Here is a 63,167-nt window from a genome sequence, read left to right as displayed (position 1 = left end):
CAAAAACCCCCAAAACCCCCCAAAACCCCAAAACCCCTAAACCCCTAAACCCCTAAAACCCTAAAACCCTAAAACCCTAAAACCCTAAAACCCCTAAAACCCTAAACCCCTAAACACCTAAACCCCTAAACCCCTAAACACCTAAACCCCTAAACACCTAAACCCTTAAACCCTTAAACCCTAAACCCCCTAAACCCCCTAAACCCACAAACCTACAAACCCACAAACCCACAAACCCACAAACCCACAAACCCTGAAACCCTGAACCTAAAAACTAAACCCTAAACCCTAAAACCCTAAAACCCTAAAACCTAAAACCTAAAACCCTTAAACCCTTAAACCCTAAAACCCTAAAACCCTAAAACCCTAAAACCCTAAAACCCTAAACCCCAAAACCCCAAAACCCTAAAACCCTAAAACCCTAAACCCTAAACCCTAAAACCCTAAAACCCTAAAACCCTAAAACCCTAAACCCTAAATACCCTAAAAACCCTAAAAACCCTAAAAACCCTAAACCCTAAACCCTAAACCTAAATAACTCCTAAATAAACCCTAAACCCTAAACCCTAAACCCTAAACCCAAAAACCCAAAAAACCCAAAAAACCCAAAAAACCCAAAAAACCCGAAAACCCCAAAACCCCAAAACCCTAAAACCGTAAACCCTTAAAGCCTTAAAGCCTTAAAACCTAGAACCCTAGAACCCTAGAACCCTAGAACCTAAAATCCTAAAACCCTAAAACCCCTAAAACCCCTAAAACCCTAAACCCCTAAACCCCTAAACCCCTAAACCCTAAAACCCCAAAACCCCAAACCCCAAACCCCAAACCACCAAACCACAAACCACAAACCACAAACCACAAACCACAAAACCACAAAACCACAAAACCACAAAACCACAAAACCACAAAACCACAAAATCACAAAAACACAAAACCACCAAACCACCAACCCCAAACCCCTAAACCCTAAACCCCAAAACCCTAAACCCTAAACCCTAACCTAAACCCCTAACCTAAACCCCTAAACCCTAAATCCTAAACCCCTAAAACCCTAAAACCCTAAAACCCTAAAACCCTAAACCCCTAAAACCCTAAACCCTAAACCCTAAACCCTAAACCCTAAAACCCTAAACCCTGAAACCCTAAAACCCTAACCTAAACCCTAACCTAAACCCTAAACCCCTAAACCCCTAAACCCCTAAACCCTAAACCCTAAAACCCTAAAACCCTAAACCCTAAACCCTAAAACCCTAAAAACCTAAAACCCTAAAACCCCTAAACCCCTAAAACCCCTAAACCCTAAACCCTAAACCCTAAACCCTAAAACCCTAAAACCCTAAAACTAAAACCTAAAACCTAAAACCCCTAAACCCCTAAAACCCAAAAACCCTAAACCCTAAACCCTAAAACCCTAAAACCCTAAAAACCCTAAAAATCCTAAAAAACCCCTAAAAACCCCCTAAAACCCCCCCAAAAACCCCCAAAACCCCAAAACCCCTAAAACCCTAAAACCCTAAAACCCTAAAACCCTAAAACCCTAAAACCCCTAAAACCCTAAACCCCTAAACACCTAAACCCCTAAACCCCTAAACCCTTAAACCCTTAAACCCTAAACCCCCTAAACCCACAAACCCACAAACCCTGAAACCCTGAACCTAAAAACTAAACCCTAAACCCTAAAACCCTAAAACCCTAAAACCCTAAAACCCTAAAACCCTAAAACCTAAAACCTAAAACCCTTAAACCCTTAAACCCTTAAACCCTTAAACCCTAAAACCCTAAAACCCTAAAACCCTAAAACCCTAAAACCCTAAACCCCTAAACCCTTTAACCCCAAAACCCCAAAACCCCAAAACCTAAAAACCCCTTAAACCCTTAAACCCTTAAACCCTTAAACCCTTAAACCCCAAAACCCAAAACCCAAAAACCCCAAAACCCAAAAACCCCAAAACCCTAAAACCCTAAAACCCTAAAACCTAAACCCTAAACCCTAAACCCTAAAACCCTAAAACCCAAAACCCAAAACACTAAAACCCTAAAACCCCTAAACCCCCTAAACCCTAAAACCCTAAACCCTAAACCCCTAAAACCCCTAAACCCTAAACCCTAAACCTTAAACCCTAAACCCTAAAACCTTAAAACTCTAAACCCTAAAACCCTAAACACTAAAACCATAAAACCATAAACCCTAAACCCTAAACTCAAAACTGAATCGAAGAGACCGCCTACAGAATAGCATTGTCACCGTAGTATGCACAGATACACAACGTATTTAAAGTGTCAATGCTTAGAAAATACATTCACAACTTTTCTCACGTCATTCAACATGAAGACATTGAGATTCAAGAAGATATGACGGTGGAAGAAAGACCTGTAGAAATCGTAGACTGTCGAAACTAAGTGCTTAGAACGAAGGTCATTTCACTTGTTAAGGTGAAATGGCAACATCATGGGATCGATGATTGCACTTGGGAGCCCGAATCCAACATGCAGGATAAGTATCCTGAGTTGTTCACTTAGTACTCTTAACAGAATTTCGCGGACGAAATTCTTTTAAAGGGATAATAATATTAGAGTCGCAAATTTTCAATATCTTTCTGAATAAATTCATGAGGCATTTCCAAGTGAAAATAGCAAGTGGAATGACAACATCATTAAGTGAACCCTAAACCCTAATCCCTAAAAACCCTAAACCCTAAAAACCCTCAAAACCCAAAACCTTAAAAAAACTATACCCTAAACTCTAAAACCCTAAAATCCTAAACCCTAGAACCCAGAACCCTAAACCCTAAACACTAAACACTAAACCTTAAAACCTAAAACCTAAAACCCTAAACCCTACAACCCTACAACCCTAAACACCTAAAACCCTAAAACCCTAAACCCTGAAACCCTAAACCCTGAAACCCTAAACTCTGAAACCCTGCAACCCAAAAACCCTGAAACCCTAAGCCCGAAACTCTGAAACCCCATAAAACATAAAACATAAATCATAAAACCATAAAACCCTAAAACATAAACCCTAAACCCCTAAAACCCTAAAACCCTAAACCTTAAACTTTGAAACCCTAAAGCTTGAAATCCTCAAACCCCCAAACACCAAACCCTGAACCCCTAAAACCCCGAAATCCTAAAGCCCCTAAGGCCTAAAACCCTAAACCCTAAACCCTAAAACCCTTAAACTGTAATATCCTAAAACCCTAAAACCCTAAACCCTAAACCCTAAACTCTGAAACCCTAAACCCTGAAATCCTAAACCCTGAATCCCTGAAACCCAAACCTCAAACCCTAAACCACTGAAACCCTAAAACCCTAAACCCCTAAGCCCTAAACCGAAAACCCTCAAACCCTAAACCCTAAAATCCTAAACCCCTAAACCCTAATACACTAATACACTAATACATTAAAACCTAAACGATAAACCCAAAACCCTAAAACATAAACCCCTAAACCCCCCTAAACCAAAAAACCAAAAAACCAAAAAACCAAAAACCTTAAAACCCTAAACCCTTAAACAATAAAACCCAAAACCCCAAAACCATAAACCCTAAAACCCAAAACCCCAAGCCCCATAAACCCTAAACCCTAAAACCCTGAACCCTAAACCCAGGGAGAGGAATGCACCATAGGGAGAGGTTACTTGAGGAAGACGGAGGTGCATCGCCTACGAGACCATCGGCGTTGCATGGCCAAAAAATGAGTGAAAGAGAAGAGGACAAGCTTGAAGAAGACGAGAGAGAGGGACGGCATCATGGGTTCTCCGACGAGGATCTTCGGCGAGTGCATAGGGGAGAAGGCATGTCGAGTAACGTCGGGTGCCCGACAAGGTCGACGGAGAGGAAGGCAGCGAGAGGGCCAAAAAGAGCAGGTAGGGGGAAAGCGGGGGTCACTCACAAGGGGAGAGGTGGCCAAAAAAGGGGTGTCGGCCGGGGTAAGGTGCCAAGAGAGGGGGCATCGGGCAAGGTCGCCAGAGAGGGAGGGGCACAGGTGGGAGAAGAGGGAGCTGCAGCAGGAGGGGTTTTCCCTTTTCTTAAAAGGGAGACTCCTCCCTGTGTTCTTATAAAGAATATGGTGGGAGGGGGTTTAGGGTTGACCCGGGTCTGGATCCAGATCCAACCCAGGTCTGATACAATTTTTTTTTTCGAAAAAAACGTGGGTTTTACACACAATCCTGCAGCTTTTTGTAGCAGGCACTGTGAGAGGTGGTCATCCAAGAGTAGAGCAGTATCACTCGAGAGAGGAAATAATCTTTCATAGACAACACAGCAGAGCTAAAAATTCACTCATAAATAAAGCATGGGAATGTTTTAACAGGGCGTTTGGTCAGATACATATACAGGGCACAAAAGTTAGCAAAAGAGAGATTGTGATGTTCAAACCGAAGCTTTTAACAACCCACAAAATAAAAGGTCTTCATATCAAACTCTAACAGGGTGTATACAACGTGAATCAGTTCCAGAACAAAACATGAAAACATACTTGCCTCTTCAAGAGATGGGCCCCAGGTAATCACCCTCCAAACTAGCCAACATCTGAAACTCCTTCTCTACTTCCATCCATCTAACCCCAAGTACTCTGAACCGGATTGTTCCTTGTTTCTCAAGCTTCAAATTATCATTGTTGATGAAGATTGGGTTCTCACCCGGAACAAACCGGAAATCCTTCAGCATCTTCTGAGCAAGAAGAATCTTCTCGACCGGGCCGCATTTCAGCATCACGCCATGCTTCAGTATCCGGTCAGCAACACCTTGCAATATCTCACCTTTGAGAGGTTTGAAGGTAAGACAGTCGAAAACAACGGCAAAAACTGCTTCACCAGTCATATCCCTTACTCTCCCATGCCCCCATCTCTTCAGTTTAGTCACTGCAATAAAGTAGCCATGCTCCCTGCTGGCGTGCATATCTGCTATGTCTTCCAGCAGTCGTATGATAATGGCCCGCTGAAGTAGTACACCTGTATACAGCTGGTCTGCAGGGACTACTACATTCCTCTGCATTTCAACCTCCAAAAACATTTTGGTTGACCTGTGCAGAACCATTGAAATTGAGGTCAATTTGTTTTAAACCTTCTGGAGGGAAGAATCTGATTCATAAGTGATGTGGACAGTTTTTAGGCCTTGGAAGAAAAGAACAGGGTAATCGATATCATATCTATGAGGTCAGCACCATGGTTAACATAAACTTCTACCTACCCTAGGGAGCTCACTTCCTGGGAAGCCACTTAGAAGCTGGAAGGTAGGTGCCTACACAGTTGATACACTGTTTTTCAAAAAGGAAATCATAGTTAACCTATTTTAATTAAATTGATGCATAAACCACAATGACTGTATTTTTGCAAGTAATTTTTCTTTGTTAAATTCCAAAGCATTTTAGGTTATTAATTAAAAAAATCCAAGCAAAGATGTACACTATTATGTACTCATGTATTAATGTTTGTCCACAGTTTGTTGCTTGCTAGTTATTTCGGTATTAATATACAATGATTTTTTCTTGGATTTAGGATGTTCATAACAAAATTTTGTCTTTATACTTTTACATTTTCTTTATAGACATTTACATTTGATATATGTAGAATAGAATGAATTTTTAATCATATAGTCAAAAAATAAGAGTAATAACCATGGAAGCTATACATCTTCTTAGACAACTTATTGAAAGATATAGAGAGAGGAACAAAGATTTGCATATGGTTTTTATTGATTTAGAAAAGGCATACGATAGAGTACCTAGGGACGTTCTTTGGTGGACAATGATGAAGAAAGGTGTTTCTCTCAAGTACATTAGTATAATTAAAGATATGTATGAAGGAGTAGTAACCAATGTCCGCACTTGTGGAGGGGTGACAACCAATTTTCCGATAACGGTTGGGTTACATCAAGGATCTGCTTTAAGCCCTTTCCTATTTGCGATAGTGATGGATGAGCTTACGAGATCAATTCAAGAAAATGTACCGTGGTGTATGTTGTTTGCTGATGATATTGTTTTGATTGATGAGTCTAGAGCTGGGGTTAATGCTAAGTTAGAATTATGGAGACAGACATTGGAAGCTAGAGGTTTTAAGTTGAGTAAGAGTAAGACGGAATATATGGAATGTCGGTTTAGTAAGCAACGAAGTAGTGATGGGAGTGTAGTGAAGCTCGGTGAGCAAGAAATACCGGTGAATGATTATTTCAAATATTTGGGATCCATCATTCAAAAGTATGGAGAAATTGATGGGGATATAAATCATAGGATAAAGGTTGGGTGGATGAAATGGAAAAGTGCAACTAGAGTGCTGTGCGATCGTAGAATGCCATTGCGGTTGAAGGGAAAGTTTTATAAGACGACTATTAGACCCGCTTTACTATATGGTTCGGAATGTTGGGCTGCCAAGAGACATCATATTCAAAAAATGAGTGTAGCTGAGATGCGGATGCTTAGATGGATGTGTGGAAATACAATAAAAGATAAGATTCGGAACGAGGAGATACGTAAGAAGGTAGGTGTTGCACCCATTGAAAATAAGATGCGAGAGAATCGTTTACGGTGGTTTGGACATATTCGGCGAAGGCCTAATGATGCTCCAGTTAGAAGGTTGGAGAAATGGGAAAATATATTAGTTAAAAGAGGTCGGGGTAGGCCTAGGAAGACTTGGATGGAGATGATAGGAAAAGATATGAATGCTTTGAACCTCACCGAGGACATGGCATTGGATAGAAATGATTGGAGGAAAAGGATTCATGTGGAAGACCCCAAATGAATTTCTTTTTTGGTTCATATCGCTGACCCCAATGGTTTTGGGATGAAGGCGTAGTTGTAGTTGTTGTTGTTGTTGTAGTCAAAAAATAAGAAGGATTTTGGACCCATGAACATTATAGTAGCACTTAGATGCAATAGTAATAGCATATAGTGTAACAACTTTGAATCTTTTTATTTATGGATATTAAAGAACTTTAATTTATTTCTTAAATGCCAGGTAGTCATTCTGTAGTCTTGCATCACATGGGCCTAAAAAAGCGTTTGTTTCTCACTTCTGCTACCTGAATTGCTTCATGATTCAGTTTTCTCTTTGGCAACCTTGGTCAATACTCAACACATAGGTATACTAATGTAATTATTTAAAAACAAAGCTAACTAATGACAAGAAAAATAATCATCAAATATAGACTTCCAATGAAGAGCCATCACAGTCCAACTCTTGTTTGCAAACCTATATGTAGTAAACCGATGAGTCAAATTAGGCTCCTAAGTTCAAACTTCAGAGTATATAAATATACATTTCAGCCTATGTAATAGATCAATATGCAACTACAGGATGTCCTTTCTCAATGCTTTATCATGAGTTCCATATGATTTAAGAATTAATCAGCACATTTCCCGACCTTTAAATCATATATATATAAAGTAAAATAAAAATGAAAAAGTGAAACCAAGTCAGGTGCCCAGTCGATGGATCCCTAGAAAAAATAGTCAGAGACTAGGTGGAACTAGACAGACTAGTCAGCACCCTAATTAAAAAGTAAAAATATATATACAAAAATATGCAAATACAACAACAACTACGCCTTCATCCCAAAAATATATATACAAACATGACATATAGTATGCTTTAACATAAACATGATAAATAACCAGACTTGCATTTAGCTTTTCATAGAAGCATGATATATATATAGAGAGAGTAATGGATCGGTGCTAAACCCATTCCGTGACGCCCCAAAATTTAAAACCAAAAAATTTACCAAAAAAATTCTTTAAATATTGGCAGCAAAAAACAATTTAATATTGAGTCCAGTTTTGAAAATTTTGAAAGAGCCACAGGAGTGAAATAAGCAGTGTTGTGAAAAGCGTTGAGGCGTAGCGAGGCGCTCCACCAAAATCTGAGGCGAGGCATAAGCCTCGAGGCACAAAGCGTAAGCCTCAAAAAAAAAATTTTTGTAACTTAAAAAAACTATAAAAATGATCTAAAATTATAAATAAATAAGAAATGCTTTATTGATGAAGCAACAACCAATAAAAAATAAAAAATCTCAAATAAATACAGAAAAAATATGAGATTAACATGTAAAAGTAACATTAAAAAAATAACAATCGGCAGCTCCACGATATAAACGGCTTAGCAATCGGCCAAGGCCCCTACCATATCTTGTTAATGACTAAAATCTAACATAGTGAATGATATCAACAACAGTTTTTTCCTCATAACAAGTATATTAATAATCTACTTTCAAAAATCTTCAGTTTGTCAGTAAAGTGAGCAGAAATTTTAATATGTTTGGCAACAGTGAACCCCGAAAAACATCTCAAAGTTTGATAAGCAACATAACCATCTTACCATTTATGGATTGAAAAAAATAGTAGCCTAATGCCCAATCTTTTTAAAACATTATGAGTTCTAATACTCTGGAAGATAAGACAATATTGGTATGCTTTATTAATAACAGGTGCTAAATATTGAGTCAAACAACTAAAATTGCTTGTGTCGTGGAAGTAGAAGGCAGTTTTAAGTCTTAGCAATTTAGTTTAACACAGTTGAACAAGAGATGGTAGTGATTAAAAAATTACAATCTTCCAAGGCCCCTACCTGGCAAGGACCACCATCGGCAGGAACCAAGGGCCCTGCCTGCCGGAATAAATCGCACGGCAAGGGGCGTGCCCCTGCCTGCTGGAGAGAGGGAGGCAGACATGAAGGAAAAAGAATGAAGGGGGAATATTCTGGGTTTGTTTCTCACACATGAAATGGTGCCCAGGTCCCGGGAATATTCTGGGTTTGTTTCTCACACATGAAATGGTGCCCTTAGTTATGCAGAGTGCAACCCTAGTTGAAAGGATTTAGACCTAATGCAGAGCCAATGTCGCCTATAAGAATTAATCAAAACCAGAAAACTACTCCACTACCAGTTCTTACCCAAATATTCAATATCCAAACAGCAAGAGAAAAATAAAAGATGTATTCCCAAACAGCACCTATCAAATGGAAGATCATGAAAAGGAAACTTGTTACCCATTGCAAAACTCCCCTAGGATAACAATTGGAGACCCCCTTAATCAAACACCACAGATCTAATCTCCAAGTGCAAAAACTAGATGGCAGAAAACAAAGAAGAACCTTTCAGAATCCATTTGTTTTAAAAAGAATGGGAAAAGACGGCTGCAAGGGTTTTGACTACGGTAATCTCAACCATGCAGGACCTAAGGTGCCGACGACCATGCTACCACATAGCACGCACCCTAAGGGATTTGGCCACCATGGTTACGAGAGAGAGAAGAAGAAGAATAAAGGGAAGAATGAAAGGAAGAAAGAGGAGAAGGCAGTGGAAGGACAAATTGTTAGAAAGTGACTTTGAATACATTAGGTTCAATAATGAACCCATACACATGCACACGAAGTGCGAATATACCCACTCAATGGAACAACACAAGCACATCATGTGCTAATACATAAACCCATAAAAGGGGTAAATATGACTTAAAGTCATAAGTTGAATATTATTGAGGAAAAAGGAAGAAGAGGGTAAAAACCCTATACAATGGAGCATAAGCTCCTACAAGGAGTACCAAATACAAAGGGGAGAGCCCCTATATATACACTCTCAAAGGGACCACTTTGGGGGCTCCCAAAGGAGACGTTGGAGAGCCCCCAACGGTCACATTTGTGACCGTTGGGGGCTCCCAACGTCTCTATTGGGAGGCCCCCAATGTGGTACAAAAACCGAAAATAAAAAAAACAAAAATAAAAGAAATTACAATGCATATTCCAATTGGAATATGCGTAAAATGACAAATTACAGAAATACCCTTAAGGGTATTTTAGGAAGAGAAAATATATATATTTATATATATAAATAGAGATACGTATACATATATATATGTATACGTATCTTTATATATATATATATGTACATTTAAGGATTATATTTCAACATACATATATGTGTATGAGTACACATATTTTAACACCCCCCCTCAAGCTTTGCGTGTGGGAAACGAAAAGATTGAAAAAAGAGTTAAGACTGCAAGAGGCTTCGGTAAGGATGCTATTGAATCTTGTAAATGTCTTCATCCAATTGCCTTCTAATGGTGAACTCATTTCCCGATCCATCCAGGGTACTTTTTATCCTATCTCCAAGGTCCTGTGGAATAACATCAAAGAAACAAGTAAAACATATCTTTGCACTTTACTCAAATGGAACATTTCTAACAAGCTTAATTGAAACCATATCGGATGACACATCCGCAAAACAATGGTGCAAAAATATAACTTATGCATAGAAATTTGAAGCACATGATAGGATAATTATTTTAGCATGAAAAGTAAATTTAGAAAACCAAAGTTTCAAAATCATACATCATGTTAAAGAGTGAACGGAAGCAAATTATGCGGAAATGAATTGCAAGAATGCATAATGCATTCATAAGGTCCAACATTGGACAAACATAACCCCATAATGGGGAATAACACAATGGTCCCCTAAGGGACACCACAGTAAGCCTACGAAGAGGCATAAGTTACATATGCTTTATTGAATGAGATCCTAAAAGGTCATAAAGAGCATATGCATATATTATCATGAAATGAATTAATACTTAAAAAAATCATTAATGAACATGCTTCAAACATGTAATGAAGTGTCAAACAAGAGAAACGAAGTCTCCAAGCAAACTTTAGACAAAATAAACACAAAGAGTTCACAAGGTTTTAAATCCATTTACGAGGCAAAACGAAGAGTGTTATTTGAGTAGAGAATCTTACCCATTTAGGAAAATCTCACTCAATTGACAAAAAACACATTTTGCATACAAAAGTGGCCAAAAAACCATAAGCACTTAATATATAGATTAAATGTCAAAAAATCAACTTGATTTTAAAAATATGCATATCAAAAATATAATTCACTTGAATATCTTAAAACACAAGTCATGAATGAAATTTTGCAAATTTCAACAATAGTTCATCCATTATAAACAACTACCTCATTAGTCCTCCAAAACTCATAAATCAAGTGTATAAGCTACTAGATTAAGAATAAAAAAAATGTCATTAAAGGTCAAAGACACACACAAAGGTGTGCAAAAGAACCTCTTGTCTACATATAATAATACTTGAAATAAGTGCATCTACGACAAGAACAAGAGAATACACGCCAACATGGACCAAAAGCATCTCTTGTCTACGTAAAAATACACTCAAAACCAAGTATGTTCAGCTACTAGAACAAGAGTAACAAGTCAACCATGGGCTAAAACACAATACATCTCTTGTCTACATAAGATGGCACTTGAAATGAGTGAAGTAAGCCAACCATGGGCATTCATCTCAGCGAGTAGAACAAGAACACAAACGCCAACATGGACTAAAATCACACACCATGGTGTGAATCAACGTGCCTTGTCTACATAAAATAACACTCAAGACAAGTGTGTTCAGCAACTAGACCAAAAGAGCAAAAGCCAACAAAGGGCTACCAACACACGAAGGTGTAATAAAATTCTTGTCTACATATGATGACACTTAGATAAGGGGCATAAAAGGAGAAGACTTTTGAGGCAATAAAACTTGTAATGACAAACATATAAATAAAACCTTGAAACAATATTCTTCAAAAAGAATACTCATAACAATATCATTTTGAAATAAATGTGTGAATATACACACACCAAGAACACTTGTGCACAAAAGCACAAAACATAAATGTGCAAATGCACTCATATGATTCATAAACAATAAAAGGTTGGGCAATAATCCCCAAAACCTTGATTTTAATATACCTTAAAACATTTAAGGTTTTAAACACCATCACATTTACATATAAATGAGAGCATCCATTAGATCAATGGCCAAAAGAGAAAAAATGAGTGACACACTCATAATTAGAGATCATATAACAAATCATTTTAGAGTCCCAAGATGCCCATAACTCACCTCAACAACCATCTATAATATGGCAAGTGGACAATCTATAATGATATAACACGAGGTGCCCATAACTCACCTCAACAAACATCTCTAATAAAACAATAATAAGGCCAAACAAATGATGCATTAAATAACATGTGATGGACAAATATAAATGCCACAAAAAGGCAATAAACCCTTTAGGAATCATTTTTCAAAGAAAAGAGGAAAAAAATTGAATCAAAGGTCCAATATAATCAATCACAATAATATGCTTTATAACAACAATTTTGCATAAATCTGAATTATGCTTAAGCTTCAAAAGAAGTCATTTATACAAAAAAGACTTATTATGCAACTAACACAATTTATGAAATATTAAGCAACATCATGCGTAAGAACCGATTTGGAATAATCAAAAAGTCAAAAACAAGCCTCAACTATGATAGATATAAAGTGCAATTAAATGCACACCAAATGATAATAGATACACTTTTATGCAATGCAAGATTTTTAAATGACAATAATCTTGAATGAGCAAATAACAAACTTAGGCCAATATAAGCATTTATAAAGATGGTGAAGTTTGAAAATCTTATGAAATCCACTAATGTAACTTAAAAAATGATGCTTAGAACCAATCTTCTCACAACAACCATGAAATCTTCATAAAAGAGTATATACTGACAAGAAGATTATAAGGACCGAAAGGCTCCTTAAAGAGAGCTCAAAAAACACACAAAATTCTCAAAGAAGGGGGAAACTCCACTAAAGTGGGAGAAATCCCAACAAAGAAGAATAATAGATTTATTAAAAAACCTTATGATAAAGTAAGATTGTACTATGGCATAAATCTATAAAATTAAACATTTATCGAGGAAAAATTCAAAACTCTTAAGTTTTATCAAAAAACATGACTTAATAGATTATTACCAACTCCTAATGCAATAAGTAGGCAACAAACATTAGTGAAGACCATAAATTTTATAATGAGACAAGCTCTTTAAATCAAATTGAAAAATCTTTTAAGAGTATAAAGATGCAAAGAAAATCACCATATTCCATAAGACCATTTTAAAACTTAATTCAACCGGAAAAAAAACTTCTTAATTAAATGTTGCTCATATAAAAAGGACACATTAGGAAAGTGAATCAAAACTTATTAAGGAATTTTTCATATATGTCAAGCATTTTTCAAAAAAAACTACACCTCACAAACATTTTAATCTTAACATACCTTTCTTTAAAGACTTACCATTCATGTAAAAGGTATTCTTATAAACAAAGTTAGGTTTAAAATATAAATTCAAAGCTCCAATGGTCATAAATTTTTACCGACTCATTAAAGCAAGTTTTGCGCAATCATATATCTAATTTTTCGCCAAACAAGTTATCATTTAAAAATTTTCAAAGAAAAACATACGAAAAAGTATGTATACGAAAAAGATTCAATAGAGTATCAAGTAACTCAAATTTTTATAAAAAGACATAATGACAAAGAGTACACATAAAAAAGAACATATTAAATTCTTCATACAATACTTAAAGAAATAGAATGCATACCGAATAACTTTAAAAAAGAAAAGAGAGAGAAATGAATACTTCACCATTTTTCTTTAAAAATTTCTTGAATACCACGCTTCTCGATGCACCAAATAGCAACTCGATCTCAACCGAGCTCTGATACCATGTTAGAAAGTGACTTTGAATACATTAGGTTCAATAATGAACCCATACACATGCACACGAAGTGCGAATATACCCACTCAATGGAACAACACAAGCACATCATGTGCTAATACATAAACTCATAAAAGGGGTAAATATGACTTAAAGTCATAAGTTGAATATTATTGAGGAAAAAGGAAGAAGAGGGTAAAAACCCTATACAATGGAGCATAAGCTCCTACAAGGAGTACCAAATACAAAGGGGAGAGCCCCTATATATACACTCTCAAAGGGACCACCTTGGGGGCTCCCAAAGGAGACGTTGGAGAGCCCCCAACGGTCACATTTGTGACCGTTGGGGGCTCCCAACGTCTCTATTGGGAGGCCCCCAATGTGGTACAAAAACCGAAAATAAAAAAAACAAAAATAAAAGAAATTACAATGCATATTCCAATTGGAATATGCGTAAAATGACAAATTACAGAAATACCCTTGAGGGTATTTTAGGAAGAGAAAATATATATATTTATATATATATAAATAGAGATATGTATACATATATATATATATATATATATGTATACGTATCTTTATATATATATATATATATATATATATATATATATGTACATTTAAGGATTATATTTCAACATACATATATGTGTATGAGTACACATATTTTAACACAAATCTGCTAAAAACTTGCCACAATGACAATAGGAAGTACCACATATCCCATCGGACAATAAGGAGATTACATAACCATATACATTAGACAGACAACTTTTAATTTATTTGTTTTTTCTCTGTTAAACACATCAACATTGTTTGTAAAATGTAGACAAGTCATGAGAGCAGCACGGAAAACCAACCGTCCACCAGTACCAAATTAGAATGCTAATAATATGGCTGCCACCGGGCATCAAATAACAAAAGATATATGGGTCCCAAAATCACTAATATGAAATGTTTTAAGCTTTATCATTTGTACCATCACCCAAAAAGAAAATCTCCACAAACATTACAAGATTACAGTGTCAACATCGTGTAATCCAAGTGTTCTCTATCGAGCCAAAATCACAGAAAGTAAATTGTGCAATAAAAATGTCACGACGGAATAAAAAAGAGAACAAACAACTCACCTGATGTCTGAATGAGCAATGAGGGTCAAGGCAATTTCCTTCTTTTGATGTGGTGTTGTTACATGAGACAAAGATCACTAGCAATCAGTCTGAGATTTTGGAAAGAGACTTGTCAGGCTATGAGTTTTTGGTAATTTTGATTCCCCAGGCCTAAACAGAATGTTGTATCTTATCCAACTAACTTTGCATTTAAATATTTATCACATTTTGCTAAAGGGGGATGATCAAATCATGGAAAGATCACCCCCCAGATTGGATCCCAACGAGGGATGATACACAGCCAATGTAATTTTTTGTCATCAATGAAATCTGGTAGGGGTCTGCCTAACCCCAACTTGTCATTCAAAAAAAAAAATGAACCAGCAATCCCTGGGATTCAACTGGGTGCCCACGTTACGCCGATACTCACATCGACTACCCTGTGAACACCCCACATACAGATTCATCAGATCGACACAAAAATTTAAAACAAATAATGTCTTCTCATCTACGAGAACATTCTCAACAAAATGATTTGCTTTCTTGGGAAACAAGAGAGAGAGAAGGTTGGCCCTTCTCTGGCCGGACATCGCCACAGCAAAAAGGCCTCAGAGAGACCTCTTCCGGCCTGAACCAGAGAGGGGGGAATCACGCTAGAGAATGGCCTTAGACCCTTCTCTAGTCGGATATGGTCGGCGGGAAAACAAAGAGTCGATTGAAGAAATTGGGATGCTTACCGAGTAGATGAAGAAGAGGAAGAACGAAGGAAAACGACGCTCTGATTCAGACAAAACTTAATTTCCTTCCCCCTTCTCATAGTGAGAGGGGCAAATCGCAAGGTTTTTAATCTTTGAAGAAGATGTCATGATCGAATATTGCGTTTGAAAAGAAGCGTAGATAAAAATTGATGCTACGTGCTTAGCAAATATATAATTCAACAATACACTATCCATCAATCCCAAACAATACTCAGCGATTCAAATCTTGACTCATAGGAGTTGATTTTCTAATGAGTTGGACGTCGTGTTCTGCTAAAAAATGTATTCATAAAATGATGGTATTACTCAAAGTCTAAAGAATATAGCAATATTATTCTTCTACTTAACAACGGGTTGTAAGTGAATTTGATGATTTTACATTTTCATTAGTGACTAAAGCATTTCATATACGTGCATCAACAAGATTTACAAATGGTCTTCTTACTCGCATCTAGTGGTTACTATTACCAAACTGCTTTGATACCATTTATAACACCATCAAAATTTTAGCCTTAATTATTGTTCAAATATTAAAATTTTGAGACCAAATTTTTTTATAAGTATATATAAATCAAATCTTATAATGCGAAAACGATTTTAAAAAATGGTTAAGCCCTTGGGCGATGTTACACTAAGGATAACAATCAAATCAAAATGTACGGAAAATACGCATTTCGTACAATATAAGACTGAAATATGAAGAGTTTTAATTTGATTTCAAATTAGAGTATAAAAACAATAGGCCAGTCTTTACATGATCAAGTACTTAAAAAGAAAAGATCATGTCTACCAAGATCACAAGGTAAGAGTGGACCTTTAAAGATGCAGCTCGACCAGTCCTTCGCTCCAACTACTCATCATACTTTACTTACATTACCTGACCCCCATAAAAAGGGGTCAGACTCGCTAAAGTCTGGTAAAGCAACTCAAACTAAAACTTAAAAAAAACGTATCAAGCATTTAAAGATAAAGACATGATATATTATTCATCAATCATCAAGTGATAGACAAGAGAACAATGTCCTATGAGTCATTCATTTGAAGCATTTAAACATAAAGCATTTCAATACATAATATTATATTCAACATTAACTCACATAACAAAGCATAATCTATATACATTCAAGTCATACAAGTCATCGCATAAATATATATATAAGACATTCATATCATTGCATCATTTTCATATGCATTGATAATTCTTATAAGCAATAAGTCAAATCACATTTGAGCATTCTAGCGTGAAACACATGCCCATACCTTCTAAATAATTTAGTTATATATTCATGATACACATCAATCATGATACATAGGTGTGATACATTCACTCAGACAATCATAATGCAATCATTTACAATAAAACTATATAGGTGTGATGTATCATTCACCTAGTAAGTCAAAACTAGTCATTTGTAGGTGTGATGTTTCATTAACCTATACGCTAACATAAACGTCACAATCATAACCTCATATCAAAATCTAAAATCAATAAAGATTTGATTCTCACATCTGAGTTCAGTATATAATCATGCTACAATAGAAAAGTCAAGTTTATAAATTCATAATTGGCTATCTCAATCAAATCAGAAGAACGTCACAATTCATCATATAAATATTTACACGATCCACGTCGGATCGCCAGGTCTGGAAAATGTACAACCTCACAAGGAGTTACCGCTTAAGACAGATGGTCTGCCTGGTCTTGGACAATGCACTTTCTCACAGAAAAATACCGTCTTCGCGAGTTATCCGCTCTTGAACAATGCACTTCCTCAAAGAGACTTACCGCTCTAGCCGAATTACCTGATATGGTCATGCACATCCTCACAAAGAATCCTTTGGGAACATTTCCACAACGGGTAACATATCCAATGAAAATTATTGTAATATATGCATCAATACAATTGACCACTATACTATTAATATATATTTATATATATATATACACACTATGTGTGAGACACGTTATGCATGAAATGCTTGCTTTGCATATTGATTCATATGGTGAAACAATGCATATATGACTTGAATCTTGTGTGCATAACTTGAACTACGTAGGAGTTACGTATGTTAAGGTTTTGTTCAAGTATACATACATAGAACTCATGTTTTGTTTACGCATGCTTCGAGGTTCAATTTATGAAATGCAATGTTCTTTATGGTGATGATATGATGCGTAGGATAATACGCTTTTATATGATAGGATTTAAATATCACGTAATATGAAATTATGAATGTATGCGATAAATGTTTAAGTTCAATAGTAAACTATGGTTCATAAAACTTATTGGTTAAATGTATGATTTTATGATTTAAGTGTCATATGAAGTGATGTATGATATGATGCATATTAATTATATACATGCTTGAGCTCGTGTTGGTGGCTATCGACCCTGAGAGTGGCCAATTGTATTGATGAATGTATCACAATAGTTTTTGCTTGATATGGTAACCGTTGAGGAATTGTTCTCAAAGGATTCTCTGTGAGGGTGTGCATGATTAGATCAAGTAATCTGGTTAGAGCGGTAAGTCTCTGTGAGGAAGTACATTGTCCAAGAGCGGGTAGCACGTGAAGACGGTATATTTCTATGAGGAAGTGAATTGTCTCATACAAGGCAGACCATCCGTCTAGAGCAGTAACTCCTTGTGAGGTTGTACATTTCTCAGACTTGGCGATCCAGTGTGGATCTTGTGAATATTTATATGATTAAATGAAATGTTATGATGAATTTGGATGATCTTTTGAGTTGATTGAGATAGTCAATTATGAATCTATAGATTTGGCTTTTTTGTTATAACATTATTATATATTGAACTCAGATGTATGAATCATATCTTTATTGATTTTAGATATTTATACAAGGTTATGATTGTGACGCTTATGTTAGCGTATAGGTGAATGACGCATCATGTCTATAAATGACTAGTTTTGACTTACTAGGTCAATGATACATCACGCCTACGTAGTTTCATTGCAAATAATTGCATTATGATTGTCTGAGCGAATATATCACACATATGTATCATGATTGATGTGTATCATGAATATCTAACTAAATTAATTACAAGGTATGTGTGTGTGTTTCACGTTGGAATGGTCAAATATGATTTGACTAATTGTTTATAAAAATTATGAATGCATATCAAAATAATGCAATGATTTGAATGTCTTATATATATATATATACATACGATGACTTGTATGACATAAATACATATAAATTATGCTTTATAATGTGAGTTAAGGTTGAATAGAATATTAAGTGATGAAATGCTCGAGGGTCCACTCTTACCTTGCGATCTTGGTAGACATGATATTTTTGTTTTAAGTACTTGATCGTGTAGAGACTGAACTATTATTTTTATACTCTGATTTGAAATAAAATTGAAACTCTTCATATTTCACTCTTATATTGTACGGGGTTTGAAATGTGTATATCTCGTATATTTTTATTTGATTGTTATCTTCAGTGTAACCCCACCCAAAGTCTTAACTGTTTTTTAAAATCATTTATGCATTATAAGATCTGATTTACTTATACTTATCAAAAAAATTTGGTCTTAAAATTTCAATATTTGAATAATAATTAAGGTTAAAATTTTAGAAGCGTTACAAATGGTATCAAAGCAGTTTGGTAACAATGACCACAATATGCGGGTAAGACGACCTTCGCAAGTATGGTATCCGTTTATAAATCTTGTTGATGCACATATATGAAATGTGTCGATATTAAATATGAAAAACTTGTATCTATGTGATTTGAAATGTTGTTGATGTGAACCTAGAAATATGCCTAGAATTCATATTTATTGTGTGATCTTTTTTTCACCAGATGGTTTTGGTACGAAGAGTCAATCACCTGATGTACTCTCACCTCTTTGAATGATTATATAGATTTCGATGATGCAATTTCTTTTAAGAGGGGTAGAATGTAAAACCTGTAATTTTTTGATATTATTAATAAATAAATAAATCAACTTTATCTTTGAGTTAAAAATATGTTTCTATCATTTAAAGTTCATTCATTGGTGTTTAAATGCTTAATTACTCATTTCTAGCTAACAATGATAAAATTGATATTTTTAAAACTATTTTAGATATTTAACAATCAATTATATTACTTCTGATCAAAAATATATTTTAAAGAGTTTTGTAAAATATTGGTGTAATATCATTGAATTTTGAAAGTTACTAGATGAATTTAGCAAGTTAAAAATCTTAATTTTTAACCAAGGAATATTTTGGTTATTTTAATCAAAAATACTATTTAAAATATTTGATCTATGTTTTGCAGTTACCCAAGTTTGGTGAGATGGAGATGTTGGTGTATGCATCATTGTTTGAGCGTTTTTACTGATTTTGAAACCCCTCGGTCTTTTGGGTTTCGATTTATTGTTCTTCACATTATTAAAGTAAGTTTCTTTAACTGAACTTGTAGAGAGCATGTTTAGGCACTAATTGCGTAAGCATGATGTTGTGCTAAATACTTCACTTAATTGCAAATACAGGTTATAGGCACACACCGCACGTAGTTATGGATATCTAGGGGTGCTATGGTTGCCTATATATTTAACTGATTTGAGTGCAAGATATACTAAAGGGGTGATACCTATGTTAAGTATCAAAACAGCTATAAGCCAACGTGCATTGAATGCAATTCAAAATGCAAATCGAGTAAATGCTTGTGGTAAGTACGTGATGCAAATGCATCACCCAATAAATTTATTTTTATTGTACGTAACATTTTTCTGTACACACCACTTAGTTGTGGATATCTAGGATTGTTGTGATTATAGTTCGGAAATCATGTTGAGCATGATTTGAATGTGTGAGAATAGAAGTGATTTTCTTGTCGTAGTTCAAAAATCATGCTCGTCATGATTTTAGATAGCAAAATATGGAGTACGTTTGTTGCAGGTACATGTTTGAGCATGCATTTGTGTAAATGAATGTTTATAAATTGATGTGTTTAACATAACCATATTGAATGCTAATGTGAAATAATAATTGTATAATCATGCACGAAAGCACAAGTGATAGAATCATGTTTATAATAAGATTATACAAATACTGTTATGCATGGATTGATACGTCTCGTACTCTCATGAACGAACCATTAAATGTGTGAATGCTATCAATATATATATATATACTATGTATGAGACACATTATGCATGAAATACTTGTTTTGTATATTGATTCATGTGGTGAAACAATGCATATATGACCTGAATCTTGTGTGCCTATATGTTTAACTGATTTGAACATTGGATATACTAAAATGTAATACTTACGCTAAGTATCAAAACAGCTATAAGCCAATGTGCATTAAATACAATGCAACGTGAAATACAACTCGTGTAAATGTTCGGAGTAAGTATGTGGTGCAAATGGATCTCCCAAAAAATTTATTTTTATTGTATGCAACACTTTCTTGCACACACACCACTTCGTTGTGGATATCTAGGTATAACATCCCTCAAAAATCCAACCTTTTACTTTTCCAAACCCAAGATTTTGAGAAAAATTTAAAACTTTTTATTTATATAAACAATTACATAGTTCTCAAAAGTAATATGCCAACAAGTTCATTTATTGTCACATTTCAACTGTTCCAAATACAAGACAGCCCACCTGAGCGCAAGCACGAGTGTATATTAGCCTCCGAGTATTAGATCCAGTACAAAATCATCCATAGACTTAACTTGATTGGGACTATTACTCTAAGGATTACTCACATGTGAAAAAAGAAATGCAGAAGGCAAAATGTATCAAGGTTTAAGATAATTGAGGAGTTACGTAAAAATTTAAAGTTCTAAACCATATGCAAAAACATAAAAGGAATGAAATGACAGAATTTAAAAATGTTCTCATTCCAAAGTATTACACTTTTTTAAATGTAAGGATTCATACAAAAAGTAATATTTACACAAGTTTTTAACCATCTCAAAACTTTTGCCTGATCCCTCCAAGAATCGTAGTAGGTAAGAGTGGAGCCTTCAGCCACGTAGCAACCTGCGTCTCGCTTCAATCCTCCACAAGGTTATCTGAAAATATTGTAGGGCATCAACCACATGCCTGTAGAAAATCAAAACTAAACTTGAATAATGCAATTCAAGTTGAAATGATGCAATCAAGTGTAATTCCCATCATTTTAGAAATGAGAGTCAAGGGAATACACATCGTAGCAAGAACATGATATTCATTCAGATAAACCATCATTAATTTCATGGCATTCATAATTATATCATTTATATGCATGGGGATTCAAATGCATTCACATTTTAATTTATGACATTCAATTTCATATTCATTCATATACTTGATAATCAATTGCATAAATGAATGAAACTAACAGGTTATAGCATACTCCAACGTGAAGCAAAAATGCAATCTATCATTTACTTTCCTTATGCTCAAGAGAAAACATGCTCATGTCCAACTTATGACTAAGGCATGCATTATTTCAAATACATACATGGCATTTATCAGAATATTTATGCACTTTGCATTCAACTATAATAATGGAACAAGTCTTATCTTGACTCTTCATGTGTGCCTCGCACACACAAGCACCTCACGTGCATCACCCAAGCCATTGGCTTGTAACAACAGGTCAAATCATATGACCAAGCGTAAACATATTTTTTTCATTCACATGTAACAAAATTCATATGCAATAATCATGCAAAAATTAAAAGTCTCTACATGTTCATAATATATGATTATGCATATGGAAGTAGTTATCCTGAAAATCTAATTAATTGTTTCTCTTGTTATTCAAATTCATCTGGTACAAAAGATGGTATAGACATCTAAAAACAATCATAGGAGTATTCATTATTCTATGTATTTTTTATTGCCCTCCTATAGCTTAACTGGGTCTTTCCCGAGTGATTCAACCCTGCAATGCAGCAATTTAGAGAACGAAACCATGGTCCCAGGTCTTGGTCTACGCCAAACCAAAATCACCGACGAAAAATCGAGCATGCATCCCTAACTCTGCAGAGCTGTGGTACACCTAGGACTCACTGGTAGACTTATACAACTTCGTGGGACGGGGACAAGAGGCGTCTTCAACATGTCCCACGAGGCATGTACCGCACTTCCCTCTCCCAGGAGGACACGAGATCGGAACGGATCCAGTCATCTTAGAGAGCCCAGCCTTGTTGGTGCCTCAAATGGACCCATGGTCCGAGGTTATCTTCATTATTAAGTCATAGGTCATAGCCAAACATTATTCTCACAAGATAACCCTCTCATGCCCTTATGCATGATTTCACAAGTCTATGTCATCTGCATAACTCAAATTTACATGCTCTCATACATGATGTCACTTGCATAATTCAAATTTACATCCTCTCATGCATGACATCACAATCTATGCCACTTGTATAATTCAAATTTACATGCTCTCATGAATGTTCATAACAAAATTGTATTCATTTCCATGTATGACCCTATCATGTCATGATTTTATATACATGCTCGCATGCATGATTCAATTTTTAACATGGTTGCATGCATGGTTTAATCTCAATCATGCTTAACATAAAATGCAATCACAAGAACTATTATGCATGCATTGATAATTAAATATTTACACGTGTAAAACCGTCACATCATGTTTACACACATCACAAGGATATTTAGAAAGATGAAATCACATTCATCAACACGATACATTCATTTTAAACATGTTTTCATGATACAATTTCACATGGAAGGCATAGTCAATTCAAAAAAAACTTTATGCACGCATGGATACAGTCACATCTAACATGGTAATACAATCAATCATACATTTTACAACAATATCAAACATGTACATGCAGCAAACACACTTCAATATCCCGCTAACTACAACCATGACAAGCATGGTCTCCGAACTACAAAAATAAGATCACTTTTATTTCTATACATTCAAATCATGCTCAGTATGATCTCCGAACTCCAGCAAAGCAGTCCTAGGTATCCACAACTAAGTGAGTGAGTGAGCATAAAAGTGTTGCATCCAATAAGGTAAATAACATGTGATGTGCTTGCATCACTTACTTAGCACGGGTATTTACCCGATTTGCATGCTTTTGCATATGCATTTTTTAATTTCTTATTATTTTCTCTTTGCTTGGTATTTTTAGCCGCATGTGATGCTTATCATAAAGCATCGCGCATATGCTAAGGTACGCACCTACAATGCACAAAAATATAGGCAAATACAATATAATTCTAATATTTCTGCAATGTGTATGTGCTCAATGTACGTGCAACTAACTTTTACATTTCTATCATACAACATGAATTACAACATACAATTTTAGTTTAGGAATCCTACCTTTTTGACGCGACGAAAAGTAAAATGAAGCTCAAAATCCAGAAAATCCAGTGAAACTGCCGCACAATGATCTACTTGACCCTCTCACAAGGAGGGAGTGCTACAACTGTACCCACAACGACAACTTAGCAAACTTCGCTCTCGCATATGAGCGACTAAAACAAAACGAAATTTGGTAACCTGATTAGCGAAGAAAATTGAGTAACGCACTGACAGGTACAAACAAGATTGGACAGCCGTGTGGAGTAACTCCATAGGCTGTACTTTGTCCAAAGCATCACCCCCTGCCATGGCACAAAAATCGAGGCATCCCATTTTGAAAGAAATTTTTTGTATTCCCTTGGGAATACGGACCAAAACAGGGAACACATGCCAAACTAGCAAACACATATGATGCTATAATCATATACACTTAAACTGAAAAGAGGGTCATTATCTAGTGTTCTTGGCATAAACACAGAAACAGAACGTTCAAGTTTTGAGAGCAGCTACTTCATGCAAAAAGCAGAAGGTCGGGACCTTCTCCAGTCCCCACCTCTGCATCACTCCAGTGCATGAACTTCACTAATTATGGCCCTTAACATAAGAAATATAGAAGAAGCAAAAGAACATTTCAACTACGTGGAACACTAAATAACTAAAACCACCTAAACATGGATTTGGAAATATATGTTATCGATAACTGGAAAATCTACAAGTTCGAAAATACAAAGTCAATAAGATCTATACGCACAGAGGATAAAATAATCAGGAAGTGGGGTAATGAACACCCGGCATGAATGAAAAGGTCGAAGCATAAATAATGTTTGGGAGGGTGACGGGGAAATTGTGTTGATCGAGTCATACGCTGAAGATGATCGTAGCAAGAGGGCAAAACACTAGAGTAGTGATTCGAGAAATCAAAATAATAGAAGGAAAAACAAAAGGAAAGGTACTTACCGCGATCACACGCAGAAGAACGAACAACCCCCTCTACCGCAGTGTAGAGGATCAGTATGCAGATGATCAGGGACAGCCGATTGAGGTATTTCGAACGGAGACGGTTCTCGATCCAGGGGAGGCACCTCTGATGGTGCCCTGCGAGAGAGACAGAGAAAGGAGAATCCGGCGAAGGATGGGGCTCGGTTGGATCAGCAGGTGACGGCAGTCCGTCTTTGTCCAGCGATAGGTGCCCGAACAAGAGGGGAATGAAGGTGGCGACGGAATATCCAGCAGCCGGCGACGAGACAGGGCAGTGCTTCCGGTCGGCGCCTGAACGGAGGAAGGGTAAAAGAAAAGGGAAGGGGAAGAATGGAGAAAATAGGAAGAGGATAAGGCTGTGGCGGTCACGGCGGCGGCGCGGGGTGGTCGGCTGTTGGCCGACGTTCGGACGGAGGGGAAAGAGAAACAGGTGAGTAGAGGGTCGGCTGGGGGGTTTGCATGAGACGAAGAAGAGGAAAAGAAGATGGGAAGGAGGTAGAAGAAGATTCGTCAACGAGATGGGGGCCGGCGATGGCGCCTGGCTCCGGCCGATTTCCGAACGGGAAAGGAAAGAGGAGGAGAAGAAGACTCGGGGAGGGAGGCGGCTGCGAATAGTAAAGAGGGAAAAATGAGAAGGGGTAAAAAAAAAACGAAGTCGGTAAGGGTTTTACGGGGTGAGTGGTTTAGGGTTTTATCGGGTCCAGAACGGACCCGGTTCGGCCAGCCACAAAATGGCATCCAAAAATAAATAACATAAATTAAATTGAATTAAAATAAAATAACGAAACTCAAAACAAAAAATGGAAGAAAATCTAACTAAACTTATTTAGCAATTAATAATCTAGTTTTCGACAAAATTTGTGTTCTAAAACAATAATTCATCCCGTTAAAATGTTTTTTATAAGGGCTTTTATTACCAAAATACCCTTTTTAAGAAATTATTTCAAAAATCATTAAAATGGGTCTTGTTAAGTTCGAAACCCCTTTAAAAATGTCTAAATGGTTTTAGGGCTCGTTAAAATGGTTAAACTGAATGTTTTAATAATATTTTATTCACCACCATGGTTAAAATAACCATTTTACCCTTCTTTGTTATAATAATAGAATTAAGCATATAAAACACATCAAACTTATAATAACTGATATAAACGCATTTTTAACTTAAAGGTAAAGCTAATTCTTTATTTATTTAATTTTTATAAAATTTACAGGTTTTACACTAAGACTGTTGTAATTGTAGTTCAAAGATCATGCTGAGCATAATTTAAATGTATGGGAATATAAGTGATTTTCTTATCGTAGTTCGAAGAACATGTTCATCATGATTTTAGATAGCAAGAAATAGAGTATGTTTGTTGCAGCTACATGTTTGAACATGCATTTATGTAAATGAATATTGCATAAATTGATGTGCTTGATATGATCATATTGAGTGCTAGTATGAAATAATAATTATGTAATCATGCACGAAAGCATGAACAATAGAATTATGTTTATGATAGGATTATGAAAATATCATTATGCATGGACTGACATGTCCCGTGCTCTCATGAACGATCTATGATTTGTGTTAATGTCATTAATATATGTATATATATATACTATATGTGAGGCACATTTTGCATGAAATGATTGCTTTATATATTGATTCATGTAGTGAAACAATGAATATATGACTTACGTATGTGTATAACTCGAACTATATACGAGTTACGTATGTTGAGGTTTAGTTACTTTGTATTATGAAATGTGCATATTCACATATGCATGCATAAAACTCATATTTTATTTATGCATGCTTTGAGGTTTAATTTATGAAATACAATGTTATTTATGTCGATGATATAATGCATAGGATAATATGCATTTGTATGATATAATTTAAATGTCATGTGATATAAAATTAAGAATGTATACGATAAATGTTTAAATTTAATAGTGAATTGTGTTTTATGGAACCTTATTTGTTAAATATGTGATTTTATTATTTAAGTGTCATATGAAGTGATATGATGTGATGCATATTAATTATACACATGCTTATGTCTGTGTTGGTGGCTATCGACCATGAGAGTGGTCAATTGTATTGATGCGTGTATCACAATAGTTTTCACTGGATATGGTACTCATTGATGAACAATTCCCAAATGATTCTCTGTGAGGGTATGCATGACCAGATCAAGTAATCTGGCTATAGCGATAAGTCTTTATGAGGAAGTGCATTGTCCAAGAGCAGGTTGCCCACAAAGATAGTATATCTCTGTGAGAAAGTGTATTGTCCAAAATCAGGCAGACCATCCGTCTAGTGAGGTTGTACATTTCTCAGACCTGGCAATCTGTCGTGGATCTTGTAAATATTTATATATTTAAATGAAATGTTATGATGAATTATGATGATCTTTTGAGTTGATTAAGATAGCCAATTATAAATCTATAGATTTGTCTTTTTTTGTTGGAGCATGATTGTATATTGAACTCAGATATGAGAATAGGATCTTTATTGATTTTAGATATTAATATGAGGTTATGATTGTGACGCCTATGTTAGCATATAGTTGATCGACACATCACATCTACAAATGACTAGTTTTGACTTACTAGGTGAATGATACATTATGCCTATATAATTTTATTGCAAATGCTTGCATTAGGATTGTCTGAGTGAATATATCACACATTTGTATCATGATTAATGTATATCTTGAATATTTAACTAAATTACTTAGAAGGTATGTGCATGTGTTTTATGTTTGAATGATCAATATGATCTGACTTATTGTTTATAAGAATTATGAATGTATATGAATGTCGTATATATATATATATATATATATATATATATATATATATATATATATTTATGAGATGACTTGTATGACTTGAATGCATATAGATTATGCTTTATTATGTGAGTTAAGGTTGGATAGAATATTAAGTGATGAAATGCTTTATATTCGAATACTTAAAATAAATGACTCATAAGGCACTGCTCCCTTGTCTATCACTTGATTATTGGTGAATAATGTATAATGTCTTTACCTTTAAATGTTTGATATGTTTTCTTTAAGTTTGAGTTTGAGTTGCTTTACCAGACTTTAGCGAGTCTGACCCCTTTTTATGGGGGACAGGTAATGTAGATAAATTACTATGAGTAATTGAAGCGAAGGATTGATCGAGTTGCATCCTCAATAATCCACTCTTACCTTGAGGTCTTGGTAGACATGATCTTTTCGTTTTAAGTACTTGATCATGTAGAGACTAAACTACTATTTTTGTACTCTGATTTGAAATAAAATTAAAACTCTTCATATTTCAGTCTTATATTGTATGTAGTTTGAAATATGTATATCTTGTATACTTTGATTTGATTGTTATCTTTAGTGTAACCCCGCCCAAAGTCTTAACCATTTTTTAAAATCACTTTATCATTATAAGATATGGTTTACTTATAATTATAAAAAAAAAAGTGATCTCAAAATTTTAATATATGAGAAATAATTATGGTTAAAATTTTGAGCTTGTTACAACATAACCAATAAAAATATATAATCAAAAGCATAATTCTGTAGGTCAACATGAAGGCGGAACTAAACATAACACAACTATTCAGATTTACGTAGTACTGAAACTCAGTACACTAGTAAATTTGGTTAGATTACAAGCATGCAATATAATCTGCCAATCTGATTGGACTGCTCTTACTCAATATATTAGCAGTTAGATTAGATTGCACTCACACAACACATTGCCAAACCTAATTAGATTGCACAAACACAAATCATCGTCAAATCTGATCAGAATGCACATGTATAGATAGCCAAATTTGATTAGATTGCACAAGCACACATGTCACATAGTGCAGATCTTATTAGATTGCACTCACGCAACATGGTGTATATCTGATTAGATTGCACGCACACCATAAGGTAGCAGATATGATCAGATTTCACACACTATATGTGCAGATCTGCTATGAGCATCAACATTAACATAATTGTCGAGTTTAATAACAATCAACAAAATGATATACAAATCACATTTGATATCAGTCATCAAAATACATATATTTAAATTCGATAATAGTCAACAAAGCAACAAATGATCACATTGAATAATAACCATCAAAATAACATGAAATCATATATGACAACAATCAACGAAATAATATGTAATCAAATATGATAACAATCAATGAAATAACATGAAAACGGATTTGATAACAATCATCAAGAATAAAACATAGTAAAATCTAATGACAATCCTCAAACTACAACATAATTAGATTTGATGACAGACATCAAAAAATAACATATAATCAAATATGATGTCAGTCATCAAATAACATATATTTGAATATGATAACAGACATCAAATAACATATTATTAAATCTGATGACACTTATCAAATACAACAAATAATCATATTTGATAACAGTCATCAAAACAACATAGTTAAATCTAATGACAATGATCAAATATAACAAATACGGACCCCGACAGTCTAATCAGATTGCTCATGTAAAACCATTGACAGTCTGATCAGACAGATCTCAAGAGTATAATATATATATATATATATATATATATATATATATATATATATATATATATATATATATATATATGTGTGTGTGTGTGTGTGTGTGTGTTCAGCATGCTTGGCAAAAAAAAGAAATCGACAACATGTATCTATGCATATAAAAAAACAAAATTTACCACATGCTTAAGCAAAAAAAAAAAAGAAATCAATAGCATGCTCATATCAACCCAAGAAAAAAAACAGTCGATATCTATAAATCCCCCAAATCTTGATTTTTTGGAACTCAACCTTTTAGGGAAATCAATACCTCAAAATAATTACATACATGCATACATTCATATTTCTTTGAATCGGATCTCTCTTTCCCATCTAAACTTACACATGAACCAGATTTAAACATAATTTTTCCTGTAAGAACCTAGAGAGAAACTCATACCTTAATCAAAACGTAGAAAAATATTAGAAATCGACGGATGAACGGTTATAAAACATATTTTTCCTCTCCTTCCTTTTTTTCTCTCTCTCTTTTTCCCCTTTTTCCTTCTCTCTCCCCAACGAGTTTGGGGTTCCTCTTTCTTTCTCTCTCTATATCTCTCCCTTTCTCCCTCTCTCTCTAGAATCACGATTCTAGAGAGAGAGGAGTCCAACCCCTCTTTTATATGCTTTCTAAAAAAAATAATTTCTTATTATTCTTATTTTATTTTTTATTCTTATCTAGAAGATCTATGATCTAGAGGGTGACATCCCCTCTAGAGAACTCTATTAGAGAGTAGAGTTCTACCTCCTATAGGTAATCCTCTATTTAATTAATTATTTATTATATTATTAATTTGAATATTCTATGAAATATTTCAGAGGGCGTCGCCCTCATCTGGAAGCATTCCTATAGTAGAGATCTACCTACTCAATTAACTTTTAAATTAATTAAAAAGTTTCAAATTGACTATATATGGATTTTGGATTCATATCTGAATTCAAGATCCAAATCCATATCCAAAATATATATGGATCCTACCTGGACCATATCCAAGTTAATATGGGTCCTAGACTGGTCCAGATCCGTATTAACTTGGATCAAACAGATCTGATCTAGTCTGATTCAATCCATAAAAAGGCAAAAATAGAGATGGGTCATTTTTGAAAAATGCAAATTTTGGACCAACCGTAACTGAAATTTAGAAAAACAGGGCATCAACATGCTCAGAATTATGAGACACATCTAACAGTATACATACATGATTTTTTCTTAAATTTAAACGTTAAAAATGAAAATTTCTTAAACTTTAATTAGCTCATCTAGATTTTATCAGTGGGCTTTGGACCACGCCTAGACCCAACTGACGTCACCTATATTTAAAGATATTTTCACATGATTTTATTAGTTAGTTAAATATTAAATTAAAATCCATATTTTTTAAAATTAAAACTCATGAAAAAACATGCGATATTACACTTGTAGTTTGTCATATATGTTTAATGACTTTTTATTCAGTGACTATGCAAGGAAAATGAGGTCTCCATGTGTAATATGTCTTATGACAAACTAACAACCTTTAAATCCTCAAATTTGTAATGTACCTTGAGTACTTTTTGAATCTTAATCTTGATTTGTGTAGTTACATTAATCACTGAGTTTCAGACAAAAACTTTATTTGAACTATACGGGTTGTCAAGGACTAGGGTTACAAATGGCACCTAGAATATATCGGCCAATTATGAATTTGTTTCTTTCTTGGGTGGACAAATTACACATGTGCAAGACATAAGACATTTATCTTGCTACTTTAAGCCATATGAGATATCATTGTTAGATATATCATTGATGCTTTCTAATATTGTCATTGTGATTCTCTAAAATGATTTCATAATGGAGCACCAATTTTTAATTTAAACCGACATTATCACACTTTTATCACCATAGTATCATGAGATCATCTTGTTTTATCCCAAAATAAAAAACATTCTTTGTTTTAAAATTTGTCAAGATTATAAGATAATCCAAAAAAGATGACTTTATTACATATTTGGGACATTCAATTTTTGGATTGCATAATCGTAGTGGAAAATCAACTCCGCCGGTGTAGTTATACACTGCCGGTCCCAAGCCCGGATAAAGGAGGAGGGTTGCGGTAGGCCTGTGACAGCCAGCATAAAAACTTTGTCATATCCTATGAAAATGAACCAATATGAGAATTTCGTTGGGGCATTCCCTACTGAGCGACGCGCTGTACTCTCTAGGCCCGGAGGCAGTGATAAATGTGCAAGGGTTGCTAGGTCGTCGCCCAGAAGCGACGCGTCACACCGGCGCCCGGGTGTGGTGTCAAATAGGCAAGGGTTCCCTCACTTTGTGGGACGGGTGGGGGTAAAGAAGTTAGTCCAAGACCATAAAATTAGGTTAGCCACTTGGAACATAGGGTCTTTAACTGGTAAGTTGGTAGAGTTAGTAGATGTTATGTGTAGGAGAAAGATTGATATTTTATGTCTTCAAGAGACCAAATGGGTAGGTGAGAAAGCTAAAGTGATAGAACCTTGGGGATATAAGATTTGGTATACAGGAATAAATAGGAGTAGAAATGGAGTAGGGATTGTTATGAGTCGTCAGTTTATAGATAATGTAGTTGAGGTCCGTAGGAAGGGTGATAGAATTTTACTTATTAAATTAGTATTAGGTACGGATATTATTAATATTATTAGTGTTTATGCACCTCAAGTAGGTTTAGATGATTCCATTAAGCATCAATTTTGGGAAGATTTAGATGGAGTAGTACAAGAGACATCTTATGGAGAAAAGCTTTTCATCGGCGGTGACCTTAATGGACATGTAGGCATTAGTAGGGATGGATTTGAGAATATCCATGGAGGCTATGGTATAGGAGAAATAAATGAAAGTGGAGAAAGGATTTTAGATTTTTGTTTGTCCTATGATATGATCTTAGCAAACACTTGGTTTAGGAAGAGGGAGTCTCACCTAGTAACATTTAAAAGTGGGGTTAATACGAGTCAGATAGATTTTTTCCTACTTAGAAAGAGAGATAGGGGTTGTTGCATCGATTGTAAGGTTATACCAGGAGAAAGTGTAGCTACACAACATAGAGTCTTAATTTTAGATCTTAGAATTAGACAATGCCGCAAAAGGAATAGACATAGGATAGATCCTAGAATTAAGTGGTGGGCACTGAAAGGAGCTAAACAAGGAATGTTTGTAGAGCAGGTAGTTAAGGAAGTTGATTGGTGTCTCGAGGAGGATTCAGAATCAATGTGGAATAAGATAGCGGGTGGTATGAGAAAAGTAGCTAAGGAGGTATTGGGTGAGTCTAAAGGCGGTGCACCACTAGGTAAGGATACATTATGGTGGAACGAGGATGTCAAATTAGCTATTAAGGTTAAAAGAGAGTGTTATAGAAATCTAAGTAAGAGTCGTGATAATGAGAATTTGGAGAAGTATATGATAGCAAAGAAGGAAGCTAAAAAAGTTGTTCGAAACGCGAGGGCTAAGGTATATAAGGAGGTTTATGACAAGTTGGATACCAAAGAAGGCGAGAAGGATATTTATAGGCTTGCAAAGATGAGAGATAGGAAATCGAAGGATTTGGGTATTGTTAGATGTATCAAAGATGAAACGCAAAGGGTTTTAGTCAAAGATGAGGAGATTAAGGAGAGATGGAAAGATTATTTTGATAAGCTATTTAATGATAGTCATGCTCAAGATCTTGGAGACTTCTCCATTCCTTTTCATGAGATAAATCGTGACTTCATGCGCAAGATTCAAAAGAAAGAAATTGCAGAGGCTTTGAAGAAAATGAAATCAAGAAGGGCAGTTGGCCCAGATGGTATACCTATCGAGGCTTGGAAATGCTTGGGAGAGAAAGGTTTAGAATGGTTGACAAATCTTTTTAACTTGATTTGGCGAACAAATAAGATGCCTAATGAGTGGAGGAAGAGTACTTTGGTGCCTTTATATAAGAATAAGGGTGATATACAAGATTGCACAAACTATCGTGGTATAAAACTCATGAGTCATACTATGAAACTTTGGGAGAGGGTGATTGAGTCTAGGTTGAGGAAGGTTGTCATGGTATCGGAGAATCAATTTGGTTTTATGCCTGGAAGATCAACTATGGAAGCTATACATCTTCTTAGACAACTTATTGAAAGATATAGAGAGAGAAACAAAGATTTGCATATGGTTTTTATTGATTTAGAGAAGGCATACGATAGAGTACCTAGGGACGTTCTCTGGTGGACAATGATGAAGAAAGGTGTGTCTCTCAAGTACATTAGTATAATTAAAGATATGTATGAAGGAGTAGTAACCAATGTCCGCACTTGTGGAGGGGTGACAACCAATTTTCCGATAACGGTTGGGTTACATCAAGGATCTGCTTTAAGCCCTTTCCTATTTGCGATAGTGATGGATGAGCTTACGAGATCAATTCAAGAAAATGTACCGTGGTGTATGTTGTTTGCAGATGATATTGTTTTGATTGATGAGTCTAGAGCTGGGGTTAATGCTAAGTTAGAATTATGGAGACAGACATTGGAAGCTAGAGGTTTTAAGTTGAGTAAGAGTAAGACTGAATATATGGAATGTCGGTTTAGTAAGCAACGAAGTAGTGATGGGAGTGTAGTGAAGCTTGGTGAGCAAGATATACCGGTGAATGATTATTTCAAATATTTGGGATCCATCATTCAAAAGTATGGAGAAATTGATGGAGATGTAAATCATAGGATAAAGGTTGGGTGGATGAAATGGAAAAGTGCTACTGGAGTGCTATGCGATCGTAGAATGCCATTGCAGTTGAAGGGAAAGTTTTATAGGACGACTATTAGACCCGCTTTACTATATGGTACGGAATGTTGGGCTGCCAAGAGACATCATATTCAAAAAATGAGTGTAGCTGAGATGCGGATGCTTAGATGGATGTGTGGAAATACAATAAAAGATAAGATTCGGAACGAAGAGATACGTAAGAAGGTAGGTGTTGCACCCATTGAAAATAAGATGCGAGAGAATCGTTTACGGTGGTTTGGACATATTCGGCGAAGGCCTAATGATGCTCCAGTTAGAAGGTTGGAGAAATGGGAAAATATATTAGTTAAAAGAGGTCGGGGTAGGCCTAGGAAGACTTGGATGGAGATGATAGGAAAGGATATGAATGCTTTGAACCTCACCGAGGACATGGCGTTGGATAGAAATGTTTGGAGGAAAAGGATTCATGTGGAAGACCCAAAATGAATTTCTTTTTTGGTTCATATCGATGACCCCAATTGTTTTGGGATGAAGGCGTAGTTGTTGTTGTTGTTGTTGTTGTATAATCGTAGTGGAAAATCAGCTTCATGTTTAGGATTGATCACCTGCCTATTGTGAAAGTGTTATAGAAAGACACAAAGGAGAACCAGAGGTAATTTGTAAACTTGTTGATAGATGGTTCATGTAACATATCACTCTATTTTCCTCTGTTATATGACTTAATTTCACTCCAAATATAACGATTTATATAAAAGTCAAACCTATGTCATTATTTGGCCAAGTGTTGTGAAAGGTACCCATAATAAACAAATTATGTGAGATTTTCACTCAGACTTTTGGCATAAAGTAACATGTAAAACTCGATTTGTTTCATAATATGAGACCAAAATAATACTTAAGATTTCAAGAAGAAGGGCAAAGGAAAAAAGAAGAGGGTCTAGGAGCAAAGGGAGTCAATAAGACGAGTATGGGTACCAGTACGGGCACAGGTACACAAGGCTATCAAAAGTTTAGGCACATTTTTATTGAAACACATCTAAATTGTTGTATATGAGTTTCTAATAGACATTGATACATGGTTTTCTTGTTGATGGAACAAGTTTCTAATGAAATTGATCTGAGTTTTGGGAGATTAAATCTCATAATTTATGTTATAAGAATAATGACATCAATTCATATATGTTATAATAAAATAAATGTTAGAAAAAGCAAAAGCACTAAAAATCAAGATATCACATATATTCACCATGTATATATGTAAAAGCAAAATAATTTTAGACAATAACCAAATAAAGAAAAAACATAGAACAATCTCAAGCTAATATGGTCAATGATGTAAAGGTTGCAGCTCGCAGGAATTTGTGAAAAGTATATGCAACTATGTGCATGATATATTGTGTATATTCTCAAATCTCAACCATGAAATTGATATAAAAAGTACAAAACTGGTTTAGATTGAAGAAAAAGAAATAACCTCTCATGACGACCTCAACGAAAGTGAGAGAAGGTTATTGATGGTTTCCCAAAGTAAGCTAGATCCACATATATAAGAATGGTGTAAGAGGGGATGTTGAGGTCCTACTATCCCATGTTTTACCTTATTTGAGAGGGATACAACAATTGCCACCACCATCGATGCAACTAGGTTTGGTACTGGTTTTACTTATACAAGAGATTGGTTTCTTATATTCTTAAGGACGAGTTTTAGATTCTTGGTGTTTGTGAAACTGGTTTCATTGTTTTTGAACCCAATTTAGTACTACTACTAGGTAATGGTATGCTATTGTAGTTTGATCTTTCAAAGGGCATGATAATCATCTCATAATTGTATTTTGTCATGCATTGGAGGTTTTAATGAAAGATTTGTTATTTGATAGAGTTTCTTGAATGCTCTATAATTGTACATGTTCTTGCCTTTGTAAAGCTTTGTTGTGTTTATTTAAAACTCTCTGACAAAAATGAACAACACTAAAGTCACATCCAATATTGGACCAATTACGGGCTGGTTTTGGGGGTGACTATAATTCCCCACAAATTTAAGCTCGAAAAACAAAAATAAAAATAAAAACTTTTCTTTGTAAAGCATCAACAAAAACTTTCTTCACTTTTTGGTGAAAACCTCGGTCGGGTTACAAAACGATCAATCACAAAAATACTAAATTTAAGATAATTAACATTTACCAAAATAATTTTATTCTATAAATAGAGTAATTTAGAAAAAATAGGAATAACAAAAATGTTTTTCAAAACAACTAGTGAAGTTTATTCAAAATCTCAGTTCCCCAAAAAGGAAAATGATCGGCTATGTGATGCCGCCTCAGCTGCCCACAACAGCTCCATCTCAACTACTCAATACCTAAATGGTTTTAGGAATACAATAACAAAACATAATGAAACAATAATCTTTTCATGTAAATAAGCAATTATTAGTGTAGATAAATAACAGTTTGATATCATATGCAATAGTCGTGCCCATGTCATTCAATTTATGCACAATTTATCAATGCAAGCAAAGCAAATTGATCCAATTCCCTTCTATAGTTGGTTTAAACCCCGATAAAACATCTAGAGACATGAATAAATGTCAAAGTATTACTGATATTGAATTTGCTAATTAACTTAAAAAATAGTATTTAACTAAATCATTTACAAAAACTCTTTTTTTATTCATTTTGAAAATTCGAAGAAATTTATGGATTTTACAATGATAGGATAATCAAACAAGTGCATTACAACAATGCCACAAAGAGGTTGCAAATGTGCAAACACAAATACAAATCATGGGTTAAATACATCAAAACCACAAGCCACAAAGGGTCAAATACACAAACCTCTCAAAAGAGATAAAGAACATCAATATAAAAAATAAATATTATTTCAAATATACTTAAGAAAGCATAAAACATACAACTCACATGGTTGTGGGAAACTCCCAATATATACTTTGGGAGCTCCCCAATGGTCATATTAATGGCCGTTGGATAGCCCCAACAACTCTATGGTCATATTAACCATAGCGCCCCTAACTAAAAAGGGATTTTACAAAAATTAAAATAATGAATAAAACCCCTAAAATTGTCTCTAATGAATAACACCTATTACATGCACAAAATGACAAAAAATACCCCTAGTGAAATACCCAAATTACAAGGCTAAGATATATATATATATATATATATATATATATATATATATATATATACACAATACATTTTAGCGCCCACCTCAAACTTACAGTATGATCACTGAAAGTTTGTCAAGGATAAAATGAAATCAAGGTGACAAAAGCGCCTTGGTGAAGAAGTAAAGTATTTGATAATCATAAGTGACATATGGTAGGGTGATAGTCTGCCTTAAGAATTCTTTACGCACATAGTGGCAATCCATTTATATATGTTTGGTATTTTCATGAAATGTGTAGTTGCCAACTATGTATATTGCACTCTTATTAACATAACATAGTTTGGAGGGTGTCTGAAGATGAACGTTTATGTCTTCAAGCAATCTTCACAACCAAATAATCTCTGATGTTCCAGTAGTCATTGCACGATACTTAGCCCCAATAGACAATAATATACTTTTTGTTGCCTTTTGCACTTCCACAACACAAGAGAATCACATAAAAATACACAAAAACCAATAATTGAGCATCAATAATTTAGATCTCCTTCCCAATCCGAGTTAGAGTAAGCAATCAACTCAAGAGAGAAGGAGGATAATAAAAAACTTCTAGAGGTAGAAGTTTATAAATATCTAGCATACTACCCATAAAGAGGGAAAAAACCTTGGCATGACCCACTTCCTACTCTTTATATGATTTTTTATACTCAAGCATAGCCTTTTCTCTTTTTACTCCTTTAAGACTCTCCTCCTTAGACACACCATCATTTCCAATAACTATTTTAGTGATAATTGGTTGTGGTTTCAATGTGAAACCATCAACAAATTGCCACACATCTTTGCCCATGAGAATTCTTTTAACCACCGCGGCCCACATATTATAGTTTTTTTCATTAAATTTGATGGGAACAACTGTTACAATCTCTTTATCAGACATAGCATATAAAAAGGAGAAAGAAATGAGAAAAAGAAAGAGAAAAATAGAAGATATCCCAAGTTAATGTAGATGCAATATGATCTTCTTTGCACGTTTCGAGCTTCCAACACCTCCTCTTTTGAATCCAAAAATCTTCTAAAGCTACAAGGCTCAGATGCCATGTAATCAAACAAGTGCACTACAACAATGCCACAAAGAAGTTACAAATGTCACTTATGGGCCAAATACATCAAAGTCATAAAGAGCCAAATACACAAACCTCTCAAAAGAGAGGAAGAACACCATTATGAAAAACAAATATGATTTCAAATGTGCTCAAGGAAGCACAAAACCAATGAGAGGAAAGACCCTCTTTATATACAACTCACATGGCCTTGGGGAGCTTCCAATATAGACGTTGGGAGCTCTCCAATGGTCACCATAGAGCCTCTAACTAAAAAGTGAAATTGTACAAAATAAAACAATAAATAAAAAACCCAAAACTGTCCCTAATGGATAGCACCTATTATATATATATATATAAAATGACCAAAATACCCTTGATTAAATACCTAAATTACAATGCCCAATATATATATATATATATATATATATATATATATATATATATATATATATATATATATATATATATATATATATATATATATATATATATATATATATATATGCACAATATCACATACAGTTCAAACCCAATGAAGTCAGGTAGTCAAGTATCACCTTTGTCTGGATAATGAAGTGGTTGTGTGGCAATGATAAGGTAAGCCAATGTGTTTTAGTTTCTAATTCCAGTCTTTCTGTTGTAAACCTTAAAAGGTAATGATATTAGTTCTTCTAAGGCATTCATCCACCATGAACATGAATCATAGTGTAGGCTAAGTTCTTAAGAGGGTATGGGATTCAAAATTCTATTTGCCATTGAGGAATATTTATATGCTGATCTTGTGTGATGGCACATTTATAGATCCTATAGATTCAATCTCAAACCATATACTAAAGTAGATATATCACCATCAATTCCTATAATTAATGGTTTTATAGGACCTATAATTATACTGGTCACTGAGGGATATTTGAGGAATTGATGGTGATATATCTACTTTAGTATATCAACTAACTTGTCATGACCTACAAGAAAATATGCTGCCAAGTGAAGAAACCATACAATGGTTTGGTTCCAGTTGGATAAATATCAAAATTTTCTAAAGATATGACTTGTATTTTTAAGTTTTATTGCCTTTAAGTTGCCTACAAGTGCAAGCTGTCAATGATACATGCAATTATCACAATAATGGTGTAATGTGATGAAGTCCTCCACATCATAAGAGAACAATTATAGAGTATGTTGTGAATCAAATATCTTTTAAATGGATCATTGGTGACCAGTAAGGTCTTTCGAAGCTTGAAAATGTGAGCTTAAGAACTTTATAATTGTGGTTTTACAGGATAAAGCTTGATGCTATCAAATGTGAAAAACTTGTGAGAATGAAATGGAAGTTGTAGGTTTCACATTTGAAGGTTAGATCTATGTAAATTAAGTGTGTACCACCATAAGTTATGGTGGTACAATACCACCACAGCAGCTCCCCCCCCCCTATATATATATATATATATATATATATATATATATATATATATATATATAATATCAACGTCTTGCACCAAAGTTTTATAAAATTGTTGTGTCACCTTCTGCACCTACATTTGCACCTATGTGACATATGTTTGAGCTTTCTATATTTGCCTTTTTTTCAAGCTGCCCTTTATGACTTTTTTTTGGATAGGCATGGTTTTTTTTATTCTAAACTTTGTTTTTTTGGGGACATCAGGTTTTATGTGATGTCAGATCAGAAAAAGGGGTGTTAAAAAATCGTGTGGGCCTACATACACTGAACCACACATCGTAAGTATGTCTTAGGTTCGAGCCCGATTCATGTGGTCTAATTCGGATGGGCCAATGGTATCTCAAATGATATGAAACACTATGTGGAGAGACTTGTTCTGTCTGCAACTCTATAATGGGTTGAGTTGAGACAGAGTCCTAAATACATTAGGTTATGATCCCTAAACCTTATATAAAGGCTTTCCCTCTTCAAATTCTCTATAAGTCGGAAAGAGATTCATCCCCTCTTATCGAGTTTAGAGAAAGAAAAATGACCATATATACAACTTCTAGAAGATCATACCCGTCAACGATCAACCAGAGCGCTATGAATTCAGTTATAGTTTCCGCTTTCAGTTTTATTTTGTTTTTTTATTTCAATGGTTTAGCGAGAGCATGAACAAGATCCTGTTTTTAGTTTTTGGTGGATTAATAATCCAACAATTGGTATTAGAGCACATGTTCCTGTTGAATCATTGAAATTAAATGATTTCATGTATTTTGTATATTTTTTTTATGGCGATGATCCGTTGTGATTATCGGATTGCCTCCGGGCGGCATGGTTTGCCGGGTAGAAAGGGCCATTGGGTCCTTTCGTTAGCTGCCAAAAAGGCGGTAACCCCGTTCCATCTTGATCGACAGACCATCATCCGGTGGAATAGGGGCTTGCCCCTATTTAGACCAATAGATAGCCGGATGGTTGGTTCATTCATCGGACGAGTGACTCCCTTCCTCGTATCACCGAACTGTACAACAAGAAGGGCCGTTGGGCCTTTCCCTTATGTTATGTCTCCGGATAGGCGAGAGGGCTGAAAGGTCCTCCCCCTTACTATTGATATGATCTTCGATCGTCAGACAAATGTTGCTGCCATCTTGATCTCCGACGACGGTTGGCGAGGGCCACGGTAAAGCAGTCTGTACCCAATGGTGGTATGGGCATTTGGCTTGGCCCAACCACCATCGGCGACCATTAGGGGGTCAAGTGCGACCAGTGATGGTGCGAGAGGCATCTGACTCACCCTAGTCGTCGTTGCCAGGTGCCTTAAGACTGGTGACAATTTAGATTTTTTTTTCCAGATCCGGTTCACTGTCAGATTTAGTATCATCGGCACCCTGGTCCGGATTCAGCCATTGACGAACAACGGGAAGGGGAACACTTGTTAAGACCTGTATCTGTCGACATTCGGGGTCAGATTAGTCCATCGTCAGATGCTTTCGGCTCATTGGGGATCAAGACTAGTTTTCGTGTGTCATCGGGATTAACTTCGACCCTCCGTCGTCGGCAACTAGTGTTTGGAATTGGACATCGCCAAACTCGTTGGAGTCGACGACACACAGGTTGGATTTGGCCATCGTCGGACACCTCGAGGATCGATGTTGCACGGATAAAGTTCGGCCATGGCCGAATGTCACACAGTCGGTGGAACTCGACATCCTGTTCAGGCTCGACCTGTGATAGTTGATGACTGGTTCGGGCCTCCACCGATCCGGGCACCAGGGATCATTCAACCATTAGGTTGAGGGCCGAATGTGGAACAGTTCGACAAAACTAACTGAGACAGTTGCGATGAGTTGGTTTTGTTACCTTCACAGGGGGATGATTGGCCATTTCAGTCTTTAGCCGACCGATTCGGGGCCGGTTTGACATTCAACTAAGCCCAGACCGACTATTTTGTTTGGATTGGGGCACAACTGACCCGGTTCGGTCCCCATTTGGGCGCGGGGACTAAACCGTGTCATATGCGAGCCATGCTTATTTAGATCTGACCCTGTGACTTATTCTTCCGACTCGTATGCAGTGGGTTAGATCTGACTCGATTCTGGTCAAATCAACTTTAGTACCCGTGCGATAGAGCCTTATAAAAAAAATTTATTAAAGATTTTTTAGGGCTATTTGGTGTACTTCATGGGTAATTTTGGTGGGTTGTTTTTGGTAATCTTTTGGCCCCATGTATATTATAATTGTGTTTCATTTATTTTTCATGTGCTCTTGTTGACATATTTGAACATTGGTATTATTTCTGGTTATGGATCTGATTTTTTAAATTGATTTAGTTAAATCAATATATTGCCTAAGTAACATCTGTTGTGCAAGTTAGTTCATTTTATAATATCATGATGGCTATATATTTGCGGTTTATGCGAATAGTGATCAGCCTAAAGAATATTGCTATTTGGTCGAGTCCAAATGTATACTTTCAGTAATAAATATTAGACAATCATTTGGTTCTCCATGTGAATAACGAGTCGGTCCAAAGAAAGACTCATTGTTCATATTTTGATTACTGCATTGAGAGTACCACTTACAAGTTGACACTTTTGTCCAAAGACTAAGTGTCAATGTTGTGCTAAGTATCTTGTAATGGGGTTCACCACTGTTTAATATATCATTTTATGTGATTGCATATGAAAATAAATGATTAATCAAGAGCTAGTTTGATCTTCATTCAGTTAATACCTCCGCTTCTATGATATCTGTGAACATTCATTTCATCCCTGTTTTGAGCTGTTCAAATTTCAAAAACTAAAAATAAAATGTTATGATTGTGCTTGGTGGCATGAATATGGATCTTGTACTACGAGAAGATCAACCCCCTGCTCCTGCGGATAAGAGTTCTTCTGAAGATAAAAAAAACTCTGAGCGATGAGATCGATATAATCATATGAGTCTAATGATCATGAAACATGCAATTCCTGAATCCTTCAGGGGCACCATGTCTGAAGAGGCAAATGCCAAATATTTATTTGAAGAAACCAAAAAATATTTTGCGAAAAATGAAATGGCTGAGACAAATACTCCTCTTTCGAGTCTTGTCTCGATGAGGTATAAGGGCAAATAAAATATTCATGAGTACATCATGGAGATGTCTCATCTTCCTTCAAAACTCAAGGCACTAAGGTTAGAGTTGTCTGAGGACTTACTCATGCACTTGGTTTTGATATCCCTTCCTGCACAATACAACCAGTTTAAGGTTAGTTATAACTGCCAGAAGGAAAAATGAACTCTTAATGAGCTCATTTCACAATGTGTGCAAGAAGATGATAGGATGAAGCAAGAAAAGAATGAGAGTGCTCATTTGAAAATAACCTCTAAAGACAAGTTTAAGAAAAAAGAAAAAGACTAAGGAAGCTGTAGTTGACCCTCAATCGCAAAAGAAACAAAAAAGACATCAAGACCGAAAGTATAGTTGTTTCTTTTGCAAAGGGGAGGGTCACATGAAGAAGGATTATACCAAGTATCATGCTTGGTGTGAGAAAAAATGTATGATCCTTACTTTGGTTTGTTCTAAAGTTAATTTGACTTATGTGCTCGAACATACTTGGTGGATGGATTCTGGTGCTACCACTCACATAAGTATGTCTATGTAGGGTTGCCTAAGTTGTCGGCCGTCAATTGATGCTGAAAGATTCATCTATGTGGGCGATGAAAAAATAGTTGAAGTTGAGACAATAGAGATATTTAAGTTGTCATTAAAGATTGTAAATTATTTAGATTTGAAAGAAACATTTATTGTGTTGTCTTTTAGGCGGAATTTAGTTTCTATTTCTATTTTAGACAAATATGGTTATTCTTGTTTATTTGGAAATAATGAATTCAAATTGTTTCTTGATTCAAATCTTATTGAGATCGGTTCTTTATCTACAATAGATAACCTTTATTTACTTGATACTATTGTCTTATTTCATGAAACCTTGCAATTAAGTTATTGTGGTATAAAACAAAAATTAACAAATGAGAATTTTGCTTTGTTATGGCATAAACGCTTAGGTCATATTTTTAAACAAAGATTTAAAAAGCTTGTGTCAAATTAGATTATTGGTTCTCTTGATTTCACTAACTTTCAAGTCTGTGTTGAGTGCATAAAAGGAAAACAAACAAACATAAGGAAATTAGGTGTCAAAAGGAGAACAAACGTCTTAAAACTAATTCATTCATATATTTATGGACACTTCCATATGGCTTCTTGGAATGATCAATAATATTTTATTATGTTAATAGACAACTATTCTTGTTATGGGTACCTATATTTAATTCATGAAAAGTCGCAATCCCTGGATGTGTTCAAATTATTTAAGGTCAAAGTTAAAAATCAACTTGACAAAAGAATTAAGACCATCGGATCTGACCGTGGTGATGAGTACTATGGCAGATATGATGGATCAAGCCCTAGCATGAATGGTGTTGTTGAAAGATGAAACAAGACTCTCAAAGATATGGTAAGGAGTATGATTTCTCATTCTACCTTACCAGAGTCCCTTTGGGTAGAAGCACTAAAGACTGTAGCTTATATTTTTAATAGAGTACCTTCTAAAGCAGTAACCGAGACCCCATATGAATTATGGACAAACCAAAAGCCTAGTTTGAAATATTTTCATACTTGGGGATGTCCAGATGAGGCTAGGCCGTGTAGGCCATATGAAAAAAAATTGGATTCCAGAACGGTTAGCTACTGTTTTGTTGGGTATTCTGAAAGATTCAGGAGCTATAAGTTTTATGACCCTGCGAATAAGTTATTTTTCGAAATGGGAAGCACTTGTTTATTTAAGGGTGCTGAGTTTGAGAGGAGTGATAAAGTTAAAGACATTACTTTTGAAGAAGAATTTCTTTCTCTTCCTACAGTTGTGGATGATAATGATCAGTTTTCCATTCCTAACATTATTTTCATAATTTTGGATCAAGGTAATGCTCTAGATCTCCCTATCCCAAATCAAGCTTTTACTCGTGGAGTTCAAACTCAACAACCTCAAGAACCAGTGTCATTAATGAAATCCACTAGAGAGAAAAGAAGGGTAATTTCGGATGACTATATTGTCTTTTACAAGAACATTATTGGTAGAGATATCAATTGATAAGACCGTATTTTTGAGGTTATAAGGTTACAATGTGTGATTATAAGGTTAAGTATGTGGCCCACATGAGAGATTGTTAAAAAATCATGTGGGCCTACATACGCTAAACCACACATCGTAAGTCTGTCTTAGGTTCGAGCTCGGTTCATGTGGTCTAATTTGGATGAGCCCAATGATATATCGAATGGTATACAACACTATGTGGAAATACCTGCCCTGTCTGCAACTCTATAATAGGTTGAGTTGAGACAGAGCCCTAAATACATTAGTTTATGGTTTTCAAACCTTATATAAAGGACTTCCCTCTTCAGATTTCCCATAAGTCAAGGAGATTCAGTCTCCTTCATCAGGTTTAGAGAAAGAAAAATGACCACATATACAAATTCTGGAAGAGCATACTCGTTAATGATCAACCAAAACGCTATGGATTCAGTATAGCTTTCACTTTCAATTTTATTATGTTTTTTGATTTCAATGGTTTAGCTAGAGCATGAACAAGATCCTGTTTTTAGTTCTTTGTGGATTAATAATCAAACAAGGAGTTCTTATTGTGTGACCACAATTGAGATGGTGATTCATATAGGTAAGTGGCCACGATGGTGTAGATGTTGGTGTGTTTTGTTGTCACTTGGGGATAAAGTCAAATGTTTAAAGGAATTCCTGTTTGTTCCGGTGGTAGTTTGTATAAATATTTTGACTATGAAAGAATTTTCTGTAGATTATTGGATTCATTCTATATGCAGACTATTTGAATAGTGTCAATCTCAATACCACTACAAGAAAAGGGGTATATAGCGATGGTAGGAAGTGGTCTTTTTTCACTTTAGTGACACGATTGCCCGTAGTTATATACCATTGATAAAAATAAAAAAACAACGATTTGGAACTCGAGTGAGACGAGAGAGGCGTGACGAGATGATAAATATCCCCCAAACCATCGTCACCTATTGCCCTCATAATATCGCGCGCACTGAATTTAGGGCTCGTTCTCTCTCGTAAACCCTTACTCTGATCATCGAAAGTTCCTTCCGATTGTCATCGCTCGTTCAAATGCAGTTGTAGTGGCAGGAATCAAAGTCGTATCCGATCAAACAAGTGGGAAGAGGGTTCAGCTGCGCGAGATCTCAATGAATAGGTACTTTCCTATCCCATCAAGTAATTTTTTGCCCTATTTAATCTTTTACCCTACTTTTTCTATTTTTTTTGCCTCTGTGCTTGTTCAGTTCTTCAGTTTTTCCGTATAGATGTATTTTACCTTGTGAGGGTTAGTTGTTCCTTTGTTATTTGGTAGGTTGTTGCCTTCTCCCCTGTTTTTTTATCTTGTGAGGGAATGGATCTTGTTTTTGCTTCATTTCCATCTACGAAGTTTTTGATATTTGCTTGTATCTTTTGTTTTCCTAGCCTTTTGATGTGATTTTTAGTGGCACATTTGTGATTTGATTTATTTTAAACATTGTTTTAGAAGATCTAGCCACTTTATTTTTCTCACAAATTTTTGATGAAAAAAACATCCATTACTTTATTTAACTCTTTGACACTATCGATTAGAATTAGGTCATAACCAGCGAGAAATGTCGTCTGAATTTCGTAGCAAGGAAAATCATAAATATTTTTAAAAAATTCAGAAAATAACAAAAAAATGCTATTGAAAGTAAATAGTCTTAGCACCTATTTCATTTAAAATGAGCAGTTTACAAGCTGAACACAAGCAAGCCACAAGCGGCTTGTCTCGTTTCCATGCCCTAATTGTTTTTTGAGACAATTCCATGCCCTAATTGTTTTTTGAGAGAATTCCATGCCCTAAGTGTTGTTATTCACACTCTTTTTTATTTTCTCTCTCTTTTATTTTCCTCCCTTTTTTTGTCTAAGGAGGCTTGCAGATCTTCTGAAATTTGTGCTTGGTGATCACTAGTTTTTTTTTTTGTCTTTTTAATTTGGAGTCATTTTTCATTCCCTTTGATTTTCTCCTTTTTGACTAAATACCTAAACATCTTCTGGAGTGCATGATCAGTAGGGTTTTCCCTTTTCCGTTTCTAGAAATGCACCATTGTATGACTGGTAGTATTTTCTTTCTTTTCTGTTTGATTTTGACTGATTTTATAGTGATTTTGAATTTCTCCCTTTTTTTTGTTGTCAAAGAATACGAGAATGTGTTTGAATAGTCATGCATCACCATCTATTGAATAGATTTTCCGTGTGGTTACATGTGTTTTTCATATGTTTTGTGTGATGTATGTATTTCTTTGCTGATATTCACTTTGGCATATTCACTTGTAATACTATTCATTTGGATCTCTTACCGCTTCTGATTGATGACATGGTGAACTATGTGATTTAAGTTTGAACTTGCTTTTTTTTTTGTCTAATAAAAAACAATCCTCAGCAGCAACACAAGAAATGACCGAAATAAATAATTCAAAAATAGAGGGTAACATGAAAATTTTTACTTTTTTTTAGTCTGAAAGATAAGCTTTAGGGTTTAGTATTAGCATCAGGGATGTCAACGTGTTGGATAAGGATTTCAAGATCAACTTTAATTACTTGTAATGTTTTGATTCAGTATTAGCTTTTCTCAATCGGAAACCAAATTCAAACTTGAGTTTGATTAGCCAATATTCAATTAGTTTGATTTGTTGTTGGCTAAATCCCACCCAAATCCAAACCATTTACACCCCTTGTTAGCACCCTATTTACAACCAATTGGATTGAGTTAGGATCATATGGATCAAAACCTAAAAATAGACTCCGACTTATCTAGACATTAGGTTGGAAACGGATCATGGGGTCCGACTTGTAACAATGGCTAATTCCTATTTGGGGCTAAACGGTCTGTGAGATCAGTGTTATAACCTGGGTACAGTCGGATAATATATACAAATATGATATAATAACTTATGTATTTTGTATAGAAGGAGACCTCAATATGTGAATGGGTTGAGCTAACTTCAAAGGAAATGGATTTGTACCTGAGTTATACAGGGAATGGATCTACGTTGAGGGAGTGAACTGAATTTTATCTGGTTTCGCTTCGGACCAAATCCGACTTGTTGGCCACGAGGTTGATCGGGTCCGACCCGTTTTCACCCTTGACCATTGGAAACAATTTTAGGACAATCTCGAACAGAGAATAACGATTCTGCCATTCACCGTACCTATATATACCCATGGGTTAGACTATCCGTTCTCCATCGGCTTGTTTTCTCAAAGATTGTTTGCTCTCGGGAGGTTTTCTCACGAGGAGCCATAGGACGAGGTAAGATTGTTTCATTTTATTTTCCTTTCCTTGGATCGTTCACTGTAAACCTATGTTCTTTTAGTTCTGGTTTGTAATTCATGCTTCAATGTAAATCTAAGGTTGGTGGATTAGTGTTAGGGTTTCAGCATCTTCTAAGGTTTTCGAGAACTCTATTTCTAGGGCTTTTGTTTTCCAGAGCTCTTTGATTGATGGAGATTCTTAGCTTATCATTGGTTCATGACAACCAACCATCTGAAGCAGGCAACTTCTGACCAATGTCCAGAGAAATAGATTCAGTATATTCTTCAGAGCGCTCGTCATGAGCTTCATCCACAGGACAAGCAACTTTCACTATCTGCATTAAATGGTTTCCCCCTTCAAGCCTTGCTGTCCTTATGCTAAGGAAATCAGAGACAGTAGGTGGTGTTTGCATTGGATTGTCATTCTTGATGGCCTAACCTGTTGAAGAAGCTAGCAATGCACTCTTGAGAGCAAGTGAGCAACTGCATTTGGCTCACTTGCCTCTTCTTGCTTCACAATGAGCAGGTCCTGCACATCCTTTTCGCTCTACCAAACCCATCCTTCTCAGTCATTTTGCCAAACATCTTGTGTGCATCACCCAGCACACCCCATTTTCCCTTCAATTTAGGTTTTGGGGGTCTCTAAAGGGGGATGGTGTGCACTCCAAACAAGCTACTGGAATTTGGAAATAAGTAATAACATGGCAGAGTTAGTTCATCGAACAGGTTGTTGGCACCGAAAAAAAGATCTTGTCAAGCGCACTGGCTCTATTGTGGATGTTCCTGCAGGAAAGGCCATGTTAGGCCGTGTAGTCGACGTGTTGGGAGTACCTATTGATGGAAGAGGGGCTCTAAGCGATCAAGAACAAAGTTGTGTCGAAGCTTTTTTCACTTACCCGTTCCCATCTCGCCCTTACTAACGATGAATGGGGAAAGCCGGCCAGAATCTCAGGTGCGTTGAGTCGGGCAGCGACGAGGAGACGGGTAATAGGGTTTAATACGATTGCTCGGACCTTAATATGGAGTTTGTTTATGTCAACCTTATCAATTGACAAATGGAGAAATCCGATCATTCTTAGTCATAAGCTTCCGTCTGGGCATATTATCAACTATTTTGAGTGCAGATATTGGAAAATCTGAAACTGGGTAGTGACTAAGCAGTTTCAAGTGGTATACTGCATACTTGCACACCCAATTACTTTCGCCTCCTAGGTCGAACAAATTAACCCACAGCTGTAAATTATCGCTGCATTGATTGCAAAATATGCTCCTATTGTCTTCTACAATTTCAAGGTCAGAAACAACTGCAGACTTTGTGCCAATTGAACATTTAGTATCCCTTCCAAAAAATAACTTGGTGGTTCCAAATTGGGAATCACCAAGCACTGTGTTCTCCCCCTCCTGGATCAAATATCTTGGTTGAGTCATGTTGGTGCATCAAGTGCTCCATCCTAGGACGAGTGATGTTCAGTACATTCAGGTCTGCTGTTGTATTGTCCTCAGAGGAAACAGGAACGCCAAAGACAGCTGAGCAACCAGATTCCTGTTTGCTCATCCCATTGCTATTAATATCCTGTGTTTTCCACTCCTGTAGTTGCCTAATAGGATGTGTGTTGGTGGCATGTGTAATGAAATAAAACAAAAGCAAACAGGTGTCACTTATGGACTTACAAGAATACAACCAATCCAAGAAAAACACTTCATTGATCAATTCACACTACCCACACAAGTGTCAAATAAATGTTTTTGTATTGCATAAAATGGTCAAAAAGCATTTGAGTATACAAGAGCTTGAAGCCCTATTTATATTAGACAAGGAACATAGGGAGCAGCTCCAATAGCTATTTGGAGCTGTCCCAATCACTTTACAAAAAAGTAAATTACAAAAATAAAAATAAAAAATAAAAATAAAAATAAACAGTTGGTATAAATAAAGCTTATTATTGGTAATACTCTGGGAAATGGATAGGAGGTTTAAATTCAATTTTGGTAATACTCTAATATTTGGTATAAATAAAGCTTATTATTTTTAAAAAACCCCAAAACTTTTAATTTTCAAAGAAGTTCCATCGGTGGTTGAAACATAAGAATCATTTGGGTTAATATGACATTCAGATAATATGAACTCATTTAGGGTTATATGAAAAGAAGCACCAGAATCAAGAATACAAGAAGTCTTACCGAGGTTACCACTTGTAGATAAGGCCGCCCCCAAGAAGGAAGAAACTTGATTTTTGAACATTGGTTGTAGTGTCTCCATGAGTTGTGCCAAGGATAATGAGCCGATACATTTAGAGTCGTTTAGACCATTTCTTTCAAAAGACGGTCACACCGAAGCCATATTTTTATCATCTCTTTGATCTTCTTTCCTTCTTTTGGGGCAAAAAAACTTGATGCGTCCCTCGTAGCAATGGTAACATATTATTTTTTCACTCTTCTTGTATTCATGATCACCTTTTTTATCATTTTGACTTATTCCAGTCATTGGAATTTCTTTTAGTCTCATTATTTCTTACAAAGTCAGGGGGTTTACAACTCTTAGTGTGATTTTCGGGCTTTGACATAGTAAGTACGAATTCTTTATCCTTTGAAGCGGATGGTTTTTTCAACCTATTTTCTTCTATAGTTAACTCTTCAAGAGTTTCAACTATGTTAGGTGCACCTCCTCTATAAAGAAGGGTCGACTTGGTCCCTTCAAATTCGAGTCTAAACCTATTAATAAATTGATAGAAATGCTCCGTTCTAATTTGTTTTTTACATAGTTTTACATATTGTGGGAAATGCCATTTTGGTTTTAAAAGAGTCAATTTATCCAAAAGAAGAGAAAGGGTATTGTAATATTTCCTAATGCTCATCTCTCCTTGGATCATATTTATCACTTTATTTTGCATATTGCATATGTGAGCAATGTCTTTGAGACTATACATTATCTTTAAGATACTTCCATGCATCGCTAACAAAGTCAAATTTCGCTAAGCTAGAGCATTTTTTGATATCAACACTATTGATGAGCCATCCAATTATCTTGGAATGACTCATCCACCACTCTTTCCATTTTTTCTCATATTCGGTGATGACCTTCTCTTCTTCTTGAAGAGCCACTTTCTTTCCATTCTCAATTTTGATAAGTATAAGTTTAGGCTCTTTTTGAGTGCCATCAACCAAACCCCCATAGACCCTTTTCTCATATTTTATGTTTCACTATAGATGCCCACATCACATAGTTAATATCATTGAGTCACACTGGAATGAAGATGATCACTTATCTTTAATCCTCCATGTTTTACAATAATGAGAGAGAGAGAGAGAGAGAAAGAGAGAGAGAGAGAGAGAGAGAGAGAGAGCAAAATTTTTGTTGGGGAGTGTTATCGTCGCAAAAATTTTCCCCCTCCCTTTGGGAGAGAGAGAATAAACGATTCTGCGAGTCAAACTCGACCAAAGTTTTGAAAATTGATTTTGAAAATTACTCACCTCTGTTTTGAAAATTTGCGGGAAAATTCTGTGGAATGGGATCCGCCTGTCGGTACGAGGTTCAACCGTTCCTGGCGCCTTTACCAGGGGTAATCGAACCAAGGATCAATTATGTGCTTTGACTAAGTTAAATTATCTAAATTATGCTCTATTTTCCTAGAATGCACAAAGAATCAGACATGTGTTATGAAATTTTGAAAATAATGCAAGTTTGAGAAATATGATGTTTGCTATAGAAAATTAAAATGTGCTTGAGAAATATTTGGGAAATCATTGAATTTCATTGGAAATAAGAAATTGACATTGGAAAATGAATTCTCTGGAAAACTTGAACTTTGAGAAAATCGATTTTGAGCTTTGAATTGCTTTTCTGAGGAAATAGATTTGAGAATTCTGAGAAAATCAGGAAGTTCATGGGAAAATGATTCTTGAAATAGAAAATGGATTCTCAGGAAAATGGAAAATCTAAGAAAATCGATTTTTGAAATTGGAATTGAGGATTCTGAGAAAATCAATTTTTGAATTAATTCAAGGAACTTTGGAAAAATCGATTTTGGGATTTGAAAATGAAATTGAGAATGTGGAAATCTTGGGAAATCATGATTTTGAACTTGGGAAATACTTTGAAATCTCATTCAGAGTTATGAGAAAATCAAATCTTGGGAAAGACTTGGAAATTTTGGGAAAATTGATTTTTCTGAAATTGAAATTGGAGAATGAATTTGAAAATAATGCAATTTGAATGATATGAATGAATTTGAAAGAGAATTTCATCGAGGAATTGAGAAATCCTTTTGATTTTTGAGAAATGCAGTGCATTTTTGAAGTTAGCCTAAGAGTGTAGGCTGAATGTAGCTAATACGAAGATCATAAATCTTGTTTTTTTTCGTATTCTGACTATGACCATAAATACGAATCCCACCAAGTTCATAAACTCCGTAAGAGCTTGTGCACGTGCCATTCGTGTCAACCATAGTGAATTTTGGAAAAATGTGCATGAATGATGCATCATACATCAGAATTTGCAGAAATTAAACTATATGCAATGAAGTTCTATTCTAAGCGGAGATGTAAATTCTTATTCCAAATTATTACATCTTTACATTGAATAAAAATAAAAGAATAAAAGCTAAGTCTTCTTCTTGAATGTTCCTGCAAAACTAGAAAATATGTTAGCACATAAATGTAGGTTTTTCTGAATTTATCCAAAAATATTGGAAATTATCGGATATTATTCAGATACAAACCCAAATTCATACCCCTCTTGATATAAACATGAGAAATAAGGAATAAATTTCGAAAATAAACTTGGAAATTTGAAATTAGGGTCAAAATGACCAAAATGTCCCTGATAACCTTGAAATCAGGGTTTTCTGAAAGAATTTTTGTAAAATTTGAAAATCAAGTGAAATAAATCAAACACAATATGATGATATGCACGAAAATTTATGGAAAATTGAAGTTTGAAATTTCAAAATTTAGGTCAAAATGACCAAAATGCCCCATGATAACAAGACTATGGCCTTGAAACCAGAGTTTTCTGAAACAAATTTTGCAAAAATGGGAAATTGAAATGCAAATGACATGAAAATTAACCCTAATATGACATGACATGCTTATTTACATGATAAAAACCCTAAAATGGCAAAAATATCATAAAATATCAAATTTAACTTGATTTTCGCTTCTGAATTTAAAAATAAATTAACATACAAAGCAAATGAACTTGGAATTGAGCTAAATTTGGCATGGACACCTAGAACAAAATAGAATCCAAAAATATATTTTTTTGGTATTTTTAAATATGGAAATTTAAATAAAACCTTAAATTTTGTGATTTTTGCCTAAAATACTGATTCTAAATTGGATTTCGGATATCAAACTTCCATAAAAATTTCCAAAATTTTATGCGATGATATAGGACAGTTAGGCAAAGATTTTTGCCTTTTACACCTTCTGGTTTTGACCTATGGTCGGAGCTGGACAGCTCCGGCAAGTCAGATTGGAATCCGACAACTCTAGGATTTAGGGTAAACAAATAGGTTTCGGGAGAAAATGTGGGGAAAATATCAGACAAATGGGAAAATGGCTGAAATTATAGGAAAATGTCCCTGACAAATAGAGGCAAATTTCATCTTTTTATAGCATTGGGATTCGGGTTACGGTTTGAAAATGAACAACTGTTATCAGAGACCTGGATCTCTGGAATTTTCGGGCATGAGAATCTGACAGACAGGAAGAATAAATCTGGGAAAAATACTTGGATAATTCAAAAAAATTCTTAAATTTTGGGAAATGACAGAGAAATGGGTTAGAAACAACTTTCATGTTGAAAGTTTTTGCATTTGGGCTACGGGTTGAGCGGACACAACACAATAGGGTCTGTCCATACCCTGACACGGAAAAATCGAGGTTTTCCCAGGGATCTGGGAAAATCGATTTTTAACAAAGGTCAAGTCTGTTTATAAAAATACCGAAATTTTCAGACAATTAGTAGATTCCCTCGTGAATCTACTGCAATTTTTAGGGGGAGATTCAGATCGTCCATCTAGGAGATCCCATAGGTTCTTGTCTGCTAAAACAGCACCTGGAATTTTGGGAGGGTTCAAAACCCAATTCGGCTTTAGAATTATTTAATGGGATTACAAAACCCAAATGGACTCAAATTTTTGGCAGGAAACCACATACACGATAATATAACTACCGCAAATTTTTCAGGATTTATGAACGGAAATCATATATGAAATAACGATGGGATTTTGCATAAAATCAAGACCTAACTAATTAAACATGTGTTATGACACTAATGAAATGAAAGAGATAAAATAGATTAAATACAAAACCTAAAATATGTATCTAGCATGAAATTAGTAAAATAAAAGTGAACCAAAGGGGGGTATGAACCCTATTTTAATATGGCTATAGGAAGGAAAGATCCGACCCATGTATCGGGTGGATCCCCTTTCCTATATAGCTTGAATCATGAAAAATAGATATTTTCAACAATATGAAGAAAATAACAATGTCATTTCAAATAGAATCAACACAGCATAATGAGGTGATAGGGGGCTTACCTTGAGTTAGCTTGGGTTGGCTGGAGCAAGGAGAAGATCCGAAAGTAATGGCTGCACTGGTTGATTAAAATGGCTAAAGCATCGACTAAAGGTGTGTGTGGTTGTAGCGAGAAGTGCTGGAACCGTGTGGTGTTGATGCTGTACTTGGAGGTGGTGCTGTAGTGGAGAGATGGCTACGGTAGTTGGAGCACTGGAGGGCGGCAAACTGGAGCAAGGGAGAGCTACTTCAAGGTTGGGGTTGATGGTACTAGCACCAGCAAGAGAGGGAGTTGGGGCTGCTGCCAAAGGGGAACTGCACCAATGGCTGGACTTGCCCCAACGGTTGGTGGGGATCTCTTGGATGGAGTTGGAGGCTACTGTCTTGATGGAGATGGCTGTTGATCCGGGTAGCTGCCGGAATGTTGTGGATGGCTGCCCCCAAGGTGAACAATGAGAGGGCTGAAAGATGGCTGCCAAAGTGTGTGTGTGTGTGCGTGTGTGAGAGAGAGAGAGAGAGAGAGAGAGAGAGAGAGAGAGAGAGAGAGAGAGAGAGAGAGAGAGAGAGAGAGAGAGATCTACGTGAATGCCCTTGTGTAAATGACTTAGGGCTTGATAAAAATCAAGTCCTAAGTTTTAATCCTCAAATCAACTTAATGAGAGAGGGGAGAAATAAGTGAATGGGTTTGGGAATAGGGAAAGGAAGGAAGGGAAGGAAAGAAAGGGAAGAAGGAAAACGAAAGAAAATGAAGAAGGGAAAATGAAAGAAAAGAGGAAGGAAGAATTGGGAAAGAAGAAGAAGGAGGGGGGCTGGAAGAGATATCCACGTGAGTGGGAGAGGAGAGGGAAGAAAAGAAGAATAAGAAGAAAAGAAAAAGAAAAGGAAAGAAAGAAGAAGAAGAAAGGGAAGAAGAAGAAAATGAAAAGGAAAGAAAAAAGAAGAAGAAAGAAAATGGGGAAGGAAAAAGGAAAGAAAGAGGAAGGGAGAGGGGGCTGGTCGACCCCCTTGTGGGTCCCACCTCCTCTCATAAAATAAATTAAAATAAAAAAATAATAAACAAATGAAAGAAATAAAAAAGAAAAGGAGAAGATAAAATCCTTTTTTTTTAAAGAAAATGAGAATGAAGGAGCCATCTCAGAGTGGGCTCACTTTCCAATTTTGAAATTCATTTTGAGAATCATAGGGGTAGAATGGTCTTTTTAGAAAAATTCTCGGCCAAAATGAGCTATTTTTGACAGTTTTTGAAATGAGCTCTGATTTTGAAGTTCAATACCTGTTTGCGAAGCAAATCCAATGTAGAATTTTAAAAATTTGAGTTTGAAATAAATCTAGATTATTTTTATCGGGAGATTTTTTCTAAATTTAGACTCCTGGGGGTAAAAATGTCAATTTTGAAAACCCATGGTTTGAAATTGATTTATGAAAACTTTTAAAGCTCAATCTGGATTGAAATTTATAAAACTGGAGTTCTGGACTTCGAAAATGGAATGAAATGTGATGAAATGATGATAAATGACATGAAATGCTATGCAAAATGCTAACCCTGAATGAAGAAATTTGGATATTAGACCCCGATTGACAATTTTACCAGTTTAAAAAGTGTTATAATTGATAAAATTTGCAAAATGGTTCAAGAAATGATTTTTGGGTTCTACTGTGCTAGAGTGACACTGAAAATTAGGGTTTGAGCTGAATTGAACTGAAATGAGCTAGATTGAGCTAGGTTTTAGAGTTTCAGAACTCAAATGAACTGACAAGATACTGACTCAACTGACATTTCCGATTAAATTTTCAAGAAAAACTGCCATTTTTAGAGAAATAATACAAAATGGTCACTGGAGTGAAGTGAATTACAAATCTGAGCTGGGTTTGAGCTGAAACAAAGGTCAGTAATACTGACATGAACTAAAATCGAAGCTCGAACACTAGCTCAATCGACCAGACTCAGCTCAATTTCAGTTGAAACAACTAAAACGGGTTGAAATGGGCTCCTAGACACTTGGACATGGTTTTGAGCTGAAACTAGAGCGCTTGAACTCCTGGTGAGCTCAAGCTAGACTCTGGGGAATATGACTAACTGTGAATGACTGACTCAGAGACAATTGGCTTAGATTTGAGTGAGAAATGAGCTCATTTTTGAAGAAATGATCCCATTTTGGCAGGAATGGTCAGAAATGAAAATGGCCTTCTCAATGTGAGCTCAAATGAACTTGAAATGACTAATATTCTAACTGTTCTGAACTGACCAATGAGCTTGGTTGACTCTGACTGACTGGGGTCCGGGATGACCTAGGTGTAAAATGATAATTTTCCTAATGAAAGTTGGTAAAATGGTGATTTTCTAACACAAACTTGAGGTTTGACTCCTACACGGATCTTAACATGGTTGACACTGCACGAGGGGTGTGTTTGAAAATGGATGAGGAAAATTTGGGGTGTTTACAGATGCCCCTCTTTGCTACTAAGCCGGCTTGAGGATGAGCTTAGTGGCAAAGAAAAACACATCAAATTTGGGCTATAAAAATGCCCCAGTTAGAAGGACCTGACTGAGTATGAAGAAATTAGCCCCGATGAAAATGGTAGATATGAAATGGAGAATGAAGAAGAAAATTTTGCTTCGAAGAAATAGAGATTCAGGTTTTGCCCTTAAACTGGATGAGACGAGAAATACCTCGTGTAGAAACGAGGCTCATGTTTGACCCTTAACCTGATCGGGAAATGAAAATGATGGGATTCTCGAAAGAAGAACCCATGATGGAACCTTCAGACTTCCGCACAATGAATCCGATAGGGGTTTTGCAAAAGAATGAAATTGGGGTCCCTAAAGCTTGAAAAAGGGTTTGATTTTGGGCGCCTCATTGCTGAGACTAAATAACTTTTGAAATTGATGACCTTTTGCGAGAAAATAATGTGGATTAACCTCGAGCCGAAATTGGACTGTCTATGGTGGGACAGTGGGGACACAGGGAAGTGTGCAAATCTGAGAACCCATGCGCTTAGATTATACCAAAGAAGGGAAGAAATCTTGAAAACTCTCGTTATCAAGTCCTAAAAGGGATAACAATTAGTGTCAGGATGCGCCAAAGATGAACCTCATGTAATGAAAAGAGGTGGAGGCACCAATGGAGCAAAAGACACTCTTTAAGAGTGACCTCAAGAACCAAGAATACAAACACTAAAAGTGCACATACAAAACTCTCAAAAGTAGAAAATGACTTAAAGTCATAAGTTGGATTTATTGAAGAAAGGAAGAGAAGGGTGAAAACCCGTTACTTACGAGAGGAGAATACCTCCTCTATTTATAGAGGAGGGAGTCTAAAGGAAGGGACCACAAGGGGCTCCCGTGTAGTCGTTGGGAGCCCCAACGGTCATAAATCTGACCGTTGGGGCCCCAACGACTACATGTGCGGGGCCCTTGTGGTCTTACAAAAAGGAGAAAATAAAAAAGAAAAAAGGAAAAAGAAAAAAGAGAAAAAAATATAAAAAAGAAAAATGTAAAAAGGAAAAGGTTACATTGTAGTTTTACAAAAATACCCCTATCGGGTATTTCAAGAAAAGGGAAACTGTATATATATACATATATGTATATATATACTTATATATATACGAATATATATATATATATATATATATATATATATATATATATATATATATATATATATATATATACATATTTTAACACGCCCCCTCAAACTTTACGGGGAGAAGACCAAAAGTTTGTTAAGAAGAAACATAAATCGTGGAGTTGGGAGCGCCTTAGTGAAGAAGTCAGCTAGTTGATATTCTGAAGTAACATATGGTAATGAGATAGTCCATCTGAGATATTCGTCTCGAACATAATGGCAATCCATTTCGATATGCTTGGTCCGCTTATGAAAAGTGTGATTGCTGACAATGTATATCGCACTTTTGTTATCACAGCAGAGCTTGGTGGGAGTGGAAATGGGGACGCCCATGTCACCAAGGAGACTCCTGAGCCACACGATTTCCATAGTTGTCATTGCCATGACCCGATATTCAGCTTCAGTGGATGACAGTGAAACCTTCTGCTGCTTCTTGCATCTCCACGAAATGAGAGATTCACTTTAAAAAATACAAAGACCCGTTATTGAGATACGATCATTGGGATTTCCTCCCCAGTCAGCATCAGTAAAAGCAGTTAAGTCAAGAGATAAGGAAGAGGATAAGAAGAGTCTCTTGGATATAGTATTTTTGATGTATCGCACAATTCTCATTACGGCCGCCATATGAACCGAAGTAGGTGCATGCTGAAACTGACTTGCTGCATGAACCACATGAGCTATATCTGGACGTGTGATGGATAGATAGGTGAGGGATCCGATTAATTGACAGTAGGGGGTTGGATCCTCAAGAAGAACAACATCTTCAAGTCTCAGTTTCACATTGATAACTTCGGGAGTCTCAACTTTCTTTTCATCAGATATTCCTGATTTGGTACAAATTTCTGCAGCTAATTTCATTTGAGATAGGATGTATCCTCACGCGGAATAAGCCACTTCAATTCCTAAAAAATATCTCAAATATCCAAGATCAGACATATCAAAAGTTTCTTTTAACATAGACTTTACATCATTTACTCCCTTTTTGTCATTCCCAGTGATGATCATATCATCAACATACAACAGAAGCATAATAATGGAGTCACCTGTCCTTTTAAAAAAAAGAGCAGTGTCAGTATAGCAAGAAGAAAATCCTAAATTGATTAATACATTACTAAACCTATCATACCAAGCTTTAGGAGCTTGCTTAAGTCCATATAAAACCTTTTTTAATTTCAAAAATTTTCCATTTAAATTCATACCTAGAGGCGGTTTCATATAAACTTATTCATTTAAATTCCCATTCAAAAATGCATTTTTGACATCAAGTTGAAAGATTGGCCATTTTTTAACAGATGCTATAGCAATAAGAGCTCGAACACTAGTCATTCGAGCAACTGGGGCAAAAGTTTCATCATAATCTACCCCATACTCTTGGGCATATCCTTTGGCTACCAACCTAGCCTTATATCTTTCTAATGAACCAGCACTCTTAGTTTTTACTTTAAAAACCCATCTACATCCAATGGGTTTCTTGCCATTGGGAGGATCAATGATTTCCCAAGTTTGCGTCCTTTTAAGAGCATTAAGTTCTAGTTCCATAGCTTCATTCCAATGAGCATATTGTTCAGCATCATTGTAATGAGATGGTTCATGAAATGAGTGAAGAGCAAGTAGGCATGCTCGAAAGTTAGGAGAAAAAGAATCATAAGAAACAAATCTATTGAGTATTTTGGAAATACGATTTGATTTTCTTTGAGAGGTCTATTTGATTGACTCACTTTAAGAGAATTTTTCAAGGGCACAAGGAGGATTTCTTTCATTCCTTCTAGAGTAGACTTGTATTTGTCTTGAAACATTTTCTTCTAAGTTTTGATCATCATTTGGATGTTCAAAATGATCTTCACTAAGAGGTTCACTAGGATCAATATGATCATCTATGATGTTTTCTTGAGGCAATAAGTTACATAAAAAGGAATAATCAATATTTTCATTTGGTTGGTGCGAAAAACCATTTTCTTTTCTAGGAATGTGACATCTTTTGAGATATAAAGTTTGTTTTTGAGTATGTCAAAACACCGATAACCTTTTTGTTTTTCGCCATATCCCAAGAAAATACATTCAATAGCCCTAGAAGAAAGTTTATCATTTTTGTGAGTTAGAACAAAACATTTACATAAAAAAATCCTTAGTCTTTTATAATCGGAAGACATATTGTAAAGTTTTTCAAATGGAGAAAGATTTTTCAAAGAGGATGAAGGGGTTCTATTGATAAGATATGTTGAGGTTAGAACCGCTTCGGCCCAAAAGGATTTTGGGATATTTTTTGAAATTAATAACGTTCTTGTAATTTCTATTATGTGTCTATGCTTTCTTTCCGCAAGACCATTTTGTTGCGGAGTGTTGGGACAAGAACGTTGATGACAAATTCCATTTTCTTTTAAATAGCTTTGAAAATCATTGAACATATATTCGCCTTCCGAATCGGACCTAAGAATAGATAGATTTCCCAAAAATGATTTTTAACCATTGCATGAAATTCTTTAAAGAAGGAGAAAACTTCAGATTTGCGACTTAGGAAGTAAATCCACGCGAATCGAGTGAAGTCATCAATAAAGACCACATAATACGAAAATCCTCCTTTAGACAAAATAAGGGAAGGTTCCCACACATCGGAATGAACAAGTTCAAATGGCCGAGTGGTAAAGTAACTTCTTTGAGGAAATTGAGTAGCTTTAGATTTCCCAAAAATGCAATCTTTACAAGTATTGTTCAAAAACGGAAAAAGAGACATTTTTACAAAATTTGGATGACCAAGTCTCTCATGCCAAATTCCAATACTTTTGTCTTTTACAAGATTGCAAGATGACTTAGATGGAAGAGTAAAAAAGTCCATAAAATAGAGATCACCCCTTCTATGGCCTTGCCCAATCAGCTTCCCTGACTGGAGATCCTGCACAGTGCAATCTTTAGGTGAGAAAGAGACTTGGCATCCATGATCGGTGATTTGAGAAACGGAAAAAAAATTTATGTTAATTTTTGAAACGATTTTTACTTTATGAACGAAATTTTTTTGAGAATTTTTAAAATCAAGTGTTCCAATACTTTCAATTTTCAATGATGTTCCATCGGCCGTTGAAACATAAGAGGACATGGGTTCAGAAAAAACATTTGAAAGAGAGTTTTTATGAGATGTCATATGAAAAGAAGCACCGGAGTCTAGTATCCACATACCTGGAGGTGATGAAGAATAGGCGATGGCGGCTCCAGATGTTGAGGAAGAAGTCTTGAGAAGATGTTGGAGAACTTCAGAGATATGATTAAGAGTCTCTTTGATATCTCCCTCTTTGGCACTTTCTTCTTCCTTCTTTGGAGAATTTTCTCCAACCGCGGCTACTTTTCCTTTAAGTTTGGGACAAACCGGTCTAATATGTCTCGGTTCATTACAATAATGACATATTATTCCCTTTCTAGGCCCATTACTATTTTTGTTAAAGTGAGGAGGTCTATAGGCTTTAACATTTGATCCGGGCCTAGTAACGGCCAAAACTTTATCATTCTTAATGCTTAAGCCAAGTCGAGTTTCCTCTTGGCATATTTCGGCAAGGGCGTCTTCAATAGGTAGGGCTTTGCTTCTATGGAGAAGAGATGCCCTAACTTGTTCAAATTCCGGGCGAAGACCATGAAGAAATTGAAAGAAATGCTCCTTTTCAATTTGTTCCCTTCTTAACTCAATATCCTCCGGAGCCACCCATTTAGGCTCAAGAAGAGCAAGTTCATCCCAAAGAGGGGTTAAAGAGCTAAAATAGTCCCGGACACTCATATCCATTTGTTTGGTGGAATGAATTTTTTCTTGACAAAAAAATTGTCGAGCAAGATCCTTTTGGGTATACATACCCTTAAGGAAAAACCATGCCTCATTGGTCCTTCTAAATTTGGCAATATTAGCACAATTTTTAAGGTCTACATTGTTCATAAATTATGCCAAAATTTTGGCATGGTTACTTTCCCAATCCTCAACTTTGGATTGATGGTCATTGATAGCTTTGATGCTCTCATCGCCATCTAAAACTTTTTCAACCTCATTTTCGATTTTAGTGAGAATAAGAGAGGGTTCGGGAGTAGTTCCCATAACAAAACCCCAAAGTTTCTTACCTCTTAGATGATTTTCCATCGCGGAGGCCCACATGAGATAGTTGGACCCATTTAGCTTAAAAGAAAGCTCCACTTTAGAATCACGTTCCATCGACACCAAATATCCTTCCTTTCTTCTTAAAATTTGAGAGGCACACGTTCTAAGATAATAAAGAGAAGCCCAATCACCAACCAAGCTCTGATACCATGTAATGAAAAGAGGCGGAAGCACCAATGGAGCAAAAATCACTCTTTAAGAGTGACCTCAAGAACACAAACACTAAAAGTGCACACACAAAACTCTCAAAAGTAGAAAATGGCTTAAAGTCATAAGTTGGATTTATTGAAGAAAGGAAGAAAAGGGTGAAAACCCATTACTTACAAGGGGAGAATACCTCCTCTATTTATAGAGGAGGGAGTCTAAAGGAAGGGACCACAAGGGGCTCCCATGTAGTCGTTGGGAGCCCCAACGGTCATAAATCTGACCGTTGGGGCCCCAACGACTACATGTGTGGGGCCCTTGTGGTCTTACAAAAAGGAGAAAATAAAAAAGAAAAAAGGAAAAAGAAAAAAGAGAAAAGAGAAAAAAGAAAAATGTAAAAAAGAAAAGGTTACATTGTGGTTTTACAAAAATACCCTTATCGGGTATTTCAAGAAAAGGGAAACTGTATATATATACATATATGTATATATACACTTATATATATATACGAATGTATATATATATATATATATATATATATATATATATATATATATATATATAAGTGATGCAGAGCACGTCCCATACCCAACAACACACAGCCGTGTTTCGAGTTTGGGTCCGGACCCAAGACCCGAATCCAACCAAAACCTTTTAAATAACCCAACTTAGGGTTGCGTGCGGGGCATA

The 63,167-nt window shown here is 35.6% G+C and overlaps 1 protein-coding gene across 5 annotated transcripts; it reads right to left on the bottom strand.

Moving 5' to 3' along the window:
• Nucleotides 1–4,249: 4,249 nt before the first annotated feature.
• On the bottom strand, nucleotides 4,250–25,458 carry NRPE7 (RNA polymerase Rpb7-like, N-terminal domain-containing protein). Of its 5 annotated transcripts, none has more exons than XM_089987235.1 (3): nucleotides 24,698–25,421; nucleotides 23,759–23,864; nucleotides 4,250–5,025 (listed from the first exon to the last, which is right to left on the bottom strand). In XM_089987235.1, exon 3 carries the CDS (start codon nucleotides 5,013–5,015, stop codon nucleotides 4,488–4,490), a length of 528 nt encoding a protein of 175 aa, XP_089843361.1. In that variant the 5' UTR covers nucleotides 5,016–5,025; nucleotides 23,759–23,864; nucleotides 24,698–25,421; the 3' UTR covers nucleotides 4,250–4,487. The 5 variants fall into 5 exon arrangements, 2 of the variants coding, with proteins under 2 accessions (XP_089843361.1, XP_089843362.1); XR_016427623.1 differs by lacking the exon at nucleotides 4,250–5,025 and adding an exon at nucleotides 21,231–21,501 and having other exon boundaries at nucleotides 24,698–25,458; XR_016427625.1 differs by lacking the exon at nucleotides 4,250–5,025 and adding an exon at nucleotides 21,231–21,470 and having other exon boundaries at nucleotides 24,698–25,458.
• Nucleotides 25,459–63,167: the final 37,709 nt, after the last annotated feature.

Source organism: Nuphar pumila, chromosome 14 (genome assembly GCF_984573655.1).
Source record: "Nuphar pumila chromosome 14, dmNupPumi1.hap1.1, whole genome shotgun sequence".
In the NCBI taxonomy this organism is placed as follows: Eukaryota; Viridiplantae; Streptophyta; class Magnoliopsida; order Nymphaeales; family Nymphaeaceae; genus Nuphar; species Nuphar pumila.
This window is presented reverse-complemented; position numbering and strand designations above follow the sequence as displayed.

Coding starts and splice junctions, on each gene's coding strand:
- NRPE7 (XM_089987235.1), bottom strand. CDS start 5,015: ATGTTTTTGGAGGTTGAAATGCAGAGGAATGTAGTAGTCCCTGCAGAC.